Here is a 72,089-nt window from a genome sequence, read left to right as displayed (position 1 = left end):
TTTAAAAATAATATCCATGAAACGTCACAGCAAAAATAAAAATTCAAACCCAGAAATTCCAGAGGGAAGTTAAATCCCATTAGGGCTGAATCTCAGGAGCAAATCCAGATTCTTGTAGGGATGGGTGCTTAAATGACACCCAGATGCATTTGGGTGGTAATGGAAGCACCAGTAAACAGGCCTAATAACATTACCTGAGTCATCATTGGCACACTAGGATACACCATGACTGATGCTATTCACTGCAGGATCTAGTTTTCCCAGTTTTTGTTGTTTTTTAAGTATTTTTAAAGTTCACATTATTTTTGGAAATGTTTTGGAAAAGCATACATAAGAATAAGAACATGTACCAAATACATTCTTCCTCCATCCTATAAAAAGGGGGTAAGATTTGTGGCCTTGGGAGTTGTAGAAAGTCTAAAGTTTAAAAGCTACTATAGCTTACTGGAAAATGTGTGTTACCAGCTCAAGGTGCATTGCAATTTCTCATACCTGAAAAAGCATCCTTCTTCCAAAGTGTGCAAGCCAGTGTTTTTCAGCCTTGACAATTTAAAGATGTATGGATCTCAACTTCCAGAATTCCCCAGATCAAATATCTTCAAGCTGCCAAGGTTGAGAAACACTGGCGTAGTTTGCACTGAATGCTTACAGAAAGATCAACTTAGCACAGTGTCCCTCCACAGCAACAGACTACTCATCCAATTTTCTATAACTTTTCCTGGGGAGAAACACCTAGTTATCATAAAGGACTCAGCTGTTCTTGGGTGTGTAGCTTCTCAGTCTCTCTCTCTAGCTGTTTGTGGGCCACTAAGGAGAGTATAAATGATAAATTAGAGTTGCATTGTGCATTGGGTGTATTATTCAGCTGCATTTCTCAAAGTGTGGTACAAGCACACAAAATGATTTGCCAGCCTGCGTTGAAAAATAATAAAATATCAAACAATCATGAAAAACTGTCATGGCAGCAAATGCAAAATTTTATTTTTAATATAATAAATGTCAAGAAATATAACCCATACAAACAAAAACTCTATTGGGGTCCTGCATAATTTTTAAAAGTGAGAAGGGGTCCTGAAAGAAAAAAAGTTTAAAGAACAGCACTATACAGTATCAATAGCTAAATAACTTAGAGAAGAAATAAGAAGTTGTCATTTAATTATGAAAACTAAATAAAATAAACAATGTAGGCATTAATAATTATACATTTATTAAAAGTGTTTACATTCTGGTACTCATCTTCAGCAATGTCAAAGAGGTTTATAATAAATGTAAACCAAATACAACCCATTGTGAAGCTGATATTGGAGGAATAGTGACTGACAAAGGTCAACATAAGATGATTGGGTTGTAAACCCACTTAAGATGCATCAGGGTTTTGGGCTGAATATACTGTATCTCAGAGGGAAGGTAATTTCACAGGTCAAATATCACTGCACCCCTGTATCCTTTTCCCCCCAAATAAAGGCATTTTTCTCTTTAATGAAGTTTCTCCAGCTGCCAGGGAATGAGAAAATATATTTTATGACAAATGGCTTAATACCATTAAATTATTAATCAGATGCTTATTTTGGATCACACGTAGCCATTTTTGGAATTTGATGAGCTTAGCTACAGATTGAAAGACTGCTAAATCTAGGGCACATTATATGGGAGAATGATTTATCCAGAAACAATTAGCCTTCCAATTGCCTATTGTTTCATCTCATATTATCTTTAGCTCCAACCCGCTGGATTCAATCAGGTCAAACCTTGGAAATTGGCAGCTGTCTAATGCAATCTCCATCCCATGAGCTAAAATTTGAATTGAGCTTCTTTTCATTGCCTGTCATTTAAGAAGTGGAACCATTCATCAGCATTGTTGAGTCTATAGATGAAATTCTATACAGATTTAGTGTGGGCAGGGAGGGGAAAGATTTTCACTGTCGTTCCATAACTTTTGGTACAGCTGTTGTTCCTTGATTGCGAAATGATAAGGCAGAAAGAGGATGCATGTTCAGTTACAAGAAGCAATGCATTTAATTTGATTGGTCAAAATTCCCAATGAGTTCAGGGATGGTAAAGGTCTGGGCATTTTCTAGCCTTGGAAAATCCGGAAAGTGTACATGCAGAAGTAGTTAGGAAGTTCACTTTCTGGGGCCCAGTATATTTTCTCCCAATATTTACAACAAATCACCATAGTTAAACAAGGGATGAAGCTTGCAAAATTAAAACCATATAATTACTTTGGCACTGGGATCCCTTCTACAAATCCTAGGAAAGTAGGATGAGAAAACATCTGTATAATTCAGACTCATCTCCACTAACAACACATTCTTTTTCTTATTGTTACCTTGGAAAAATATGCATATCCTCACTTTTTAAAATAGGTGTTTATATAATATAGCACCACCCTAACTATCATTCTGAATCCATAAATAAAGGTAAAGGTAAAGGTTCCCCTGCACATGCATGCTAGTCGTTTCCAACTCTAGGGGCCGGTGCTCATCTCCATTTCAAAGCCGAAGAGCCAGCGCTTGTCCGAGGATATCTTCGTGGTCATGTGGCCAGCATGACTAGACACCAAAGGCGCACGGAATGTTGTTACCTTCCCACTGTAGTGGTCCCTATTTTTCTACTTGCATTTTTACGTGCTTTCGAACTGCTAGGTTGGCAGAAGCTGGGACGAGTAACAGGCGCTCACTCTGTTACGCGGCACTCGGGATTCGACCCGCCAAACTGCCGACCTTCTGATCAACAAGCTCAGCGTCCTAACCCACTGAGCCACCGCGTCCCTTAAATAAATAAATAAATAGAACCCAGTAATTCCTGGGGTGGTCAGTATGCAACATAATGGAATTTATCCTTTAGAGCTGAAGGCAGTTAGGGAGAAAGAAGTGGCAGTAGACGAATGGCCCTACTGCTGGATGGATGGCAAAAAAGTTGGAAATGACTGCCTCCTTGATGGACAGAGAGAAAAGTCCACAAGGCAAGACTGGAGACAAGTGGGGGCAATCTCTATGGCACCCACAATTGACAGTCAGAAGCAGTCTGATGAGAACATAGCTTTGGGGTTAATCCATGCAGTTGAGACTGCCACTGAGATCTTGTGGGTGATCTTTACTGGATTTCAAATAAGAAAAGAAGTCTTTGGCCCTAGAGCTAATTGATAACCCATGCTGATGAATCATCGTAGATTCATGCCCCTTCTTACATTACATCAGTCAAAAAGTCATGCATACACATCCGCATCACATTGTTCTTATTCAGGGCAAATAACTTTATGCAAAAGGCAGGGAAATAGTAAAATGTTGTAAGCCATCTTTTTCCTCCATTCTAAACAACTTCGACATCATCATTACTTATTTCCACTTTCTGTTCATTTTTGTTGGGAACCTAATCTATCTTCTAGTACTTTTCCATGCAGGATTCATGTTTTCTTTTCTTGCAGCCATTATACTTCAATCAGAATAGAGCTGGAAGGGACCTTGGAGGTCTTCTAGTCCAACCCCCTGCTCAAACAGACTGGACACTATTTCAGACAAGTGTCCAGTCTTCTGAAGGCAAGCTGTTCCACTGGTTCTCTATGGAGATTCTCAGTCATCCAGGTATGGCTGTTCCAAAGGGGCTTTGGGACACCTTTGACTGAATCGGCTAAGTCCAGGTGCCTCTTGAAAAAGCATCTTTGGGTGTTCCACTGGTTAATTATTCTCACTGTTAGAAAGCTTCTCCTTAATTCCAGGTTGCCTCTTTCCTTGATTAGGTTCCATCCATTGTTTTTTGTCTTGACTTCTGGTGCTTTGGAAAATAAATTGACCCCCTCTTCTTGGGGCAGCTGTTCAAATACTGGAATACTACTACCATGTCATCCCTAATCCTTCTTTTCTTTATAGTATGGTCCTGCAACCATTCTTCATATGTCTTTGTCTCCAAGCTTTTAATCATCTTAGTTGCTCTTCTCTGCACTTTTTGCAAAATCTCAACATCTTTTTGTAATGTGGTGACCAAAACTGGATGCAGTATTCCAGGTGTGGTCTTACAAAGGATTTTTAAAGCAGTACTAATACTTCGCGTAAATGCTTCATGTAAAATAAAACTTGCACATGCTTCTTTCACTTTCATTTTCTTTTACATTTATTTTTTCCCCAAGATCCACACTTGATATTACCAAACAATAATCTGGCCCATACACAGACCTTTTTTATTATCCCTATTTATTTGTTTGTTGTAAAGAGCTTCAGGCTGGCTTTGCTAGAAATATTACAATAGATAAATGGGTTAGACACATAAATAAATCAGGTCTTCCCTAATTATCACTCGTCATTGTAATCAATCAAATCAATTGTGCTTTTAGGGTTTTTTCTTTGCCATTTCTGCACACATATAACTTAAGCTTAAAGCAGGTACTTTTTCTAAGCTTATGCTAACCAATCACTTTTCTCATCCAGTCCTGGGTGTCTAAATGGCCTCATTGCTTCTTCTGTTGTCTCTTGTCTTGTTGGATGGCATTCATTCACTTCATTACACTTTTTTTTAAATTATCCCTAGTTCCTCCATTATCAACATTTGCTGGGGCAAACATTATTATCAACCTATACACTCCTATTTCATATGCACTCTTTACAAACTAGATTTAAAAAATTCATAATTTCTGACAGACATTTTTGGGCCAAAGCATTTCATCTAGAAGCCCATAAACTTTTAGCGAATAACTAAATAAGTTCACACAAACACAGTAGATGAAATAGGAAGGAGATATGTCCAGCAGCTATGCAATTTCATTTATTCATGATGCAAATTTTGGTTATTCGGGAATTCTGAGTATTTGGCTTGCTGCTGGCATCTAATATCAATAAACGCATATTGCTTTGAGTCTACAAGAAGACATCAGCAGCAAATAAAATAATAATTGTTGTAGAGATTGAGCAGCCTGCCTGACAGCACCTCATGCCAGCTGGGAAGCTGCAAGCTCAGACATTTGAACATACATCTCCTCCAGCTAAAGAACGTGACGATGGCACATATGCAACATGCAGAGCCCTCCAACTCCCATTCCCACCCCCGCTCCTCTTTTTTCTGTTAGAGAGGAAAATGCTTTGGCTTTTTTAAAAAAACAAGCAAAGGTAGAGATGCTGCAAACCATTCAGATTTTCCACATTCGCTCAGACTCAGATATAAACTGGAATTTGCAGGAAGAAAGATTTTCCAGGTAGCAGAATTAGCACAGATCTAATCTCTATGCCTTTGAACTATGGTGCTGGAGAAGACTCCTGTGAGTCCCTTGGACTGCAAGGCATTCAAACCAGTCAGTCCTAGAGGAGATCAACCCTGACTACTCTTTAGAAGGCCAGATCCTAAAGCTAAAACTCAAATACTTTGGCCACCTAATGAGAAGGAAGGACTCACTGGAGAAGAGCCTAATGCTGGGAAAGATTGAGGGCAATAGAAGGGGAGGACAGAGAATGAGGTGGCTGGATGGAGTCACTGAAGCAGTAGGCATGAACCTAAATGACTCCAGAAGATGGTAGAGGACAGGAAGGCCTGGAGGAATGTTGTCCATGGGGTCACGATGGGTCGGACACAACTTCACAACTAATAACAACAAACTCTATGTTGACTATTGTGAAATACCGTAGAGAAACTGCCATGCTTTTGTGTGTCTGCTAATTAATACTTTATGGTCTTTGGTGTCTATTATCTCAACACAAGCTCAGTCCTTGTATGTTTTATGCAAACTGGCACTTATTTATAACAGTGTTTCCTTTAAACTAGTAGCAAATTTGCATCATACTATGGTCTATCAAAATTTTATCTTTTCCAGGACATTTGTCAATTGCAGGTTCCTTTAAGATACTGACATTTTTTTTCTCTCCTCCATCACTCATGTCTTACACATGATCATATAAAGTTCAAAAAAAGAATTTTAAACTTTGCTGTTTTCCTTTTTTTAAATAAAGTATTCTCTCTATATTTTGTGAGGCTGATCTCTTTCCAAGAGGACAAAGAACTGATTTCTCTAACCAAATGCCTCATCGCTGCAGGAGACAGTATTATAGGGTTTATTTCCCTCCTATTGTGTTATTTTGGCTTTTTACACAACACTAATGGGCATTAGGCCCTCCCTCACACATACAGACACAATTGGCAGAGAACCTTCCGGCTGGAAGATAGGCAACAAGAACAAGCCATGCTTGTTCCGTAATCAGGCCTAGGATTCCCAAGGGAGAGTCACGTTGTTGAGTTGCCTCCACAGTTGTTAATATCTATTGCTCTTTCCTTGATTTTTAATTACATTAATATTTTAAATTGTTTATTGTTTTCATACCATTGTTTTCAATATTATATTGCACTGTTTTTGAGATGGGCAGCTATGTAAAATGATGAAGGAAGGAAGGAAGGAAGGAAGGAAGGAAGGAAGGAAGGAAGGAAGGAAGGAAGGAAGGAAGGAAGGAAGGAAGGAGGCAAAGACCCAAAGGGCTTCTAGGAAAGGAGGTTTAAAAACAACAGCCTTTTCACTTTGAGCTCAGCCTTGTTGCTGTTACAAGAACAGCATTATAAAATTCTTAAACCCCCAAAACAAAACAAAAACAAATCAGTCCCTTCCTCCTCAGAGGAAAGAGGCTGGCAATAAGCCGACGAATTCTGGTCATTTTATTTTTGAAGAGGTCATTTATGTTGTTGCACTTTTCAAATGATGGTTCTGCTCCCGCAGTCTCAAAGCTGCCATCGTAGCAATGGGGAAAGGATGATCCAAACAAAATTGCACTTTGGATTTCCCAAGCTGTAGGCAATAACAGTCAACAGTTAGAGTTGGGGTAAAAACCCCTCGGTCCCATACATGGCCCAGCTGCCACCGTACTTTCCCATCAACCTTATTTCCTGCTGGTGTCTCACTTTGTCTATTACCCCCCACTTTTGCCTCTATTAATCTGCCCAGGGTCCCATCTTACAACACTCTTTTTGCACAAAGAAGCAGATGGAGCTTTTTAATTAAGCTTAGTAAACCACCTACAGCCTGACAGCTGATTCAGGGGCTAAAGAAAATATGTTTTCGTGTAACATTTACTTCTGGAATGTATTGACAGAACAAGCTGAGATAACTAGCAACATTGATGTAGCAATTTTAAGTCAGAATTGTCCACTTCATAGAGGGTACTACCAATTGCAGAGCAACTCTTCAACTCGAAAGCCAATCAAAACCTCTGCCTTCTGGGGCAGTCTATCACTTTCTATAGGTTTAGAGGTGAAAGTCTGTTATATTCGTAGCCTGCATGTCAGCTACTCTGTGGTTAACCATCCTGGGGAACCCCAGATTGCCAGATTGGAGGGATATTTGGTTCTGTGTTCTTACCTGAAGTTGGAATCATTTTTCTATGTAACTTTACCCAGTTTAACTTAATGTTCCAGGGCACATTTGCAAGCCAGATGACATCGTGCAGGAACAACAAAGCAGCCCTGGTTATCAGCCTATCAGTTCCAGACAAACAATTAAAACAAGTCAATCACAGTGATTTCACTGAGCAATTACAGCTACAGTCTGGGGGAAATTAAGAATGATAGGCTTTATATAAGAGGGAAGATGCTATAATCTTACTGTATTGTCTTTCGCATAGATTGCTCCAATTCTGAAATTAGATTCAAATCTGCAATGTAAAATATTACTGGCTGCTGTATTCTGGACAGCAACAGTGAACCAGAACAAAATTCAGCAGCTGAATGCATTGTACAACAAAGAGTACAAAATCACAGAACCAGTAAGAAACTTATTCCATCTAGCCCATTGGCATTTTAAGAACTATAGAAATTACTTGGCAATAAACCTCACTGATCTTGGCATAAACATATTGTATAGGCTTGGCCTGAATGTCTCTAAGAAGCCACCTCACATAAATTCCATTATTGGTCCATTTTGACAAAAGTCTCAAAAAGATGTTGAGACTCTAGAAAGAGTTCAGATGAGAGCAACAAAGATGATCAGGGGATTGGAGGCTAAAACATATAAGGAACAGTTGCTGGAATAAAGAGAAGCATGAGGGGTGACATGATAGCAGTGTTCCAATATCTCAGGGGCTGCCACAAAGAAGAGGGAGTCAAGCTATTCTTCAAAGTGCCTGAAGGCAGGAGAAGAAGCAACGGATGGAAACTAATCAAGGAGAGAAGCAACCTAGAACTAAGGAGAAATTTCCTGACAGTTAGAACAATTAATCAGTGGAACAACCTGCCTCCAGAAGCGGTGAATGCTCCAACACTGGAAGTTTTTAAGAAGAAACTGGACAGCCATTTGTCTGAAATGGTATAGGGTTTCTTGCCTGAGCAGGGGGTTTGACTAGATGACCTCTGAGGTCCCTTCCAACTTTATTATTAGTATTAATATTAGTATTAGTATTATTTAGGTTTTATGTGGCTGCTTGTTTTTAATTCCAGAAAATGTACATTATGGAGTATACCTTGCTCAATAAGGACATATATGTGGTAGCTCCTATACAATCTAGGATGCTAGGAACTTGAGAATCTAAATAGGCAAGAGGAATCCATAAGATAAAAAGTGCCTGTTCAGATCCCCCAGAAGGCACCAAATATAATTATGTGTCAAAAGGATGAAATATTAAATATATGGCTGCAGAAAAATGAACACATAGTATACATTCGCTGCTCATTACATGTACCTCTGTGTTAATTTTACCAGGACAAGAATAGGGTGGGGATTTGTGGGAGAGGAATTTCAAAAGTAGAAGTAGTTCACCCTACAGTTCCCCAACAGAGGCTTTGACCACATTTGCCCACTGCAGGTTTATTTTAAGCCTTTAAGAGAAAAAAGGAAAGAAAAGAAAGTGTCTGCTAGGCAGGTGCCCCAAAATGCCAGCCAAGGTAGTTGCTATCCAGTAAATCCGGTTTAGTCTTGAATTATGGCCATCTGGGACCAGACAGATGGATAAAAAAACTGACCAATGTTTAGTACCAAAACGTGGCACAAACCTTCAGGTTTTGCACTTGCCAATAATTATTTGTATATGAAGTTCGAATACTTACAAGCCAGTTATAAGTCATAGTTCCATACAAATATGAGGACTGAGTCTGTCCTATAGGTAGTCCTCAAATTTATCCATTCGTTTAGTGGCCATTAGAAGTTACAAGGGCTCTGAAAAAAGTGATTTATGACCGTTTTTCACATGATCGTTGCTGCACCCCTGTGTCATGTGATCAAAATTTGGATGCTTGGCAACTTGCATGTATTTATAATGGTTGCAGTGTCCTGGGATCATGTGATCCCCTTTTGTATTCTTCTGATGAGCAAATTCAATGGGGAAGCCAGATTCACTTGCATCTGTGTTACTAAGTTAACACCTGCAGTGATTCACTTAACAGCGAGCTCAAGAAAGGTCATACAATGGGGCAAAACTCATTTAACTGTCTTGCTTAGCAACAAAAATCTTGGGCTCAGTTGTGGTCATAAGTCAAGGACTATCTGTGTATGATCCTCACTAGTAAAAATATTTTTGTCGTACCAAATTTGGATGATTCCCCTGGTAATCACCTATAGCATCTCCAGGATCGCTCACTTATCATTCCACCAAAGTAGCAACAGTCAATATAGCAACGGTAACAGAGACAGACTTTATATGACCTCAGCTACGACAAGGTGACATTAGAAGAGTCTATCAGTCAGTAGATGGGAAATTGCCCTAGAGCATTTATTCTTGAAAGCAAGAATCCCATTGCCTGGCCAGTTTGCTCAAGTCTCAAATAAATGTTTCTCATGGATGGATGGAGTCAAAGACTCCATTGTGATGCTGCATTACATTTTTGAAGCACAGATGTGGTCATGAAAGAGAGGAAGAGGGTGAGGTTTCCTGTTATAACGACCTTGGCTATATTTGGATAAACTAAGCAGTCTGACTATACAGTAGTGGGAATTTAGGCATGCAGATGTTCTTTGCAGAAAAATGCCACAATAGCAGCTCCAGACATGTGGCTCACTGGGCAACCAAAACCTGGCACTCTGAGGCTTAAGGAGATTTGGAGCTTAAAGGCAGAATCACTTAAGCAAGGATTATTTTACTGAAAGAAATTAAAATTTACATTCAAAAGGTCAAGCTGAGGCTTATGGTTTTAAAAAAGAAGAAGTCAAACAGGCATTTCTAATGCTAAAATTAATTTATATAAAACTTTCTGCAATGCTGAGAGCCACTTTGCTGTAGCTGGGCTAGAAACAGAGCCTTCATCAGGATCCCTGGTTTATTTGCATGTTGGGAGCCCTCGTGATTCAATTTCCTTTAACCACACAATTAGTTTGGACTACCAGAAAATATAATAAATGATGTGAATAAGGTTGAATAGTGATTTTGAGAGGACTATTAGAGAAAATCCTTTCATAAACACTACATTACTTAAAAATACAAGAAGAGCTGTAGAAAGCCTCAGGGACAAAAATGGTTTGCCAATTTTGAAATAGTTTCCCATATTTGTATGTAATAGAAGCTTCTAGCTACCTTTTGAGGGAAATCCAAGGGGAGGGGATTAATAGCATGGGCAAAATCCAGCAGGACAGCTAATTGAACTTCATGTTATTGAAACTATCATCACTGGTCCAAGGGGTGCAGAGGGGTAATGTGCAGTACACATTCATTTCAAAATTTCTCAGCTCTCCTGCCCAAAGCTGAGCATTCTGAAAAATGGGGAACCCATTTTAGTCTCTCTTCCCCAAGTTTGAAGAGACAAATTCCTGGCATTCAGAGAAACAAATGCAACACCATCATGTACCATATGAATAGTGCACTCATGGACCTGTGTTCTGGGTACTTGCTGTTCAACATATATTGTCTGACGTCCAAGGCATGGCCACCAGCAGATCAGAGCAGATTAGAGCAAAGAATCTCAGAGAAGAGGCCATCTATGTCAAAAATGAACAGCCCTCTCTCAACAGAGGGGGAGGGATGTGACATCATTTATCTTCAGTCTACAACACAGTCCTTTTAACAGTTCCAAGAAAGCTCCACACCCATTTGCATTACTCAGGTGACCCTGATGACATAGATTAACCTCCAGGTGGCCTCAACACCTCTCTAAAACAGGGGTGTCAAATTGCCGGCCCGCAGGCTGGACGCGTCACGAGGAAACCGCGCCCACCCCATTGCTGGCAATGGGGGAAAAGTACCAATATGTCATGAAACGTGATGTCGTGAGTTTAACATGTCTGCTGTAAAACAATGAAAATGACCAGCTGCCTGCAAGGAGTATAAATCCTTCCATTTCTATCCAGTCACAGCTGAAGAAGCTTCTTGGGTGAGATGTGAAAGGTCTTCAAAGAAAAACAAAAAAGTCCAGTTGCCTTGTGAAAAAGCACATTTGGGATAATCTCTGAGAAGGACACAGCTCTGGTTAAAGCCAAAGAAAGGCATTACAAGGATTGCACATCATCTTTGAGTACCTGTTTTACATTTGGGAGGCATAAATTAATTCTATATTTGGACAAAAAATTCTGAATAGACATTCTCCACCCCACCCCCACCCCATATCAGATAAAATCCCATCCTGAATTGTTTATTAAACTTGTTTACTCCTGAATCTGGAACAACTCAATAATTTACAATATAAATTAACTCCCTCTAGAATTAGAATTCTCCACAAGGAAAACATAAAACAAGTCAACAAAAATTATAACCATAGGCAGTAATTGTAGTGAAGAAAGGGTTTTCCTTCTTCATTACATCACAATTAATGCACCACCATAATGCTACTGGCTTGGAATCAATTCTAGACTCAGTGCCATACTATAAAAAAAGTGACCATCTTTTTATCTCTGCTTGTTTCAGAGAAATTAACTTGTTATAACTAAGCATGCAAACATATAAACAAACAGACATATAGAATGATAAAATAACCACATTCCAATAACCAACGGAAATGTAAAACACTTGAATAGCAATTTAAAAATTTAAATCTTAAGACAGCAACTTATTTTTTTATTTTTTTTTTAAAATTAGCAGCACTAATTACATGGATGCCAAGATACACAACAAACCCTTGTTGCAGTGGGGAAGGGCATCTTTGAACAGAAGGAGTGAATGCATGCAGAAGCAAAGCAGACCAGAATCAGTTAATGAGGGTCATGGATGCTGTGCAGAAAGGCATATGAATAGGGTTTTTTTAACAGTTTATGAATAGTTTTTTAAAAAAAAAAATAGGAAATTACAGGTAGTTCTCCACTTACAACCATTCATTTAGTGACCGTTTTAAGTTACAACAACTTGTCACAACAAAATGACATGATCATTTTTCACACTTATGGCAATTGTAGCATCCCCATACTCCAGAAATTGTGAATGCTCCAACACTGGAAGTTTTAAAGAAGAGACTGGACAGCCATTTGTCTGAAATGGGATAGCGGTTCCTGCCTGAGCAGGGGGTTGGACTAGATGACAGCCAAGGTCCCTTCCAAATTTATTATTATTGTTATTGTTGTTATTATTATTGTTGTTATATGATTAAAATTCAGACCCTTGGCAACTGGCTCATATTTATGACAGTTGCAGGACCATGTGATAATCTTTTGTGACCTTCTGACAACAAAAGTCATTGGGAAGCGACTAATTTAACACTTGTAGTTATTCACTGAATAACTGTAGCAAAAAAGTCATAAAATGGGACAAAACTCATTTAACAACAGTCTTGCTTAACAACAGAAATTCCAGACTCAGTTGTGGTCGTAAGTCAAGGACTATTTATATAATAAAATCTTAACAAGTGGGAAAAAAAACCTAACCCTTCAGATTGTGAAGCTTATTCCTGAACTTGATTCCAACCTCAGGAATTGCTGAGACACAGAAGAAAAACTCCTGTAATGGAGCAGGCTCATAGGGTAAGTGAAGACAGTCCTGCAACTATTTTAATCCTGAACTATTCAGAGCTTTAAAGCTCATCACTGCCAAAACATTAATAATGCTAAGCAAGTCATGGGAAATAAAGCAAAAGGGCTAGAAGCAGAAAAAGAACTCAATAACTCACTCAAACATGAAGATCAAGTAACAGCCACTGGGAATAAACCTTTGGACCTTACGAATAGGCTTTACCAACTTACTAATACATTCCATTGCCTGGCAATGTAATAAGAGTTATCACCAGTTAATATCTATGCTATGAAAAACATAGCCTAGACATTGATAATAAGCCTTATCTACAAACAGTGCCTAGCACTGCATGAAGTAAGAACAAATTTCAGCCTTCCCCAAACTGGCTTTCTGTCATATAAAGGACTACAACATTCAAAACACCAGACAGAATTTGGAAGTTCTCCAAATTACAATCACAGAAATCTGAAGAACACCAGACTGGGAAAGGCTGGTTTATTATTGTTGTTGTTGTTGTTGTTGTTGTTGTTGTTGTTGTTGTTGTTGTTAACCACTTCTGTCATAGTTTGGGACTTTGATCACTGCTGGTGATGACCTATAAAGCCCTAAATGGCTTGGGTCCGGATTATCTGAGGGCAGTGGCGTAGCGTGGGTTGTCAGCACCTGGGGCAAGGCAAGTAATTTGCGCCCCCTAACCTGTGGATTTTAGCACTCGAGTCTCTTCCACTAGCTCAGGAATTCTGGGAGTTGAAGTCCATGAGTCATAAAAGAGCCAAGGTTGCCTACCCTTGAGTTAGGTTCAAGGCAAAAAAGGGTCTCTGGAGAAGAGGGAAAATGCTAGTTTAACACTGAAACAAGGCAACTTTAAGGTGCCTCAGCTGTGATTTAGGATGAGACAAAGAGAGGACATGGCATTGAAAATGGTTAATGGGGCATGTTTGTTCCACTCTTAGTGGATGTCAAGATAAACCCCACGAGAGAATGACCTTACAACAGATGTGAATAGGCTTGGACTACGTTTGTAGATTGAGTGCATACATCACATGGAGCGATGATGGGCTTCATCAAGATTTATCATGCCACAATTGGCTAGTTTTCTCCATCTTGTCCTAAACCCTGGATACCAACCACGGTTTATGGCTTAGCATGTGGTGTGGGGTGACCCAACATGTTAGGCAACAAACAATGACTTCCAACTTACAATGCCTCAGCTTCCCAAGGTTATTCCAAAGCCAGAAAAGCCAACCAACCCACCCTGCAGCTTTGCCTGCTTAGGCTGAACCCCAGGAGTTCATACTTGCTGTGGCGCCTGACCTATTTTCTGCCCAGACGCTGCTTATCCAAGCCAAGCCGCCTCCTTCTCTTTGGCACCTCGCCCCAAAGATTCGCTGGACTGGCTGGAAACTCTCGCTGCTGGCGACGTGTGTCAGGGGGGTGTCCTGATCGCCTCCTGCAGGGGGAACCGAGTGGCCACAGAGAGTCAATACGGCAGGAGGAGGAGGAGAAGGAGGAGGAGGAGGAGCAGCAAGCAGCCGCAGGTGCGGCGGCTGCAGTTGTTACCTTTACCTCCGGGAAAGGAGGAGACGGGGGCGGGAGCTGGGTCGGGGGGGCCGGGCTTGCAGGTTGAGAGCCAAGCGGAGGAGAGCTGCAGCGGGAGAAAGAGAGGGAGGCAAGACGCCGCCAAGCCTCCCCACCCCCACCCGAGAAAGGAGGCGATCCGCAGCCGCAAGAGGACGGGATCCCACTCTGTCTGGGCGCAGCGAATGCGGTTGCTTTCTATGCTCCGCCCACTCGCTCGCTCCTCCGACCCTCGGTGAAGCAGAATCGTCCCCCTCCGGCGAGCTTAATGGGCGCCCCCCCAGATGTTGCGCCTGGTGCGGCCGGCCCCCCCCTGCACCCCCCACGCTACGCCACTGTCTGAGGGAACACCTGCTGCTGGCATCAACTTCCCATCGTCCTGTGCGCTCCCACAGGGAGGGCCTTCTTAGGGTACCGCCGGTGAAGGATTGCCAGCGGGTGACTCCCAGAGAGAGGGCCTTCTCTGTGGGTGCGCCTGCCCTTTGGAACCAACTTCCGATGGAACTTAGGACTGCCTCCGACCTCCGCTCATTCCTCCGGGACCTGAAAACTTGGCTCTTTGAGCTGTCGGGCCTAGACTGAGGGGTTTTAATTGGGTTTTAATGTTTTAACTTTTTAAATTTGGGGCTTTAAATTTAATTAATTGTTTTAATTTTTTTTAACTTTTGTATGGTATGATTTTAATTGCCCTGTAAACTGCCCTGAGTCCTACGGGAATAGGGCGGTATATAAGTCAAATAATAATAAATAAATAACAATAAACATTTCCCTTAGGTGTCAGAGTTCATTCAGTAGCATGAGGAAAGCCAAGAGTTGAGCACCAGCAGCTATGGGACCAGCCAAAGCCAAAAGTAGACAAGAACACATGAAAGCCCAGGAGGAACTTCTGGGTCACGTCAGGATTTGCTGGCACAGAAAACTCCCTTAGGCTTCTTCCTATCCAAAAGGACTTATTGGTCTTCCTAGGTCACAGGTCTGCAACCCGCGGCTCCGGAGCCGCATGCGGCTCTTTCAGCCGTCTCCTGCGGCTCCCAGTCCTCTGCCATGTGCAGTCCAAAAAAAAAAAGTGGGACTAAAAAAGTTCAACCAATCAATTCAAACATGCAGGGTAAGTGCATATCTCGCCTTGGCTCCACTCTTCAGTCAAACCCTGTTCTGCGCATGCGCCCATGTACGCGCATGTGCACACATTTATTTGCGGCTCCCAGTTTTTCCTTTTGTGAGGGAACCGGTTCCGAGTGGCTCTTTCACTGTTTCAGGTTGCTGACCCTTGTCCTAGGTGAATGGAGTCGATCCACAGCCTGCGACAGTTTCAGAGATAAGAGGGTGCAGTTCTGCTCCAGCCCACATGAGGGGGCTGCACAGATTCAGACATAAAAGGGAATGTTGAATGCAATAGTAGTGGCTAATTTCACCACTGTTTTTAAAAATCTGCTTTTTATAGGAATTGTTAAAATATACATTAGTATGCCACATTGTACTTTTTGACAGATCATACCAGGATGAAAGCTGGGAATTCTGATTAATCCACCATGTCACAGGGCAGATCAAGGGAGAAATAGTGTGGGTGCATTCTTTGTTTGCCATTAGCTTCTTTTCAGAGAGACAGATGAGATTTCATGGGCCACATAAGAGTTACTTAGGTGAGATGATTGGTGTAGAAATGTGATGAATAAAATAAAATATACCCTAATTTCCTTTCTAACAGAAATAATTCAACTTAGACCCAATGGAAAAAGTTCACTTTCTTTTAACCCATTGAGTCATATTAGTAAATTTCTGGATGCAAGCAGGAAAGTGCTGTGCCTGCACATCAGATGAGACTTCTGGGCCACGTCTTTGCAGCTATAATTTTCTTTCCAAGAGAAATAATTCAGCTTAGAATTAGTGAGAAAAGTTCACTTTATTTTTTTCCTTTTAAGAAATATTTCTGCGTGCAAACAGGAAAGAGTTTACCCAGATGTCTTACACATCACTGTTTCCATTGCCCAATACCTGTGCTGTTAGTTTTTTTCAGAAATCTTTTTTATTTGACCCTCACTTGGATGAATTATTCATAGGGGCCTAGTACCAGGAGCTTTTTCCTTTATATTATCCTTACCACAACCTGCTATACTTGTCAAGCAAAGAAACTTCATTATGTGCATTACTGTCTGGCAACACATGGCCCTGCCTTTGGGCAAATAGATGGCTTTTTGCTGTTTCCTATCTATGCACATTATGTAAATACTTTACAGGACGCTGCTCCTGTGAATATATATTGTTCTGGGATTTTAGGCAGTTCTTTCTGGCAAATTCTGCAGACATGACTTTCTTGGAAAGGCAGCAGAGAATGCAGCCCTTGAAAAATCTTATTCTGCCCACTCCTTCCTTGACTCACATATGCAAAAATCAGCCAGCCAACTCATTGGCTGCTTTGATATGTGGGGGTGGGGAGAGGTGGGAGGGAAGTAGGAATAGAATTGGAGGCAGCTATCACTCTTGATATCAGCCCCGTGAATTTCCTTCTCTGCCGGGAGAAATTTAGCAGCTGAAAGAGACAGAACTTAGGAAGGGTGCTGCCAAAGACAGAGAAATAGAGAGAGAGTAACCTTCCTGACTATCACTTCCAGATGGTTTTTTCCCCTCCTTCTCTTCTCTGCACAGGTAATGTGACACCTTTTTCCCATCTGCAATTGATGCATGCCTTTAAAAAAAATAGGAAGCAAGGCAGAGAGTTAATTTCTTTGACTGACTCCTACATTTAGCTTGTCATTTTGTGGGTAAATAAGAGAGCAGAATCTTTCAGATCCTTCCTTTTAATTTTCTCAAACTCCATGGGATTATAGCCCCTCTATCCTGGTGAGCAAACTTTTGACCAAGCAAGATTCCCAAAGTCAGAAGTCACAGTTTAGGCAGCAGAAAAGTATTTCCCACCCACCCCGGTCCTTCCAAATGGAAAGAATGGAGGGAACAAGATAAAATTTAGCACTTTGTTTTTAGTTATTAAAGAAACTATCTGTTTGGAAGCCCCTTCCTCTTACACATAATAAATCCTGCTGTAAGAAATTCCTAAGCCACTAATATTCTTTGGAAGAGTGCCAGCTGTACATCTGCAGCTACATGTTACAAATTAAAGGGAATATGTTGGGTTCCTAAGAAGAGCTCACAGACTACCTTGCTGTGGATTATTGGGAAGCACATCGTCTGTTATAGCAGTTATTATAAGTTAGCAGCAATGAAGATGCATGTTAAAAGAATTTCCTGACAATGTGTCTTTGAACTTGGCCATAATGATGATCCAACAGAGAGAATAATGGATCTATTAGGAGGTTGCATCCATATTTTCTATTGCCATCTTCCTTTCATAGCAGAAAGTAGAGGGAATAATGAGAAAACGCTTTGAAAACTAGGAGGAAAGTAAGAGGAGACAGTGCACTTCAGAAATTCGACAGCTTTGATGTAATGATACCAACAAATGGCCCAATCTTTGAGTAGAACACTTGTGTTTCTTTGGAGCACACAGAAATATAAGCTATCTACTCCAATTTTGAGAACTAAAATTTTGGTGGTAGTAGTGGTTAGTACCAGCTAACCTATTCTGAATCTCTTTGCTTTAATTTTGAGCAAGGGTAGGCAATAAAGAGATCTGGGTCTATCATCAGTAGATGTCTGGGTGATTTGCAACAGACTTGTAAGAATTTCTGATTCCCAATTACCGTATTTAACAATATGCACAACAAAATGACTCTCTTCTTGCTGTAAATTGCTCTGCTAAAAGAAAGCCTGGGATAAACAGACGTGGATTGTTCCTTTGACAGCTTGCAATCTCCATTCAGTTGTGACATTCAGAACAAATTTCCAATCTCAGATTTCCCTCTAAAGTGAGGAGAATTGACAAGTGAAAATAGATGAATTTCCTAACATCATATGGTGGAAGGGACAGCTTCAGAAATGAATTCAAATACATTTATTCCATCATTTCAAAAGCATCTAAAAATACACTTCTGACTGCTGAGCGTACTTCTTTTTAAGAAATGTTTGCTAATTTCTCTTGTGCCATAAACTCATAAATCATTGCTTGTTGCAGTGAAAAGAAATAATTTTGACAGCATTTCTAGATCGTTTATAATTTTATTAAGGAATTGTGATATATGTTTTTACCATCATCTTGCTATGTTGTCTTAATTTTTAATTTTAAGCGGATATCAAAGATGTAGAGTTTAAATATATTTGTGAGAAGTTGGCATTGTTGAAATATAAATATTTGGGCTGGCTATAGAGGAGGGATGATGAAAAGTAGTATTATCTTAATGAGAAGTTATTTCAGCTGGAACTACCAAGCTCTGGTTGCCATGTGCAGCTTCTTTATCATTCCCATTAATTATCTCAGTCTGGAATCATGCTGATTTACAAAGAAACTGCACACACTAATCACTGCATTGAAAAATCATGCAATTCTGCTCAAAGTTTATTGATAGTCGGAAGGAAATCACATGAGAGACCAAGAAAGAGAGAATATATTCTAAGGAAGAAATCATTTATATATTAGAGACAGAGAAAAAAAATCTATTCTAATTCCATTCTCCCAAATGTTTCCAAGTAAAAAAAAAGACTATTAGAAAGTCCACATTTGTTACAGTTTTCAACTTTTCTGATACATGGAATACTGGGTGCAACTTTTTCCACAATGTAGGTTTTGTAGAAAATCGTCCTTAATGTACAGAGTATCATTTTCTCTAACCTGCAGTCTGTATGCATTTGAACATATTATTTTCAAATATGTGCATCTTGATACAAAAGTCTGAGGTAGCCAATGACTTTCCTTCTTGTCTGTGCTACAATAGTCTGTTTTGGCGGATCTCTCCAAGGAAATGCACACATTGAAATCCATGGTAAATTGCTTTTATATCCCAATGCACCCAGCTTAAGAGCCATAGGACAGGACTTTTCAACCTGTGGTACAGGTACCACCTGTGGTACATTGGCACCTGGGAGGTGCTACGCGACCATCCTAGAAAAGTGATAGCAGGGGAGGGGAATGAGCTGAACTGGTGGCAGCACCGCACAAGCCTGAGCAAGAAATGGCTGGAGCTGCAGGGCAGTCAGGGCTCAGCGGAAGCTCCAGGATCAGCGCCAGGCTTCAGCTGGAGCTCAGCACTGATCCTGGTGCTTCTGCTGAGCCCAGAAGAAGCACCAGTCAGCTGGAATGTTGCAGCATCTCCAGGGTCTTGTGATTTGCATTCAGATGCTTGGCAACTGATTCATATTTATGACAGTCACAGTGTCCCAGGGTCATGTGAAGTGACCAAAACTTGCTGCAACCATCCAGCAGATGGGGGAATAAAAACCAAACAGCCCCCCATCCCACCCCCACTGCCAATCCTCAACAGAAATGCTCACAACAATGAAAACCTCAGACAGGAGGAAGAGCACCGCTGGATGGGCAGGCAGGTGTCTTGCTCGGCTGTGGCTTGGGGGCCACTTTTTTCAGTGCCATTGTAACTTCAAACAGTCACTAAGCGAACTGTTGTAAGTCGAGGACTACCTGTACTTCATCACTTTTTTCCTCTTTTTTCGGTCATCAAGTTTTTGACACCTTGCTAGGTGATTTGTGGTACTCGGATGTTGCCATATCCTAAAAGTGGTACAATGGGTGAAAAGGTTGAAAAGCCCTGCCATAGGAGATCAGGCATAGCATTTTTCAACTGTATCTGTTATTGAAATGTTTGTTGAACATCTCCTGGTGAAAAATCTCTTCATTTCTTAAATAGTGGCAACCCATTTGGGTTGATGTGGAGATGTGGGAAAAGTTCAGGCTGATACAGTGGTACCATGTTTGTCAAGAGCAAAGTCCTTTTGTATTGCATGTCGCCCATCTCAAAATAGACTTTCCAATTTTTACTGTGGTTGGGAGGATGTGGGAAAGATTCAAAGGAGCATGCTCATGCACCGAGAGTTTGCTCATCTATATAAATTATATGATGAAGCAGCAGATTACCTGCCTGATTATTAACAAATTAGCCTTGAATTGTATTATGTTATGTGAAGGGAAATGGGAGAAATGAGGGAGAAGAGATCAATTTGTACATTAATGTAAGAAGCATACCCAATGCCAATGCCAATCAGGTTGACATTAATACCTGGTAAAATTCTGGAAAAGATAATCAAGCAGTGGATTTTTGAACACCTAGAAATGAACAAGCCAACAGGGGTTTGTTAAAAACAGATTATGCTAGACAAATCTTATCAAATCCTTCTTTAATAAAGTGACTAAGTTAGTGAAATGCTATGGACATAGTATACTTGGCTTCAGTAGGATAGACAACATCACCACCAGATGGATTCACAACTGGCTAACCAACCCAAACATGTAGTCCTTAATGGAACATGGAGGGAAGCACACAGTGGGGTACTTCAAAGTTCTGTCCTGGGCCCTGTGCTCTTCAACATCTTCATAAATGATCTAGGTGAGGAGATAAAGGGGGTACTCATTAAATTTGCAGGTGATACCAAGCTGGGGGGAATTGCTAATACTTTGGAAAATAAACTCAAAATTCAGAAGGATCTTGACATATTTGAGCATTGGGCCCTATGCAACAAGATGCAGTTCAGTGATGAAAAAAGTAATGCTCTGCACTTAGATAGGAAAAACCAGATGCATAGGCACAGAACTGATGATATCTTGCTCATAGTATACTTGTATACTATGTATACTAGTCATAACTTGTATACTAGTCATAACTGTGAGAGAGATTTAGGTGTCCACCACTTACGTGGTGGACACGTAATGCAATCAGGGGCTGCATCAACAGGGAGATAACATCAAGAGCATAAGAGTGATAATGCTGCTTTATTACTTGAAGTCCTGTCACAGAGAAATGGGTATTGACTTATTCTTCAAAACACCAGAGGGTAGGATAAGAAGTAATGAATCTATTTTTAAAAAATAGATTGGACAGCCATTTGACTGGCTAGTAGATTGACAGTAGCTGGATGGCTTTGAAAGAACAAGATAACGTGTGGGTGAAAGGTATATGTATACGTTTATGTACATTAGCCAATGAAGGCAGAACATAATTTCAGAATCAGTGCATATGAAAATAATGTTGAGAGTAAAGACAAAAATAAACAAGTCACTCAATTTCAGTGAGAGATGTGTAGAGTGATTTTATCCTGGAGATGCTGTGTGTGTCAAAAGCAGGCTGGAGAAGAGGAGATCTCTGCATCCTGGATTATTGAGGAAAATCATCCACAAAGCTGATTTTTGTGGGGGAGATGTTTGAGAGAAGCGGAGACACACTTATTCCCAACCTCTCAGCCTCTTTGTTTTTTCCTGCTGGTGTCTTTAGGCAATGGATAAGACAGGCTTAAAGTACCTTTAAGTGTATTGTGGTTAAAGCATTATTTCCCCCTTATTCCATCACCATCCAAAGGCAGCTTCGTTATCTGTTGTTTTTGTCATTCATTATTCTGAGGAAAGTTAGATGACTACAGTTCCTGGAAGCAGAAGCAAGGAAGGAAAGGGCAACAAGGAGAACCACTTATAGGATAATGGCATGTTCAGTCCACTACAAGTGAGGAGCACTCTAACTTGTTATTGGAGAAAGGTCTTTGATATACTGTTGCATATATCTGTTGTGTTTAAGCAGACTTTGATTGTTCTTGTTAGTTGTGAAGTCGTGTCCGACCCATCGCGACCCTAGGGACAATGTTCCTCCAGGCCTTCCTTTGATAGCACGGGCAAAATGAAGCAGAAATGCTGAATTTTTTTAAAAAAAACTTGGTGTGTATTTATGTGTTAATGTTGCAAACAGCAGGATCACAATCCCTCTTGACATCTTTCTACAGTATCTGTTTCTCTCTCTTTAACACGCACATACACAGAAGTAGCACAAAAGCATGTCAGGAATGTTTCTTCCTACTAAGGCTGGCCTTGCAGCAGGTTAGAACAGTTGACAGTCACAGTCCTCCTCAGGTGGATTTGTCAGGCAAGTCTTATTCTAGGCCAGGGGTAGGCAACCTCGGCTCTTTTATGACTCATGGACTTCAACTCCCAGAATTCCTGGGAGTTGTGATATCTGAAAAACAAACACTGTAGATTTACAGTGGTGTGTTCCTTTTATCAAGGCAAAAAGATTTTTGTGGGAGGTGCCTCTCAGTGAAGTAGATTAAAGGCCTTTAACTTTTTAAAGTGCCTCGGGGCTCATGATAGTTTTTACAATAGTGATTACTAGCGTTGCTGACACAGTCATTAGTCCACAATCTGGAAATGTTCACTTTGTCCATGGCCCCAAAGTCTGCTGTTCTGGCATGACCAAGCATCAGCTGGACCAAAGGAACAGGTAACCAATAGCAGCAGGGAAAAAACAGTCTTCAGCAGAATAACAGGGAGGGCAAGGTTAGACTCCAAAGAATGTCTGCATGAATGAAATAGACAGAGACCTAAAGAAAGAGCAGACATGCATGAATGTGTAAGTGTGACCTCTGAAAAGTTCCTTCACTGCCAACATGCTGCCTATCTCCAGCATGTTATTCACGGGCATACAATGACCTAACAGACTCCCTTTTTCTATCTGGGGTTGGTAACCAGAAAAAATGAGGCTGGTGATTTTCAAACACTGTTCATTCACTTACTTATCAAGATATTAAAAAGGTTAAGGTTCCCCCGCACATGCATGCTAGTCGCTTCCGACTCTAGGGGCCAGTGCTCATCTCCGTTTCAAAGCCGAAGAGCCAGCGCTTGTCCGAGGATGTCTCTGTGGTCATGTGGCCGGCATGACTAGACGCCAAAGGCGCACAGAATGCTGTTACCTTCCCACCGTAGTGGTCCCTATTTTTCTACTTGCATTTTGACGTGCTTTCGAACTGCTAGGTTGGCAGAAGATCAAGATATTAGGCAGTGCTTTTTGCCAGGCTGAAATAGAGAAACAGATAAATTCAGTAAATTACATTGCAAATTAGATTGTACAGACAGTTAATAGAACAGTGGTCTCTGATGCTTTACCACCTCCAAAGATCTCCAAACCAATCCCTCTGTGGACACTTTAGGATTTATTTATTAAATTTATACACCATCTATCTCTCTATCAGATACTATGGTAAATGGTGTAGCTTAGGAGACCTTCTATTCCATACAAATGCTGCTTTCAGAAACGAAAAGTATTTTACCAACAATGTTCTTGTTTAGGAATGCTTGAGGAGTTTGATCTGTTTGAAGAGATCTGACTTTTATCTCCTGGGCAACAAAAAGATCAGAACTTTGCAACATTTTGGTGTTTTTAAACTCGTAGTCTAATGAGAAATCAGTTAGTATGGATGCATTAATTGTGGGTGAACACTTGGCAAGCAACAGGCAGATTCATTATATCCCTTCTTGCTGACTGTGGTAACTGAAGGCTAGCAGCAAAGAAGTGCAACATATCCTCTTACTCATAAAAATGTTGCAATTATCAAGACTCAAGGCGCACTATTGCAGGAAATGCTATTTACAAATCTTGAATGATTCCAGGAAGACTTGAGAATATTCTTCCCAGACTATGCTAAAAGTTACAATACCCAGCACTCCAATACAACTATTCTGGGAAGTTTTAGTAACTGAACTCTGAGACCTATGAGGGTAACCATCCACTCAAACCATTCATTTTCCAGCTTGACTTGGCAGATATGGGGGGGGGGGGGAACTTGTGATCCAGATACATCTGAAGGAATATAATTCCAGTGCCGTACACAACTGAGAATCCCAGTTCATCAGAGTTTATGATTGTGCAGAGGATTGTGCAGATGAATGCAGTTACAGAGCTCATCCCAAATGCTGTGTATGAATGTAGGTAAATTTAAATTTAGAATGCCTGAATGAGGCTACTGTAAGTCCTTGACAGAATCCAGAAGGTTGAAAATTCTGTCTTTTTTCAGAAAATTCCATAGAAATGAATTAGAAGAAGGCATGAATACAAGATTATGGAAAGGCCTGCCTTGAATAGACAAAAGACAAATACTGCATTTTAAGTCTCCTTGGCTAATACTAAACTATAACAAGAAACTGTAACCTACAGTATGTTTGCACACAAGAGTTCCTGTTTCCTGTTTGTCACAACAAAGCTGTTTCTCCACCATGATGTTAACACCTCTGGATGGTTACAAAGAGAAGAATTATAACACCTTACAGACTCTCAGCCTCTTAGAAGAAAATACAGTGTTAATATTCTCTAGAGAGAAATGCTGGACAGAAGGCATATTCTTTTGGCAAGTTGTTTTGATAATTGACAAACTAAAATCACTTCTTTCTGAATATATATTTTTCCTTCTCCTCCTCCTTACTCCCCACCTCTTCAAAGAACATAATTCAAATAATTAGTATCATAATGATGTCCATATAAGGATATACATGGTCTAACTGTGGGATATTTACACTTATATTTTAAGAAAAAGCCACTATTATTCAACTAAAAGACAAATACTGTAGGAGCTATGTAGCAACTTGGCAGCCAGGAGTGTGGGTACAATATAGCACAATTATATCTTCTGTCAAATTATTTGGTATCAATTGAGGACTAGTGCAATTATTATAATGCTTCAAAAATGTAGGCTGGTATTTTGGAGAGAAATAGCCCATGTTTCAAGGATGAATTAATATTGGATTGGTAAATGCTTAAGATGTGCATAGTTAGCTGAATTATGAACCTGCTGAGTTAAGATTAGGATACTCATTTAGACCACTTACAAAGTTGGCAAAAAAAGAGGGGCAGCTCTATAAGAGCAACCTTGCTGAACCAACCTAAGAGTCATTTCAGTCCAGCGTTTTCTATCTCACACTGGTCAACCAAACATGGCGCTCTTTACCATTGTTTGTTGCAACTAAATGTGCAATTTCAGGCATTTTCCCCCAAACCTGGAAATAACATTGTATCTTCAAAACCCCTCCCTTGACAATCCTGCCTCTCATGGATTTATCAAACACCTTTTAAAGCCATCCAAGTTAGTGACCATCATATCATGTGGTAGCAAAATAATGTTCTATGTGAAGACTATTTTCTTTCATCTCTAATCAACTTTGTTGGCTGGCCCATGTTTCTAATATTTTGATTCAATGAAAAAAATATCTCCTGCCCATATCTCCATTCCATGTTAGATTTCATAAAGTCAAGTCCCCCTTCATTTGCTTCCCCGCCCAGTTAAGCTAAAGATAAGGAACATTTGAGCCTTTTATTCTAGAAAAGCTATTCGGAAACTCTCATTATTTTGATTGCCATCTTTTGTCTTTTTCCCCCCATAGGGGGGAAAAAGGAGGTGGGGCAGAAATTACATTCGATACAATCTCCCATATACATATACATTTGATACAATCTCCCATATAACTTCAGGATTTTACAAGTCTTTCTGCACATGTAAAGGCCTTTGTGAGTTTTTCACCCACGTTCTCCTTAATCTAAATATAAAGAATGTGCAGAATTATATAGTCTGTTTTCTTACATTCTCCTACTCAAGGAGAGCAAGACATCAATCTAAGGGGAAAAAACAAATATAGGAAATCTTCTTTTCTATTTCATGTATTAATCTAACTGATTGGACACTGAATTTTACAATACTAGTGACAAAATAGTGTCCTTTATTGAACTTAAGTTATAACAAGAAGGTGGTTAAAGGGCTGGTATGATGCCTCACACTACATTCTGGCTAAAACAAGTGCCTCACTCTACTGAGTGCTAGACTGCTCTTGCTTGCCCATTATATACAGAACATCCTTATATTTTGGATACATAATATTCTATCCTCAATAACAGTCTACCATTGTTACTGAGGAGAAAGAATCAGAAAATCTTCATATGATTTATGACTGCCTTTTCTAACTTTGGATACCAATATTTGACTCCTCTGAATTTTTATGACATCTATTTTGTCTCAGCCGCCTCATACATTTAAAGCATTTTTTTTCTCTCTTAATTTTGTAAGGTAAAGGTAAAGGTTCCCCCCCCCCCGCACATGCGTGCTAGTCGTTTCTGACTCTAGGGGCCAGTGCTCATCTCCGTTTCAAAGCCGAAGAGCCAGCGCTTGTCCGAGGACGTCTCCGTGGTCATGTGGCCGGCATGACTAGACGCCAAAGGTGCACAGAACGCTGTTACCTTCCCACCATAGTGGTCCCTATTTTTCTACTTGCATTTTTACGTGCTTTCGAACTGCTAGGTGGGCAGAAGCTGGGACGGGTAACAGGCGCTCACTCTGCTATTTTGTACCTTATATTTAATCAATTTAAGTTTTCAGCTTTTTTTCTTTGCAAAATGTCTTCATTTTTGTACATCTATTATAATAAAGGAGAATATTTGTAGCTCAGGGTTGACACGAGGGGTCCTTGGTGCTCTCTGAGGTTGCTTGTTTTCTTGCAGATGTTTCATTACCCAAATTAGGTAACATCAGTGCTAGTGCTCATGTATTATAATTTTTTAAAAAAAACATATTTGATATAAAAACTCTTATTCTTTTCCTTTTTCTCTTTTTCATTTTGGCCAAAGCAATCCTGTCATTTTTTTAAAAAAAAAAAGAGGTTTCTTTGTGGGACAAAATGCCTGAAGGCTAACTGTGGCTAGGCCTGGTTCAAAATATTTCATTTCATTTCTATAGTCTCAGTGAAAGAGTAATAATGCCATCCCTAGGACTGGTATAATTTTGGTCCAAAATAGGACTTCCACCTTCCTATGAATCCATCACACCTCTGATTGCCCTAGGAGTATTCTGTTTTGCCCAATATCAATCAGTGAAACATTGATTTTGGTCTATCTGAATCAGCAAATATCTGTACAGAGGTAATCTTTCATTGGGAGATTTCATTGGGAGATTACTCTTTCTTTGGGAGATTCAGTCAGAGATTTTCATACATTCCTATGCCTGAATTTAATAGAAAATTCTTGCTTCTCTTAGCACTCAATCCATGTTCTTCTCTACATGATTCAGTACAACTCCACCAGCTTCACTGTGCCAATCCTACCCCGGGTTTCTCTAATCTTCTGGTCATTTTCAGAAAATGTAGGGATTGCTGAGTCCAGCAGAAAACAAAAGGAATTAAAAACTTTGAGCCAAATGTTCTTAGAAGAAAATTATTTCAGGAAAAATATTTCACTCTTTTCCCAATTACACGGTTCAGTGGTTAAAACCACAAATCATTGCTGCTGGTCTAAAAATAAACAGACCTCAGGAATAAGAATTTATTTTGTCATTCTTACAAAACTGATTGAGAAATCCAAAGACAATATAGATAATAACACCTGCTGCCTTAAGTTGTGCAATTCTTGAAAACATTGATTTCCATCATTCGACAAAAAGCAAAACGATTTTTAAAAAGAATGATTAAAAGAAGCCTCTTGAATCATTTGGGAAATAAATACGCCACTTATATGCTATAGTGCCCCAAATCATTTCTTTTTCCCAATATACACACATAATGGTCTTTAGCTACCACTACAAGAAAAAGATTCATGAATATGCTGTATCCAGCCACTGTTTAAGAGCCATACATATGTACAAGGCCAAATAGCATAGCACAGTTCTCAGGCAGAATGCTTAAAGAAAACACACATGGCCCTCAGACAAGGGATCCAAGGAGGAAAAAAAGTGTCTTTTGATAGGGAGCCAAAGCAAAGCTGAGGTTGAGAGCATGGGAAGCCATAATGATTCTCCAGTGATAGCAGTCTGTAGAGACTTGAGCAGGAAGTTTAAAAACATGAAGTGGGAAGTCAGCTCTGAGAAAAAGAAAAATCTGTTACTTCCTTTGATTCGCAGGAAAAAAGTACCTTAGAGCCATTTTTTCTTCACCATTCATAAAATAGATCACAGTAGCTGGATCCAAGATATTGCAGGAAAAGTTAGATAACAATAGCAGAGTTGGAAGGGATCTTGGAGGTCTTCTCATCCAACCGCCTACTCAAGCAGGAGACCCTATATCATTCCAGGCAAGTGGCTGTCCAGACTCTTCTTAAAAGTCTCCGGTGATAGAGCACCCGCAACTTCTGAAGGCAAGCAGTTCTCACATGTGACAAAAGATGGGTACTGAAGAGAAAGTGGAATTATGATTGGGCACTGAGTCCTTTGGCCCACCATCTGTCCTAGAGCATCATATAACCAAACCGACCTCTGCCTTTTTTGGTCTGAAAAGCTTAGATAGTCCAACTTCTTTTATCCTAATGGTTTCCACAAATCCTAATGTTCCAACTCTGATAGAACTTATCAGTGATTGGAACAAATCACAATAGATGAGAATGGGGCTAACACCATTCTGTCTTCTCCAACATAAGCAACAAACAAATCCTTAGAGAATATATGAGGCTAATCTTTTTGTGCTATGCCTTTTAGACATTTTGGAATACAGTTCCCCTAGTCTCTGAGCTGATGGGACTTGTGATGTAAAGGCCAACAGATGGAGAAAAATGCTTATATGAGTAATCTAAGATATAAAATACTGCAGAATTTCCATTTATTATGACAATCAAGATATATTATTCAAATGGGAATCATGCCTTTCTTTGTTAATGAGTATGAGTAGTTTAAATAGTACCTAATTTACATTTTTGAAAGAAGCTAAGTAGATGTGCCAAAATTTTGAGACTTCTTCACTTTGCTAATATCTGATATCCAGCTCCTCCAACACTATCTGATGTTCTTCAGTTATTCTTGTCACACTAATCCAATAGAAACTCTACTCATAGGATGAAGGTATATTCGAACAGTACCACCTTGGCTATGGCTGGCAGGAGATATCATGATGGAAAGCCCTTTCATCTCTTCATTCTCTTTCAAGGTGGTTCTGTTCTTAATTAAGCTTCCCTTTGATTATAAGTAATAGGGGGGGGAATAATTAGACCAGCTAAATGGCTGGTTTAAATCCCACTATGAGCTGGAATATTGGAAATGTTGGGCCAGGATCTATTAGATCTTCATCCCACAGCCTTTTTATCTTTCTGCAGCCTCCACCTCAACCCCTCCACATATTCTTTTGGCATCAAGATTGCATCGTCTCAAGAGGGAGAAATCAATATTATCTAGCCTAAGAAAACTCTCTCTTAAATCAGCAATCAACAACATTTTCAGGCACCATTGGGCACCTAATAGCCTCCAACTCTTGTGTGATTTCAAAAAAATCATCCCAAATTTTGTGAAATGTTTTGGGAGATTAATGAAAGTTTATAACATATGGCCATTTCACAAGATGATTGCAAATGAGTTCTCAGGCAATAGACATAAAGAAATACTACTAAAGTATACCATTTCTTGTGTCTTCAATTTCTTGTATTTATATAATCTTCTAGAAACAACAGTCTAGTTCAAATGTCCTGGACACCTTCATCTTCATTTATATTACTCCGTTTCTAACAGGAACATTCCAAAATATGATTGTAGGTTTTTTTGTTTTTGTAAATCAATCTAACATTTCTCCTACAATTCTAACAAATTCTAACTGATTCTGTAACTGATCAGTCTTGTTTTTCATGAATTCATCCCAAAAAGTGGAGTTTCTTGGAGAGCGGAGAACTCCTTACTACATTAATTTTTCTGCTGAATTTTCTGCTGAAATTTTCTCTTGAATCCTCTCATTATGTGATTTAAATTCCAATCAGAAGCTTCTGGGGCTATATGTAGAAGATTTCCACCTTTTTCATTTCCTTTCTTTTTTGATATTCACTAGAGATGCATTTTTACCGATAGCATTGCTTATTTTATTTTTTGTAGCTTGATTTTCCACCAAATTATTAATTAATTTCCTAATGGTCTTCATACATTTCCTATTTTTTCTCCAATGCCCATTCAAATTAATCTCAGTGCTTTCCATTCATCATAATACTTTCACTTAATTATCCATCAGCAGCAAGCCGCTTAAATGCATGTAATGAATGTATTCATTTAACAAACAATAACTCATCATCCCTAATACATTTCATTAATGATTTTAAGTATGATTAAATATAAATAATCCACTCCATTCATTTGGCTTACTTTCTGTCACTTCACCAGTTAATAGGTCTGCTAATTTATACATGTAATCTAATTGCATTCCATCCAGTACAGAACATTATGAATGGGTCACAAGAAGTTTTATTCTGGATTCTTCCACATTACATTTCTTTCACTAAAGTAAGCCTAAAACAGTTTGAAAATTACCTCAAGTGATTTTCATTGCAGATGTTCAGGAGAGAGGAATATGCCATCTGCCAATTGGGGCCCCATACCTCCAATTGATCAATTCACTAAAGACTGCCTTGAGCTGAGTTTAGTTCCTGGTAACTTCATGAACACATCCATGTAGAGCAGGGGTCTTCAAACTTGGCTGGCTGAGGAATTCTGGAAGTTGAAGTTCACAAGTCTTAAAGTTGCCAAGTTTGAAGATCTCTGATGTAGAGGTTTTTTAGCAGCAATGTCAGCATTTTTTCTGGGATGTTTTTATAAGAATGAAAAATATGCCATTCCAGAGTTATCCTAACCTCTCATGTTCCTGCAGTTTCTAGATAAACAAAAACAATCCTAATCTCAAACTCCCATGAAAATAAATAAATAAATTTTCAACTCAGCTCTTTTTAACCTACAAACATAATCATAATCATAATCATAATCATAATAGTAAAGTTGGAAGGGACCTTGTAGGTCATCTAGTCCAACCCCCAGCTCAGGCAGGAAATCCTATACCATTTCAGACAAATGGCTGTCCAGTCTCTTCTTAAAAACTTCCAGTGTTGGAGCATTCACAGCTTCTGGAGGCAGGTTGTTCCACTGATTAATTGTTCTAACTGTCAGGAAATTTCTCCTTAGTTCTAGGTTGCTTCTCTCCTTGATTAGTTTCCATCTGTTGCTTCTTCTCCTGCCTTCAGGCACTTTGAAGAATAGCTTGACTCCCTCTTGTTTGTGGCAGCCCCTGAGATATTGGAACACTGCTATCATGTCACCCCTCATGCTTCTCTTCATTAGACTACACTTACCCAATTCCAGCAACCGTTCCTTATATGTTTTAGCCTCCAGTCCCCTGATCATCTTTGTTGCTCTCCTCTGTACTCTTTCTAGAGTCTCAACATCTTTTTTACATCATGGTGACCAAAACTGGATGCAGTATTCCAAGTGTGGCCTTACCAAGACATTGTAAAGTGGTATTAACACTTCACGTGATCTTGATTCTATCCCTCTATTAATGCAGCCTAGCACTGTGTTGGCTTTTTTGGCAGCTGCAGCACACTGCTGGCTCATATTTAAGTGATTGTCCACTAGGACTCCAAGATCCCTCTCACAGTTACTACTACTGAGCAAGGTACCCCCTATACTATACCTGCACATTTGGTTTTTCTTGCCTAAATGTAGAACCTTACTTTTTTCACCATTGAATTTCATTTTGTTAAATAACGCCCAGTGTTCAAGTTCTATCCAGATCCTCCTGTATCTTAAGCCTGTCTTCTGGAGCTGCTGTACAAGTAAAATGTGCAAGAGAATATGGTTTATTTTAAAAGGGAAACACTCAAACTACTTAGTGCCATCACTTCACTGCACTTAAAAGCATCTGGAGGTGGTCATAATATGATATTGGCAGCTTTGCAACCAAATTTCCAAATTTCATTAAGGTTGGGTGCATGCTGCTCTAGCAAATGAAAAGAGAAAGAATTCCTAAGCAATACAGAACCTCTTCAGAAGTTGCATTTTTAAATGCAGCTGCAGAATGAATCCAAGCTGCAATGTTTATTTGCAGATTCTTGCAACTTTCTCAAGTACAATGGCCCAGGGGAAGCTTACAAGGGTAAAATTGGGTTCTTTTCCATGGCTCAGTTAAAATTCTCTTCTCCCTTTGTAAACCAATATAAAACCAGCATAAATCCCAATTGCCTCTATCTGGCTTGCAGTTGGTGAAGTAAAGTCTTCATTTCCAATATAAAGAAGGCTGCCCATTCCCCGTGTCACTAGCCATCACAAACTGCTATAATTGGTAATGATCATGACAAATCTCTAAACCTCTGGGACTAACTATCTGTCAGAACTTGACTTTTGTGTCCCTGGCCAAATCTCCTAGTCCAGGGATCAGCTGCCCAAACTGGAGAGGTAGCAGACCGAGAGGAAGGGGAGGCTTTTTAACTGCATGGATCAGCACAAATAGCTGATAACCCATACAAATGATAGGCTGATATTTATTTATTTATTTATTTATTTGTTTTTATAAACCGCCCTTCTCCCGAGGGACTCGGGGCGGTGTACAGAGTAAGGTAGGTATACAGATTGAACAATAGTGAAAACAATAGTAAAAACAAACTGGGACCCCAATTAGAGCTATCAGGCCAGGCCGGACTGCTGGAACAGGTAAGTTTTTAAGTCGCGCCGGAAGGTGCGGAGGTCGGGGGCCATCCGGATTTCGGTTGGCAAGCAGTTCCAGAGGGCTGGCGCACCCACTGACAATGTCCTCCCCCTGGGGGCCACCAGCCGACATTCCTTGAGCGGTGGCACCCTGAGGAAGCCCTGTCTGTGGGAGCGCACAGGACGGTGGGGTGCTGACATTGGCAGAAGGTGCTCCCGTAGGTAGTCCAGACCCATGCCATGTAGGGCTTTGTATGTCATTGTTCAAACTGGCTTGCTTTCTGCTGCTTCACACCATCTTTTAGTACAGCTTGAGCTTTTCTGATTACAGATTTAGCACACTTCATCTATGTGCAAAAACCTACATGCAAAAGCATCCCAAACAAGTGCTGACAGATCAGGGCAGGGCGGAGAATAATACCTGCACCCATACCTGCTTCACTAAAGCCTTACCATCAATACCACCACTGGTTAGCTGGTTTGCTTGTGCTGATCCATAACTGTGAGCCAGGGTTTGGCTCAGAAGAAAGGAGGTGAAATGCCAGACTAATCCCACCCCTTGGATGTCTCCTGATAGGACACTACTGCTTGGTAAAGCAGATCAGATTGTACATTGGTAAAACTGTACCTGTCTATTGACTGCTTAAGGAAGAAAGTTGCTTTAATACTGGAACAGCTAAGGGTAACGTACAGCCATCTATAGTATTGGGTGAGAGTGAGATGTATATCATAGGAACAGTTATTTTATTTATTAAATTTATATGCTAACCATCTCACAGGTATGTGACAGTTTGTGCCATGGTTTGATGCAAATGAAAAAAGGTCTATTGTCTGTTTTGCCCTCTACCTGCCGTGGGATTAGCTAGTGTCCAAAATATCAGCCTGATTGTTTTGTTTTGCTTTGCTTTATTTTTTCCCCAAATCACTATTTTAAACTGAGGGAATTTGTTTGAACCAAGAGGCAGGAAGGTAGGACATTTCCTGCCAACATGAGAATGAACTGTCTACCTTTGACAATTCCAGATTTGTACCTGTATCGAATAAAAGAGTAAAGGCAGGGGAGAAATGTAACTGGCTCTAAACACAAGCGAACAACATCTAATCAGCCAGGTCTGGAGCCTGTTTTGAACTGGTGCAAAAGCTTCATCCAGAGATGAAGCCGGCGGTTAGGGAGTGCCGGTGGGTGATCCCCAGAGGGAGGGCATTCTCTGTGGGCGCGCCTGCCCTTTGGAATGATTTACCTGTGGAACTCCGGACTGCCCCCGATCTGCGTTCGTTTTGCCAGGACCTGAAAACCTGGCTTTTTGATTTATCAGGCCTGGACTGAAGGGGTTTTAGCTTTTTAAATATTGTTTTAATTGTTGGGCTTAATTAATTTAATTTATTTTAATTTTATATTATCTTTTATATTGTATTTTATGCTGCCCTGTAAACCGCCCTGAGTCCTTCAGGAATAGGGCGGTATAGAAATCTAATTTTAAAAAAAAGATAACTTGATTATTGCATGGTTCCTTCCATTTATTTTTATAAATACGTTTTTATTTGGTTTAGTGATATAATAGATCAGCAAAATAATCTAATGGATATTGCATTAACTCCTCTTATTTCTTTATGCATTCCTAAGTGGTTTGTAAAACAGGATCTCTGCTGGTACATCTTCAAAATATTTCAATTTACCTTATAGGTGTCACTAGATAATCACTGATTTATAAAAATTATAATAGTTTTGTAAAAAGAATATAGTCTCCCTATGTGAAAGATAATTTCAAGATATTTTAGGCTGCAATCTTTAAAAAAATTGCTCAAAAAACAGTTTTTTTCCTTTTTCCCAATGCAACATGGAAAAGCGTGTATTGGTCTACCAGATTCTGCATACTGTTTTTACGAAGTATGTTCATCTATTACATACATACAAGTTGTACATACTGTATATGAAGAGCTTTGCAATGTTGAACTATTGGTCAAGAACATTCACACAGGAATATCAAAAAAGTCAAGTTGGTGGCTATGCCCAAGCATGAAAATGAGTGGGTTTGATCACAACTGTAGGCATCATCTTGACTTTTTGGAGTTCTTTCAGGATGCACATGCCATTGGTGCATATAAGGATCATCTGGTACCTCAAATTATTACAGACAAAGCTCTAAAAATAGTGAAGTTTGTAATTTTTCTGAAGAAGGAGAAAGACAATTTACTCAGCTGAGCAGGAAACTTGACAGAGTTTCCTGGACTGCAAGAACATTTCTTTCCCTCATTCCTGGAAATTAGCTTCATGTTTTCACTTCAGAATGGCCAATCTGGATTTAGGAAATTATGTCATCTGTCAGAAAAAAAGATTACTATTTTTCATTCTCCTTCTTGGACTGAGGAGGATGAGGAAGATAATTTTTAGAATACAAATAGGATGCAATATATTCAGTTTCAGTCCAAGAGGGACAGGAACTCCGAGTGAATATGCTAAATGCAGGGTATGTTGATCATGGCTGTTGAAATTATACATCATTCCAGTCTCTCAAGAATTAGGACTTTCCTTACTTTTCTATAGGCATGGCACAAACATGCCCTGGGAACCTTTTTTTTCATCAGGGTCCCCATGGAGTTGCCTTCATCTCACTCCCAACCCATGAGTGATATAAATGTAATTGATCTTTTGAGTCTGTACAACTCTAAATGTAATTCCCCACCCTCTTACTCTAACACCTTTGAAATACAGCTTCAAGAGATATAGAAACTCTTAGGCTTTATCACCTATTATGCTGAAGAAAAGTAAAGTGCCTGTAGTGAGTGGGTAGAGAGGCCAAAAAGGTAGGAAGGAGATCGGCTAGAGGGACAGCAAATTCACAGTTTTCTGCCCATTCAAGGGATGGATAAATAGCACTTCAGCTGAACATTGGAGAAATGGTACTTAGTCTTTTGCTTTCCGATTCAAAGTCAACTCTACACCATAGTAATTAGATGATATGTGCATTAGATAATAGATAAACTAAAAAAAAGCAGGTGAGCCATTTTGGTATAATGATCAAGACACCAAGGGAGAAACCAAGTGATGGTAATTTCTAGTTCCACTTTAGGCATGAAAGTCAGTAGTGTGATCTTTGGCCACTCACTCTCTTTCAGCCCTGGGAAGTAGGTAGTGGCAAACTACTTCCAAAATCTTGCCAAGAAAACTGCGAGGTCTAGTCCAAGCAGTTGTTAGAAATCAATACTGACTTGAAGGACACATTGTTGTGCAGGTTCTGAGGGTTTGCTTAATAAAAACATACAGGAAACCAGAAGTTGCCTTTAAGCTTTACATTTTTATTCAGCTGAACAAAGACAGGCTTCTCTAAAAGAGAGAAAAAGTCCCAAATATCAGAAATGCCTTATTTTTATACCTTCTTTGATTACATAAGCAATTCACCCAGCAAAGCTGACACACATAAGATAAAGACTTTGCCCTTTAAGGCTGGCACACTGTAGGAAGCAGAAGTAGCTAAAAATGTTCCCTTTTGTGTTTTCCCCTAAGATACTGTATGTTCCCTTTTGGGTGTTTGGGTGTTTCCCTAAGATACCATACTGTATGTTCCTGGGTGGGTTAGGATATTAGGTGTTTCCTTTGCTGTCCTTTTATGACCTTGCATTCATGGTTCTGCAAGTGGCCAGAGATAGTGGGGCCATTCTGGTTTCCTGTATGTTTTTATTAAGCAGAACCTCGGAACCTGCACAGCAATGTGTCCTTCAAGTCAGTATTGATTTCCAACAACTGCTTGGACTAGACCTTGAAGTTTTCTTGGCAAGATTTTGGCAACTGATACTGTCCCATAAGTCCAGGTCAACAACACACACACACACACACACATCAGCAGAAGATAAAAACTTGCAAACTACTTCTGTGGCCTTACCCTCAAGCAATGTGGGTAATTTTATAAAAAAATAATGGTGAAAGAAAACAATAAATATTCCAAGTTGCCATTCACTACCATCTTTTTGCTTGAAAAAAAATCATGCCGAAGTGTCAATCAAGAGAGGCATCCCTTTACATCTGCCAAAAGAGGATGGAACCTTGATTTTCAAATGGAGTCTGTCTTTAACAATATATTTGGCAGCCTCCTAGCACAGTACATTAATTATAATTCAAAACCAGCAGGGTACTTTTTCCTCTGAAATGCCAAAAAGAAAGCATTTTGTTGCCAGGTTTTTAACATTTATAGTTTTTAATAGACTTGTATTTATTGAAGCTGTTTTAATTGTTGATTGGGAGCTACTCAGAGTTCGACATAAAATGGGTGGCTATAAGAAAAAAAGAAAGAGAAAGAACAAACAAAAGGAAGGAAGGAAGGAAGGAAGGAAGGAAGGAAGGAAGGAAGGAAGGAAGGAAGGAAGGAGAGAGAAAGAAAGAAAGAAAGAAAGAAAGAAAGAAAGAAAGAAAGAAAGAAAGAAAGAAAGAAAGAAAAAGAAAGAAAGAAAGAAAGAAAGAAAGAAAGAAAGAAAGAAAGAAAGAAAGAAAGAAAGAAAGAAAGAAAGATTCAGCCTTTTATTGCATGTTCATGTCATTATTAGAGGCTTGGATAAACAGCACAGAAAGATCAGTCTCTGAGTTAGACTGGAATGTAATTGTATTCTGAAAAGGAAAGGCAAAATTTTTCAACTTTCACCTGCAGTTTATGGTGCCAATTTCAACTGTTTTTATCATGCAAACAGTCTTGGAAGATTTCTAGAATATTTGATTGGATCAGATACTATTATACTTTAATAAAGGAATATTTCTGCAGCAGCAAACTGGCTTTCAGTTTGGTCTCAGTTTTTTTTTAATCCCATTTATATCCCGCCCTTCTCCGAAGACTCAGGGCGGCTTACAATCTAAGCACAAATCAATGTGCTTAGTTTGATGTATTGATTAAGCAACAGGCTATAAAACCAGTAAACCGTGAGTCTTAGGTATCAAACCAACTGGGTGACCTTGGGCCAGTTACTGTCACTCAGCCCTAGAAAGGAGACAATGGCAAACCACTTCTGATATCTTGCCATAAAAAATGCAGGGACTTGTGTAGGCAGTTGCCAGGAGTCAACACTGACTTGAAGGCACAAAAAGAAAGTGACTTTCAGCTCTTATAAAGCAATTATTTTTGTATTTCCTTGTCACATACAATGTCCTAGTTTTGGTTGTGTGTTAGTTTTCACCTGGCTTTTTCCATATTAGTGAAGTTGGGAGGAGATGAGGAAGAGAACAATTAGAAGAGACAGTGCTTCCAGGCCATTTGCGATTTGATATTCCTTACATGGAATTAATTAATTAATTCAAATGGTGATATTTCTTGACTTTGACAACATAGCAAGCAACCCATTTAGAAGGGCAAAAGAGCAGGAGCCTGCTTTACTACAACTCAGAAGCAGGACGGACTAAGAATGGACTATGCACCTCCCATCACCAGGCAAGCCAACCAAAGAAATGACAAAACCTCCCATTTGGCAAGCTTCTCCACCAACCCTGCTTACTGCTGGATGATTTCCCCTCACCTTACCTGCTCAAGAGCTAAACAAAGACTTCGTTGTTTTGTTTAAACATCTCAAGAAGCTGCCATTAGAGTGGCTGTGTTTGTAGAAACCCAGATCAGTTTAAGCTAAAAAAATATTTGGGCACTATAGCCAGCCAGGCATTCTTAGCCTTTATATAAACCATAATAAGACTTATTTGCTTGGGTTATACTGTTATCATTTGTTAAACTAGGTTTAAGGTTTAGCAACCTTAAAACCTGTTTCATGTGAAGCTGCCAATTGATCCTTATTATTTGTGGGGGGGGGTGGAATCTCACTCTGTCAAACAAGAAAACTAGCTTTGAGATCTTATATTAACTACAGCAATCACTAATAGCAACCTCAATGATGCATGTCAAAATGGTTTCTAGCTTTGGTAGACACTGAAACAATTTAATTGTTTGCAGAAGAGTTCTGAAGGCTTCTGAAACATGGAGTGGGGTTAACCATTAATTTTGGACTAATACTGTAGCTACATAAATATTATCTCTTTAAAATGAGGGAGGGAGGGAGGGAGGGAGGAAGGAAGGAAGGAAGGAAGGAAGGAAGGAAGGAAGGAAGGAAGGAAGGAAGGAAGGAAGGAAGGACTTTTACATAGATCATATGTAGTAGCAATCGCAGTAGTAACAGGGCAACACTGACTGCATACTGAGCCTTGGAGAAAAGAAAAAGGAAGAACAGAAGGAGACAGGGATGGAATGGAGACCTAGGACATTGAACCAAAGCTCTGCACAGTACTGTTAAAGAGTAAGAAATGTTCTTCAGGGTTAGTCAGACAGTAAAGCAAGGCAACACAATGATAGCATGCCCTCAGGTTCTCTAATCTATAACATCTTATCAACAAATATGCTGACACAGCAACCAATCCACAGAGATGAAAAATATACATCAGTATAAAAATGCATTGCAAAGGTACAGCTCATTTGAAAAGGATTAGTTCATTGGCCAGCCATTAAAACTCAATGCAATTTTTTTCAATCTTGTCTTAGCACAAGTTCATTCCATCCACATTGCTGAGGTAATTGAGGTCAGAGGAAGTGACTTAAGAAAAATCTCCCATCCTTCCTTCCTGGGATTATTATAATAATAAATATATTATTTATATATAGTCTTGGTGGAGCAGTGGGCTAATGCCTCCTTAAGTAACACCAGCTGCCTGCAATTAGTGCAGGTTCGCATCCCACCAGGCTCAAGGTTGACTCAGCCTTCCATCCTTCCGAGGTAGGTAAAATGAGGACCCAGATTGTTGGGGGCAATTAAGCTGACTTTGTAATAATGCCACTTGGGGGGGGGTGTGAAAGCCCTAATAAGCAGGCATATACATATTGTTGGGGGCAATTAAGCTGACTTTGTAATAATGCCGCTTGGGGAGTGTGTGAAAGCCCTAATAAGCAGGTATATACATAGAATGAAGGCTACTGCTAAACTTGTAAGCCGCCCTGAGTCTTTGGAGAAGGGCGGGATATAAATGGAATTAAAATAAAATAAATAAAATATATTTCTAAGCTGGTTCTTATCAATTCTTGTGTTGATTTAATGTAATTGTATCTCCTCAGAACTAACATAACATAAAATTTGCTCCATTCTTCTGATCATATAAGGGCAATTTGGAAATAAACCTCCATTTGGTTGTCAATGAGAGACACTCGCAGACACAGAACTTGTATTATAAACATTAGAAAACTACAACATTACATTATTTTTCAACATTATTGCCATTCAAATTGAGGCACTTGTCATAACGTCTTACAGGGTTTGAAATTCCTTCTGCAAAAAAAATCTCCCACCTGGGAATGAAGCCACCCTGTAACAGCATCGTGAAGCACATTGTCATTATTGAAGCAGTGCGACGCAAGTCACTGTTTCATTTAAAAAAAACTGTTTCATTTTTAATTGATCTAGTGGACTAGTCAACTGCAACACAACCTTCTCCTTCCACTCTTCACTGCCTACTGAACTACTGCACAAAGCACCATGGGATGGGCATCACTATCCCAGCCTATTTCTCACACATGCTCAAACAGAAGATTTTTTCCAAATTGCCCTCGTAGTTCTTGTTCGATCTCTCGATCTCTGCACCCCCCCTCTCTCTCCTTTTTTCCCCACATTTATCTTTGAATTCCTATTTCTTAAAGGTAGACATCAGAACCCTAACATGCTGCAGGTTATTGCACCATGACAGCTGCACCACAAAAATGGAGAAAAACTGACCCATGTTATGTAAACCATTCTAGTGGGGAGATGAGAAGGGAGTAGGGTATTCACTGGCTAACATGGGCTTACAGGTAAGCCCAAATATCTCTTGGAAGAGAAGATCTTGGAAAAGATAAGCTTAGTTCTAATGCTTTCTTCATCTCGTTAGGCCAATTCAGACATTATTCTAACTGGACTGTTCAAAATAAGAGCACTTCAGATAATTCCATCCATCACTGGTGTTCTTGTGATATTGGCTCCCTGCAGTCTTCACACATTCAGCTTTATTATCTGCAGAGGGGAAAAAAGTCTATGGCTTCTGTCAAGTCAGAACACTGAATTATGCATTATCGGTTTCTTGGCTCATGTGGAATCCTACATATACACAGCACATTGTAGGCTTTTTCCCTGCAAAAAGCCACAGAGAACATACAATGCCTGCAGAGAACAAGATTATTTGAGCATTTATTGTTCCAGATATAAGAACATCTAAATGGAGTTTTTGTCTTCTGTCTCTCTTTATAGTAATTGTGTGAGAATGTTTGAGAGATTTCTAGATAAGTGGTTGGCTTCATGGCTTTTTTTTTAAATGGCACTACTACCAAAATAATGTCTTGTCCTTGCCATCACATTCCACAATAATCAGGAACGTTGTTCATTATTCCTTGCAACCTCCTGTTGAATTATGAATATTCTTCATAATAAGATACTTTCTATTGCATGTTGCAACATATTCAGTCAGGGGGGAAAAGCAAAAAAAAGTCATGTACAGTATGTGTAAATGTATGGTTTTGAAAGCATGCTGCTTCAAACCCTAACAATGATTTCTGTGAAATGTCATATACACTCTTCATAACAATGTAGTTTTCATATAAACTTCATTCAACTTAAAGGACTATAACTCAAAAACACAGATTTCTATGGAATTTAGGAAGAAACCTATTGTAGCTTTAAATATATATATATACGTTATCTTCTATGAAATTTGGCAGCCTACATCTGTTTCCAATAATCTAGCATTTCTGGAAATTTCATTCCACACTAGAGAAAAACAGAAATATTAAACCAGAAGTACAAGATCTTTGCAGTGATTCTGTGAAAACTGTCATGTCTTTTTTCCTTCACAAGTATCTACCTACCCTGCAAATTTGGTCCTGATTAAAAAGAAGCATTTATATTACACATGCTTAATAATGAAAACCCTGAATTCTGTTTTTTCCATCTCTTCTACTGTTTCTTTCCAGTGATGAATTAACTGTTGCCTTTAACTCCATGCTAGGTCTTTTTAGTAATTACAGTGATATAGTGTTTCTCAAACAATTCAGTGATACCTGGATAAATTATTAGTTTGTGTATTTATGTGTAGTAGTAGTAGTAGTAGTAGTAGTAGTAGTAGTAGTAGTAATGATAGTAGTTCTGTTGTGGCTTGGGATTTTTAAGGAAATAATTGAAATTCCTGTAAATAATTATCCAGATGTCCATAAAATAAATTCCTAAGATATATCTTATGTCATTTAGGAAAGATCTCCCACTTTGCATGTGTTCAATCTCTGGCATACTTAGTTAAATTATCTCTGAGGCGCCTAAATTTTTCTGCTTGAAAAATATGTTTCTCCTTAATATCCTGAAAGAGAAAGAATTCTGCCAGACTCAGCAGATAGTTTTTCTACACTATTATATAAAGGTAAAGGTAAAGGTTCCCCTGCACATGTGTGCTAGTTGTTTCCAACTCTAGGGGCCGGTGCTCAACTCTGTTTCAAAGCTGAAGAGCCAGCGTTTGTCCGAGGATGTCTCCGTGGTCATGTGGCCGGCATGACTAGACACCAAAGGCGCACAGAAAGCTGTTACCTTCCCACTGTAGTGGTCCCTATTTTTCTACTTGCATTTTTATGTGCTTTCGAACTGCTAGGTTGGCAGAAGCTGGGACGAGTAACAGGCGCTCACTCTGTTACGCGGCACTCGGGATTCGACCTGCCAAACTGCCGACTTTCTGATCGACAAGCTCAGCGTCCTAACCCACTGAGCCACTGCGTCCCTCGACACACTATTATATACACGTACATAAATATGTATGTGTATGGATATACATGTAAATGTATAAGTATATACATTTACACCTCTGTACAGATGTAACTACCTATTATATGGCAGATTTATATCTCTTATGCAGGACTTAATTCTTAATTCTTCCTTTCAGATTCTACCAAGGAAAGGCATGAAATATGTCCTCCTACTCTTCAACTGTTCCTACTTACCTTGGAAGAATTTTAAATAGAAACATTACTAAAAAAAATCCCAGGACTTTTGCAGCCCTTCTTTGATGTGATCTACGAAGCAATATTTGGTTACTAAAACATCAAGCAACATATGCTACATTAATTACCTCACTGAAAAGAAGAAACATAGAGTGATGAAAAGCAAGAGGCTGCTGCCCAAACCAAAGGAATCTGAAGGAAGAAAGAAAGGGGCTTTACTGCACCCAGGTTAAACAGAAGCCAAACAAATACTTCCAGGAAATCTACAAATCAGTGTGTAAAAATGACAGCCCTTCTGTGTAGCTTGATCTCAGATGTATACTGCTGCTAAATATGGAGATTTCATTTCGTCATCATGGACTGATAAATAATGATCAACTACTACTCTCTCAAAAATTATCATGCATTTATAAGAACATTGTTAATGAACATTCTAGCCTTTCTTTTTTCTTTTTTTTGTAACTATTAACCAAGCAAAGATTCCTCTGGGGAAAAATGAACAGGATCCAGTTTGTTTCACTGTACTCATAGCTACGTAATGGGAGAAGGCATCTGATTGTTAGCCAATTGCTCAGAGCCAGCTGTCTTCCTGATACTATCTCATTGATTAAAACCTGGGAACCAATTGTGAGATGGGTAAAAGAAAATAGTTGGACTAGGATCCTTCCTAAGTATCTGTGTGGCAGCTGTCACAGGAATCTGCATGGATGAAAAGTGATATTACTTTGTGAAGCCAGCATGAATTCCACAAAGGTTACAGATGGTTCTCTCTGCCTTTTGGAAAAGGTGCTGATTGGAGCTATTCTCACAGTTCTCATTGTTGTGACTGTGTGTGGTAATGTGATGGTATGTTTGGCTGTCTATTTCAATCGACGGCTTCGCAGCCTAACTAATTGTTTCATTGTCTCATTGGCCTTTACAGACCTACTACTAGGCCTACTTGTTTTACCCTTTTCAGCCGTCTATGAGATTTCCTCCCATGAATGGCTCCTGAACATTACTTTCTGCAATGTCTATGTTAGCTTGGATGTCATGCTATGCACCGCTTCCATTCTCAATCTATTCGTCATTAGTCTCGATCGCTATTATGCTATTACGGCACCCCTCCGCTACAGCACTGTGGTCACTCCTCTACGAGTCATTGTAGCTTTGATCCTGATCTGGGTAGTGTCCCTAATGGTTTCTTTCTTACCCATCAGTTTGGGATGGAATACCAATGACACGACTATCCAGAACCAGATCCAAATGAATGGGAAGCAAGAGTGCAAACTGGAGGTCAATGCGACATACGTTCTGGTGGATGGCTTGCTAACTTTCTACTTCCCCTTAATTATCATGTGCATCACCTACTACCGGATATTTAAAATAGCCAGGAAACAAGCTAAGAGGATCAACCACAGCACTTGTTGCAAGACTGACAAAACTATATTGCCCACAGTGAAAGAACACAAAGCCACTGTGACCCTTGCAGCTGTGATGGGAGCCTTCATTGTATGCTGGTTTCCCTATTTTACTGTGTTCACATACCGAGGTGTGATGGGTGCAGTATGTGACCCACTGATGACTGTTGTCATATGGCTGGGTTATGCCAACTCAGCTCTAAACCCCATTTTGTATGCTGCACTGAACAGGGACTTCCGGACAGCTTATCAGAGGTTGCTTAAATGTTGGCGAATAAGGCCAGATGCAAGGGAAACTTCTCTATCACATGAAATGAGAGACAAGTCCTGCAATCTGATGACAAATCTATATGAAAACAAATATCTAGAGACACATACAATGAATGGGAAGGCAAAGCCTCTAATCAAAGAGGCCATAAAAAGGTAACATTCTCTGAAGGCTAAATAATTATTGAGATCTGCATTAGAGGCAGAAGGAAACCTCTGCATCCTGTTTAATGGCCCTTGGGTCAGAATGAATTTCAACCCTTTGGCAGCCTTGGGGAAAGCAGTGTGACCTGTAAACTCCAATCTGTTCAGCTAGATTTGTCCTTGGGCAGTTTTAAATTGCCTAAACCTAGAACACTTCCCATTGCCAGGCAAGCTGACCAAAGAAGGAAGCTGTCCATGAGGGCTGCATCTCAGCAATTCTGCCATCTTCTACATGATTTCCCCTCACTTTCCCCCAGTATTGTTCCTCCAGTTTAGTCTGGTAATTATCCACTATTTCTATTGTCTCCTTACTCATCTTAAATTGCTCATTTTTTCCACCTGCATTTTTTAACATTCAAGGAAAGCTCTGCCTTTTCACTCTCCTAGTTTTGCTTGTTTTTGTTTTTAGAATAATTGCTGTTTCTGCAACCAATGTAGTGATGTCTACCAATCTCAGATTTTAACATTGTTTTCACTGATTTTTTCCTCTTCCGGACCGAAAGCCCATATGATATATTCAGTGTAGAAACTGAACAAGTATACAAGTATAGCAGTAGAATCAGTTCTATATGACTCCTTTTCCAATGGTAAACCATTCTTGTGTTGCTGGATTATCAACACAAAACAAAAGTAAAATAATGGAATAATAAAATAAACAATGAAGATGAAAACAAGAATACAGCAATATGATTACAAAAAGATGGAGGGGTAGAGAGAGGAATTACCTCTTACCTTAGAGAGGAGTATATTCCAAAGGGCAGGCACCATGGCAGAAAAGGCTCTTCTTCTAGATCCCACAAGTCAGAGTTCTTTGACCGAAGGGATCTGTAGTTGGACCAGTCTGCTGGCACAAGTAAGCCAGGCTTGTCCTAGTGAGACAAAGTCAGTGGTGGGATTCAGCCAGTTCGCACCACTTTGGCAGAACCGGTAGCTATTTTTTTGTTGGCCAGGCCCAGAATGGATTTCTGGTTGCGGCATCCACACAGAAAACCGGTTGTTCATATATTTGAATCCCACAACTTGACAAAATGGTTCATCAGGTAGCCTGGACCTATGTCATTAAGGTTTAAAGGTCATAACCAACACCTTGAACTGCACTCAGAAGCAGACCAGTAGCCAGTGAATTTCATGGAGCAGAGGTGTAATATGGGCCATGTTAGGGGCCCCAAAGACTTGTCTCCCTGCTACGCTTTGCACCAGTTGAAACTTCTGAATGGATTTCAAGGGTAGCTCCATGTAAAGCACACTGCAATAGCCCAGACAAGAGGTGACTAGAACTTGAGTAATTGAGCGCAGGGAGTCAATGATGCAGGAAAGGTTGCATCTGGTGCACAAATCGGAGCTGTGCAAAAGCTCTCCCAATTACACCTGCCACCTGTTCTTTCAGCAGGAGACATGATTCCAGGAGAACCCATACGTTACAAAGTGGGTATGAGTCCCTAGTGCAATCCCATCCAGAACTAAGGATGACAAAAACCCAGATCCTGAGGTTCCACACACCCAAAGCCATTCGGTCTTGCCATAATTCATTCAAATTCTGTTGTCCCCCCATCCAGGTCCCTACAGCCTCCGTGCAAGGGTAGTGACAAAGTAGGAAAATTGTCTACCCTACCTTGTGGGTCACTGTGGCTTTCTGGTTATTGTAAATATTTCTTCTAAAAAACCTCAGATGTTGTGGTATATCCACTGCTTTGAGAGACTTCCAAAGTCCTGAACGATAAAGACTATCAAAAGTTTTGAAATTGTCTATAAAGAGTAAAGCTATTTTTAATATTCTCTTGCTGTTTCTCTTATATATCTGTATTAGCTAGATGGTCATATGTTCCCTTTAAATCTCCCTTTCTAGGAATTGGGAAATAAACCAACCTTTTCCATTTCTGGGGCCATGCTCTTTTTCCCCACAATTGTTGCTCTAGAGCTGTCACAAACTTTATGGTTTCCCGGCTAGCCTCCTTTAATTGCTCCACCAGGAGCAATTAAAGCCTCCACCACCAGGCTTTCCTATTTGCTAGTTGTTTTCTAGACCATCTGACTTTGTCCTCACCTCAACCCAGTGCAGAATTCAGATTAAAGCATTCCAATCAATTACTATCCAGCCCCTCCAGAAACACCTCCATTGAAGAGAATTCCACCACGGTAATGGGTGACTGGTTCCCTTATTTAACTACTCCTTCCGCTAGGAGGATTTTGTAGCATACAGTAAGAACGTCCCTTTCTGTATCTGAAAACGATGAGTCCTTATCCTACACATTGAAATAACAGATAAAAGAACTTGGCCTCCTTTTGTATATGAAAAAAATATATTATTATATCCTCTGTGAGTATTCTCTCTTTGAGCCTTATCACTCCGTTTCTTCAGGCTCTGCATAGTCCTCTGACATTCCTTTATAGATACTCTGAATCTGTTCTGTTTTTTCTCTATCCTTCTTACGGTATGGTCCCCAGGCCATTGTTGGATGGGGAATTCTGGGAGTTGTGGTCCACCGAATTGAAAGCTGCCGAGGTTGAAAAACACTGGCCAAAACTATTCTGCCCAGGGCAGAATAAAGTAGAACAATTGTTTTCCAAGTTTTATATTTTCTCACACAACTGAACATTGGTTCTGCTTTTTTTGCAGCTGCCTGAAACCGCTCGGTTTCTTATTAGCTATGTTTCAAAATCTTGGCCTTTTATTTCATAAGCGGAAAAAATGCATATCTCTCTTAAAATTCATTCTGGTTTTTTTCAGTCCATTTTCAAAACTATTTTGTAAGTTATTTTAAAAAAAGAGGAAACCTCCTAAAGTGATTAATTAAAAAGAGCAAGTGAAGCATTTCAAGTCTTAGTCTCCTAATTAAATAAGCATCTGAGAACAACATAAGCAGTTCTGCTTATTTTGATTCTAGACAGATTGCATTTCTAAAGGTCCAGAAAAAGAAGGGTTGTGTGTCGTTTCCCAGAAACATTTAGGAATTTCATATTCTTCAAACAGATATTAATTGATCAGAATATTACAACTTTACTGTATACAAACTTTCCAGTTGGCAGCTAGCACTTATTAGGTTTCAGGAAATGTCAAGAAAAAGTCGGTTCTGCTGCTTGATCTTAAATAGAGAGGCCAAAATATACTTCTCATTTTCTGCAGATGCTTTGGGTTCTAACTGTCAGAATGGGTCCAGAATGTTGCTTTACACAATAATCAGTCCTAAAAACATTTGCAGCACAAAACCTGGCTGTATTGGGATGCTTGCTTTGCTTTAGCCATTTATTTGGCGTATTGTTTTTATCTAAAAGAAGCTGTGATAAGGGAAAACCTGAAACACTGTGGAGGGAACATCTATGCCCAATCTTTTGCTCCAGGCACCGGGTTCAGGTTACCATAGAGCTGGCTGGTCTTTACAGAATGGTTCAACCATTCACCACTGCAGCAAATTATCTTTGACATATAAAAAACTTCACATGTCACGGGCAAACCTTTTATCTAGCTAACATTTTGTTGTATTTTTCTCTTGAAAATAATGTCTCTGACAATCTGGACACAATGCTGTTATCTTTCTTTCACAGATCCATTTTACAAAAAAAGAACTGAAGCGGTACATATCCAAACAAAGAGCAGCTGGGCTTTTATTATATAGATATAGAATGAACTCAAGCATACTTATAGCTGATAGAAATGGGCAGTATGCTGCGTTCAGAGTGGCTCAATTAATGGACTAAAATAAAATGTGTCATTATAGATGGATGTAAATACAGCTAACTGGGTTCTTTTATGCCTATGCTAGCTTTAGGGGTTGATGATTACTCTTATACAGTGTTTTATTATTGAAATATGGACCTGTACCAAAAATCCAACAGTCTAGAGCAGAAATCCTGTGATTTCTGAGCCGTGGTGACACATTGGTTAGAATACTGCTAAGCACATTGCTAATATTGCTAAGCACGTTGATTTGTGCTTAGAGTATAAGCCGCCCTGAGTCTTCGTAGAAGGGCGGGATATAAATGGGATTAAAATAAAATAAAAATAAAATAAATACAATATTGCAGATATTCTGCTGATTGTCAGCTGCCAGGAGTTCGATTCTCACTGGCTCAAAATTGGCTCAGCCTTCCATCATTCCAAGGTCAGTAAAATGAGGACCCAGATTGTTGGGGGCAATACTCTGACTCTGTAAACCATTTTGAGAGGGTTGTAAATCACTGTGAAGTGGTATATAAGTCTAAGCGCTAATGCTATTTTGGTTTCAAGAGTGGAGATTTCAGGAAGAAAAGCTTCCCTGTGCTTTTTAAAATCTTTTCTTGCCATTCAATAAAAACAAAGGAATTCAAATTCCACATCATCTTCTATTTCCCCTCCCCCAAAATTTTTACACTTTATCCCTATATAATGTCCAGGGAAACAACTAGATCATATAGAGGACTGGAAGCAATAACGTCCAGTGCAAGAATTGATTGATCATTCCTGTCATTGCCAGAACTTTATGCCTTTGATAACAGTCCCTGCTATTGTTAAAGATTTTGATCTTTGATTGGCATTATTCTAGTTCACTTTCTAAAGCATCTTAGTTCAATAAATACCTCATTAGAATCATACTGTTTATTAGCACAGATTATTTAAATTCAAGGGAGAAAAAATACTTGCTTTTTTTAACTAAATGCTGTTCAATTGTATATGAAAGAGGATTTGCTTTAGGAATCATTTCAAAGAAGAAGAGAATTTTAGAGAGAATTTCACTGGAAGAGTTGCTACATTTTTATGTAGCTGGGAGGTGTACTATACAGTCATTTCTCCAGCAATCCTGTTTCCTCATTTCCATTAAACCCTGCAGGAAATATCTTGAGCAAACCTCATCTCTGGAGCTTTTTCATTGGCAGTGCTTTTCAGAAATTACTGAAAAGTTCTTTTCAATAAAGGAGAATGTTTGTAGCTCAGGGTTTAAATGAGGTGTCTTTGGTGATCTCTAAGCTTGATTGTTTTCTTGCAGACGTTTCATTACCTAAACTAGGTGATGTCATCAGTGCTAATAGGGAGAAGGTCCCAAAGGTGATTTTTTTTTAAAGAGGCAACTGGATTTTCTTTGTTTTCCCTTGAAGACATTTCATTTCTCACCCCAGAAGGTTCTTCAGTTCTCTTGGATGTGAAGTAAAATGTCTTTAAGAAAAAACAAAGAAAGTCCAGTTGCATCTTGAAAAAAAAACACCTTTTGGACAACCATGACCTGGATGACTGACATTCTCCATAGACAGTAGGGAGAAGGGTTTGTTCTCAACTTATACTCTAGTGATGTGTCCTGTCAGTGTTGGTGGGAGTGGTCTTAGTGCTGGGGTGGAGGTGGCTTGTTTACAGTTTGGCTTGTTTGGAGTAAAGTTTACTTTTTGATTATTGGTCTGATGTTAATCTTAGTGTTAATCTATTCTTATCTAGGTGTTGATTGCTGGTGGGGAGGTGTTTTGATCTTTTTGCTCCCTTTTTGGCTTGTTGGTTGTCTCTTTTGCACAGTATATAGCTGTTGTTGATGTGCACCTTTGATTTGTTGAAAGATTACTCCATCAAATTGAAAGTATGTGGTTAGTCAGAGGTTGATAAAATCTTTGAGTCTGGGTGTTTCATTCTTCATGTATTTGGCTAGCTAATTCTAGGTCTATGGAAGTAAAAAAAAGGGACTATGGCATAAAATGAGACCATGATTTCATCTTCATTTATTGTCATATCTTTGATTCATTGAAGGCATTGTAGGGGGGAGTTGAGGGAATATTTGCTTCCCAGTGTGAGGTGCCCAAGCTTTTTTGTCATTACAAGGGATCCCTGGTAATGATATAATTCAGGGGTTTCAAACTCAATTTCATTGAGGGCCGCATCAGCATTGCAGTTGCCCTCAGGGGGCTGGGTGGGTGTGGCCTGGGTGGGCATGGCCTACTGGGTGGGTGTGGCTAGAGTGCGTACAGCATACTGGGTGGGCATGGCCAGCTCTACATCATTCGCATCAAGGGTGCCTATGAGGGCCTGGGCAGGAGTGGGACAAATCGGAGGGTCTCTGGCAGAAGGAGGGTCTCTGGGCCAGGGCCAAGGCAGTGGGGGCCGTTCCCTCACTGTTTCCAGGATGGCTTCGCGGGCCGCATGAAACCACTTCATGGGCCGGATCTGGCCCCCGGGCCTTGTGTTTGACATGTCTGATATAATTGGACAGAGAGGTATGTCAGGCTTGTGTATTTTAGGGAGTCCATAGAAGCATGGGAGAATGGGTTCACTGCTTCTCATCTACCACTGTTCCTTTTTGGTAAGTAAACTTTGGAAAAGTTCTTTCCCGGAAGAGATTCAGAGACATCTTTAAATTTCACAATTGATGGGAAATGTTTAAGTCTTCTACTTCTTCCTCATAGAAATCATTTTTGTTTTCAGTTTGGTTACAAAATTTGGAGTTCTGAGAGCATGAATTTTGTTATTTCACAAAATGTCAGTTATTGTTGGGGGGGAGTTTTTGGGATTAACCCCAGCTCTAAACATACATAAAATGGCTGCTAAGTTGGAGGTGACTAAACACAGTTACTAGAAGGCAAACAGCTGGCTTTGCTTCAGAGGGTTCATGGAATAAAGAGGCATTCTTCTAAATAAAGACAATGCTGAAGGCTGGTACTTTGCAGCATGCCAGATTGTCTTTTTAAAAACAATAAATAAACAATTGCATTTGGTAAAAAGGAACTGATACACATAAGAGAAAATGCCTGGGTATATTTTGGCTATGAACCACATTTTCTCTGCCTGTTCTATAGGTTAATTTATCACTTTTGTTACCTGAGATATAGTTTTTGAGGGGGTTTTTTTGGGGGGGGGTGTATTGCGGTTTAGTTATCTAGGAAATATCATCTCCTTTCCCATGTCTCTTGCCTCGACATCGGTTCAAATTAGATAACACTATTTTTTTTAAAAAAATCATGTGTTCATTTATTCCAGCAAATCATACCAATAATTAAAGATTTGGAAAATGACACCCTAAAACCATAAAGAATCATTTTGTGCAAATAGTCTTCTAATTCAATGTCTGATGTTAAACTTTATTGTCATGCAAGAAACTACTGATGCCATGAAGTTTTGCCACTCCCTTCCTAAAATTATAGACACTTTTCTTTAAAACAAAACAGAAGTAGCATAGACAGAAGCATAAAACCAAAACTATTTTGTCTGAAACTTGGCCGGCTTTATCCCTGCAACAAGAATTTTGCTTGCAAATTTTGTCAAATGTTAGAAATCAAAAGGGCATGTCAGTGTTGGAGACCTTTTAAGTTCGCATAAGCTGTGCATTCCCACAAGGAAGCCTAGCTGAATGGAATGAATGTAATAAACAATGGATGTCATAAGAATGCCAATCATTATTCCCTATTCAGTGCTAAAAATTACCATAATCGGTTATGCTCCCCATCATGGATTAGGAGGGGACTTCTTCTCCTTTACAGAGAATTTTAATTTTTTAATTTTAATTCCATTTATATCCCGCCCTTCTCCGAAGACTCAGGGCGGCTTACAAGCCTCCATCAAATGAATGGGCCTCCATCAAACAGGAAAAATGTTTGTTTGAAGACCATGAGTCTTTGAAGGGATATCCTGTTTTAATCTAGATTCATGAAGATAGCTAACTACACTTAACATCTGGGTGGCCTACAAAGCAGCTGTCACATGAATCATTGGGCGGTTTGCTGAACAACAAGGTATAACGTTTCTATTTCATGATTCACAATCACTTCAAAAATGTACATTTACACATATAAATTGTCATAAATCCATTTTATACCAATCATTTTTTTTCTGCCCTCTTTGTGAAGGCTTCATACGTCTTGAGAGTTGTTTTTTAGCAATCCATAAATGGTTACTCTAGGATTTACATGGATAATATTGAAATAACCATAGAAATTTCTAAAGAAAAAAACAATGGAAATGGCAAAAAATTTTATTCCAAAGGCATATTCATATTTAATTTTCAGAAACAAAATGAAGTTGAAGTAGTATGAAGTTGAGTCTGATAATTTGCATTTTTAGCAACAAACCGAGTCTGTAACTTGACTTAATTGTCAAAGCTTCATATCCTTCAATTTCACATGTATTGTTTTCATAGAATTATGAAGTTGGAAGTCATCTAGTTCAATTCCATGAACAATGCAGGATCTGCTAAAGCATTTCATAAAGTGTCCAACTTATTTTTGAAAACCTACAGTGAAGGAACATACATTTCAAGAGGCATCTTTTTCCACTGGTTAGCAGCTATCAGATATATGAATCTACTTCCCCTTGGTTCTGGTCATCCCTTTCAAGACAACAGAGAGTACATCTGTATGGCTTTTTTAATATCTGAAACATGCTCTCTCTTCCCCAAACTAAACTCTTTAGTTTGGAGAAGTAAAAGTGTTTAGTTTTACTTTTCCAAACTAAACATACCCAGGTTCTCTAACTACTCCACCCAGGACTTGCTATCCAGTCCCAAGTCTTGCTATAAGTGTTTGTAATATATTATTGTTATTATTATGAGCTAGGAGTTTAGACAGGATCTGGCATTTTTATCAGCATTATCAAGCTCTTTCCAAGGACCTAGGATAAGCAGATGTCATTTTCTGAGGGTTAAAAGTGTCATCATAGGATGTAAGCTCCTACAAATAAAGCTGCCTTTAGCAATTGACTGATTTTGATTTTTTTCAATGCCAATGGTGTTCAAGTTTTGTTCCAGATGTTTTGGAGTTATACCCAAGGTGCATATCACTATTGGTAACAACAAATGGCAATTGTTGCTTTCCTCTGCTATGGTCATTCTGCTGCTATTTGCAGGTCTTTGTATTTTGTGATTTTTCTCCAGTAGTGGAGCTGCAAAATATTCTCAGAAAAAGATAGGTGATGTATAGCAATTGGAGGGCAAAACCCCTTTCCTCTTATACAGGCTGCACACCTTTAATCCCCCTCCCCAACCAGATTATACAAGACAGGGTCTGGGGCTCATATGTTCAGACTGACCCTGAAGGCAATATTTAGATTGCTGCTTTGGCCTATCAGAAATGAGGCATAATAAGCTCACTTTTCCTGCAGATATAACTATATTATTGGTTCTGCTCTGATCTGCAATTTTGATTTTCCTCACTTGTTCATCTTGAGTCTGGAACTGAATGATATAGACCAGAGCTCATGGAACCAAGTTCATCATTGGGCAGCTGAAGTACAGTAATAATAGCCTGAAGCAAATATATGAGCAAATATATCCTAAAACTATTATTCTATATCCTAAAACTATTATTCTATATCACTGACAAATGTTCTCCCTCATTCTCCCTCCTCCACCCTACTTTCTCCCATTCTTATTTTAACCTTTTCAGCTCTGGGACTTTTTCTTAAACTGCAGACAGGCCAGTAAGAGTGGTTATTGTGACATACTGTAACTCTGACTGTCCTCTCCCCAAATCCACTGAGAACAGAAGGACACAGTTTAGATTTTCTTCTGGAGAAAATCTAGGGCCCCTCAGGTGAGTATCTGGGAAGTCACATTTTAGAATGCAGTAATCTTCCTTTTTTTTCCAGGTCCTTATATCTGACAGGCCACATTAGTCTCTCTGTAATATATTTATTAATTACTGTCTCCATGTGGGCAACAGTATGATGATCCTTGTTTTTATTTATTAGGCTCAAAAGAAAAATTATAAACAAAATAAGTTAGCTACTTTGAAAACATTGGCTTTAGGACATATTAAATACTAGACCATAACTTTGCAAGACCAACAGACACAAGATCTAATAGAGGAGGATTTATAGAAGTTTATAGAAGTATATAAATTAAACAACTTAAGATAATGTGACAAATTGATTGAAAGTCCTCAGTCAAAAAGGATTTAGTTCAACCAAAGACAAACAACATGCATCAATAATTCCCTGTTTCAAGTCAGGCATAGACAGACATGAGTTAAGAATGACTTTTATTCCTAATTCTACCTTTAGCTCAAATTTGTAGGTAAGTTGGAACTTGTACTTTCGCACAATGAACTGCTGAAAATAAGCTGCACATTAAAAATGTGTGGCTTTAACAGTACATAAAAACATTATATGGCTTCAGTGGTTCATCAGCTTAAGGAAAAAGAACGCCATATGCAATTTTTGGTAATAGGCAGCTTTTTCATAAGTAGGGGTTGTCTGAAAGTCAAACATTCTTAACTTGGGAACTACCTGCATGCATTTATTCTTCTGTAGCAAAGATTCCCTTGGTTCCACCTGGGTGCAGATCATCTGTAGCTCCTGGTTTCTTATAAGATATACAGTAAGTATCCATTTACACTGAGCTCGTACTTTAAGTTTACAGCATGACTTTCATTTTATTATCTACTATTGGTTGTTTATACTATGTTTATGCTCAGGATACACACACATTTTTGACAAGCAGTAAATATTATATAGATTGTATTAATGCATGTCTTAAAGTGTGCATAGAAGGTGTCTTATAGGAAGGAATGCTGAACCACTTGTATATGAAGCCAAAAAGGCTTTTAGAAGACCTGAAAATTTGCATGAGTGTAAAATGTTTTAGACATTAGTGTGTTATTTTGTCCTCGGCAGAAATTGATAAATAATTTTTGAATATCCATTTTCTTAAATTCAACTACCATCAAATTCAAGGGCTACTCTGACCATCTGTATTTAACAGCATTTTCTCCCCTTCCAAAACTGAGTTCCTTTATTTTTCATTTCCAGAAAGTACAATATTCAAAAACGTGACTCAGATAAAGCCAATGAATTTTCAGTTCCCTTCTGACACATGATGAAAGATCCTCTTCTGGGCTCTTTAATCCTAAATCATATGAAAAACCCTGATCATATGAAAAGAAGGTCAGATATTCTACATTAGAAGAGTAAATGCTCTATAATGCAAACAGCAAATTTAGATAGAATGTTCTTCCCCTATATTGTTAAGGGGTGGCGCGGGAGGACATCTGTAAGAACATGAATGATTTATAATTTAGAATGCACCAAATCTTACTATTGCACAGTGTTCTTTCCCTAATTAGAAATATGACAGTTTTGCAAGTGAGGGGGATCAATCTTTCTGATTTTTTTTTTCATTTCAGTAGTTCTTTAAAATGTCCCTCCTTTCTTCTACCATATAGTAGATACAGTTCATCCCTAAAAAGGAACTCAGAAATCCAGTCTAATAAATCTTGGAAATAAGGCTTTGGGAAAGCAAATGATAAATAATTAGCTGTTTGACAAGGAACTACTTCTCCCCAAATTTCCTTTTTTTTCCTGTTGAATGAGAAGTATTGAAAGAATATCACAATGTCAAATTGTCAAAGTTAATTTTTATTACGTACTTTCTTTACTTTATTCAGGATACTATAGAACAAGATGGCATGTAACTGAGTTGCCATCCTGCTTTTTCCATTTGACATACTCCCCATCCCTTGAAGTCTCCTTTCAGAAAGAGTAGGTCTGCATGTTTGTTTGGATCAGATGTATTGCTATGAGAAGGAAACTCCTCTCTGACACTTCTAGTTTCTAAACATTTCTGCTTCCTACTTCTTTTACGGTTGTTGGTGCACAAGTATCCGTGTTCTTGTCTATGGAGAGTTTCAATCATCCAGGTCACGGTTGTCCCAAGGGTGTTTTTCCAAAAGGCAACTGGGTTTTCTTGGTTTTTAACTTGAAGGCATTTCGCTCCTCATCCAAGAAAGCTTCTTCAGTTCTGAACTGAAGAAGCTTCTTGGATGAGAAGTGAAATGTCTTTGAGGAAAAACCTTGGTGGAGCAGTGGGCTAATGCCTCCTTAAGTAACACCAGCTGCCTGCAATTAGTGCAGGTTCGCGTCCCACCAGGCTCAAGGTTAACTCAGCCTTCCATCCTTCCGAGGTAGGTAAAATGAGGACCCAGATTGTTGGGGGCAATAAGCTGACTTTGTAATAATGCCGCTTGGGGTGTGTGTGAAAGCCCTAACAAGCAGGCATATACATAGAATGAAGGCTACTGCTAAGCTTGTAAGCCGCCCTGAGTCTTTGGAGAAGGGCGGGATATAAATGTAATTAAAAAAAAAACCAAGAAAACCCGGTTGCCTTTTGGAAAAGCACCTTTTGGACTATTAGTGTTCTTCTTCAGTCCCTTCACCAACTCATGTGGTCCTGCTAGGCTCCTTAAAAGCCATCTGAGAATGTTTCACTAGCTGTTTTTTTTAAAGAATGTGTATATATATGCATGTATATAACATGTATATATGTGTGTTATATATGTGTGTGGGTAGATATATACTTCCTTTTGAGAACAGGCAGCAGAATTTCATAATGTGGGCCAGTGTGCACATAGAAAAAAAATACAATAAAGGCTATCTTACCTTATTTTATCTTATTTGCCACATTTGGGGGCAATCTCCTTTTAGTATATCCAAAATACAATTGGCATTCAATCTCTGTGAAGAATCCCAATAATACAAGCAACGAATTGCTTCTGGATCGTATTCAAAATAATGGTGGAGCCTGAGTTACACCTGAAAATTCAGTTATTCAGAATTTAATCAAGATGTTATTTGCTGGGAGCCTGGAAAACCTGGGCAGGGTTTAACAAAATAAGGTCAGAATCACCTCTGCATACCATCCCAACAACCCTCTTCCGCTGATAGCATGCTCTTTCTGTTCTGCCTCATTTTTATTGACAGTGTCACAGGAATTAAAAAGCAGAGGTCACCTTGCTGCTAAAAGCCAGATACAATTGTTGTGCTGGTTCCACACGAGGCAGTTGTAGCTTTGCACGAGATCTCATGCAAATAAAATCCCTGCCATTGTGGGGAAGGGAGACTTAAGACTGTACTGCTATCAGTAGCTGTTTTTGAGGGATACACTTTCTGGCAGCTCTTGTTAAAAAAAAGTAGCAGATGTAGTAAATCATTTGCCACCATTTCAGCCTTGAAAGTTAGATTTTTGTGCAAGTGCCCTTGACTTCATCATATCAATGTCACAGTCAGTAGCAACCTTTTGACCACGTTCATCACAGAGATGTAAAAGCAACAGGATAGCAGTAATGGCTGAGCGATAGCTTTTGAACAAAAAGAAATGAGGCTACCATGAGCAAAAGTGGAACTTTTGAACATGACCAGCTGCTTGACAAACTTGTAACTCTCATTCCAGTTTAGGTCTGTTTCCCAGATCATTAGTTTTCTTTTGGGGAATATTCTTCACATTTCAAAAGGTCCAAGGTTCAAAAGGAACGTCTTGAGAGTTTAGTTTACATCCAGCTTTGGATAGTCCTCTGTTTTGACTTTGATTCAAGCTGTTTGCCTGAAGAGAAAGAGCACTGATACATTCTGCTTCACATCAGGGAACCCCGGTCAATAGCACAAGGATAGTGCTCAAACTCACAACAATGTGCAATTTAAACCTTTCGTGAAAAAGAAGCCAACTGAAGCTAAACACTGAATCTCAAGTGATTCCTGCAGTTTGACTGTTCCTGTATTAGTTTCAATGCTAGCTGAGTGTTTCATGTGATATTATTTCATAATATATGTGTGTGATATAGGTATAGAGATAGAGATATAAAGCCAGATGGATGACCTTCGTCCAGTCGCTCTCTCTCAGCCCTAGGAAAGAAGCAACGGCAAACCATTTATTTCTGAAAAACCTTGCCAAGAAAACTGCAGAGACTTGTCCAGGTAATCTCTGAGAATCAGACATGATTGAACAGAAGGATAAAAAATTAGAGACACTAGATCTGCTGTCAAAAGACAGTGACGTACCACAAAACCTGGGAAGGAGGCTCGGATATAAAGTCCTATAGTGAATAAGCATGTCTTCAATTGCTTTTAGTAGGGAAAGGCTTCTCATTCTGAAGATGGAAAGAGTTCTGTCATTAGTATCATCAGTCACGTTTAATGGATCATATTGATGCCTTAATAAAAGCAGAGATAGGCTGTTAAGGCTTATTAACATACTGTATTTCCCAAAGGAGCCATAGTAGTTTACACAAAAAGGGGAGGAAGGAAATTAAACCAGCATGCTTCAAAATAATAAATAGAAATCTTCTCTTAGAATTAAATCTTCTCTTAGAAGAGCATAGAGCTGGAAGTGACCTTGGAGGTCTTCTAGTCCAGCCCCCCACTCAAGCAGGAAAACCTATATCATCTCAGACAAGTGACTGTCCAGTCTCTTCTTAAAAACCTTCAGTGATGGAGCACCCATGATTTCTGGAGGCAAGCTGTTCCACTGGTTAATTGTCCTCACTGTTAGGAACTTTCTCCTTAATTCCCGGTTGCTTCTCTCTTTGATCAGTTTCCAATCATTGTTTCTTGTCCTGCCCTCTGGTGCTTTGGAGAATAATTTCTTTGTGGCAAATACTGGAATACTGCTATCATGTCACCCCTATTTCTTCTTTTCTTTAGACTAGCCAAACCCAAGTCCCACAGTTGTTCTTCATATGTTTTAGTCTCCAGGCCTTGGATCACCTTAGTTGCTCTTCTCTGAACTTCTTTCCAAGGTCTCAACATCATTTTTGTAGTATGGTGACCAAAATTGGTTGCAGTATTCCAGGTGTGGTCTCACTAGGGCAGGGGTGTCAAATTCACAACATCACATGACATGTCAGGACGTATCACAACTTTTTTGCCATTGCCGGCAATGGGGTGGGCATGGTTATGCTATGATGCATCAGGCCCGCAGGCCGGCAGTTTGACACCCCTGCACTAGGGTTTTATAAAGCGGTACTAATACTTCATGTGATCTTGATTCTATGCCTCTGTTTATACAACCCAGGATTATGTTAGTTTTTTTGGCTGCTTCTCCACATTGCTGGCTCATAGTCAAGTGATCATCCACTAGGACTCCAAGGTCCCTCTCACAGTTACTGTTTTTGAGCCAGGTCTCACCTAATCTGTACTTGTTCCTTTGATTTTTCCTGACTAAGTGTAAAACTTTGCTTTATTAAAACTGAGTTCATTTAAGTAGAGAAAAATGAAATAAGTAATAGGAAAATGTAATAGGAAAATGTCATGCCTGGGCCTGGAGTAATTATTTTCATCTCATCAACAGGCTGAATGGGTTCTTTTCTGAAAGAAGACAGTGAGGAGTCAGGCAAGTAGGCTTGGGGAGAAATTTCCATAACTTAATGAGAAGATCCTACTGTTGGCTACCACAGTGTGGGCCAAACCTACTAGTGAAAATATAAGTAGGGTTCTCCAACCAATTTCTGTGTAGATGTTGGAGACATTTGGGGCGGGGAGTGGGGGGGCGTTTAACAAGATTATGAGGAAGTAAGACTAATGGTAAAATATATCAATGCGGAATCGGCACAACTGTGTAGTTTCCAAAATGTTGTCTGTGCAAATCATGCAATCATATGCACAGGTACTTTATAAAGATGTTAAATTCACATTATCCTTCTGTGCAGGGCTTTTTTTCTCATAGAACGCTCAGAACGGAGTTCCGGCACCTTTTTTGGATGGAACCTTGTAGGGTAGGCAAGGCGGGTTGTACATGTGTGAGTTCTGGCACCTTTTTCTTTTACAAAAAAAGCACTGCTTCTGTGTAAGTATCTCTCAGGCAAAAATACAGAAGTGAGTATGCCTGAATGCTTTTAAAACATTCCGATATAAACTTTTCCAATATATCTGTTGCATACAACACCCGAAAGAGACCTTACTTAAAACCAGTGCTTTTTTTTGTAAAAGAAAAAGGTGCCGGAACTCACACATGTCATACAACCCGCCTTGCCTACCCTACAAGGTTCCATCCCAAAAAGGTGCCTGCTTAAAAGCCCTGCTTAAAACTCAACTAAAGATACACATTCGTGATTCATTTTAATAAAAAGCTCTCCTCTGCTCCGTGGTTCTTGAAAATTTCTGAGGCATAAAATAGAAAAATGATTGCAAAAGGAAGAAAAAAAAATCTCTGTGCCAGATATCAACTGCTAGAAAGTATCTCATGTTGCTTTTAGCAAAAGAACATTTTTGCCCTTAATGATCTCCTTAAAAAGCTGGGTGCAAAGGAAGAAAAGTATTTTGTGAGAACATGACATTTCAGTGAAATAAGTTTTCATTTAAAGAAATCGTTAACGATTTTTTTTTGCAACAATAAAACAGGTAATGTGTGGCTTAGCTACAGATTGAATTATTTGATCAGATTGATTTATAGTTGTTTCCTTTCATATCTCTAAGCAGGCCTAGCAATAAACCCACTTGCTCGATGTGAAACTTTTGCAAATAACCCATCATTAAAAATGGATAATGGTCATCAGTTTTTGTTATTCTTCTGAATATTCTGAGTTCACTGAGGCAGAGACAGAATCTGTTTATATTTATTTATTTTTAAAGAGTAGTTTCAAATTTGAACTTTGAAAAAATGAATTTTTATTTTTCCACTTTTTGTTCTTGTTTCATTTCCTCTATGATTTGTTGTTTTTTTTAGATTTGCTACAAATCACAAATGGTGCACAGCATTTGTGGAGTTGTTCCATTTTTCATAAGCTATTCCTCTTGATTATACGAGGTTATTACAAACTCTGACGCTGTTTGTTGAGGAACTCAACCAGTGGTGGGATTTAAATACGTGAACAACCAGTTCTCTGTGTGAATGCCACTTCCAGAAGTCCATTCTGGGCCTCGGCAACAAAAAATTAGCTACCAGTTCTGCCGAAGTGGTGCAAACCGGCTGAATCCCACCACTGGACACAACTATTTATTTATTTATTTTATTTTATTGCATTTATATACCGCCCTTTCCCTGAGGACTCAGGGCGGTTTACAGGGAATTAAAAATCAAACATACAAAAGTTAAAAACCAAGTTTAAAAATATTAAATTCACCCTGTACTCTTAAAAACCCCAGTTAAAAATTTTCTCCTCAGCCTGGGCCCGAGAGCTCAAAGAGCCAGGTCTTCAGGCCCCAGCGGAATGATCGGAGGTCGGGGGCAGTCCTCAGCTCCACCGGCAGCTGGTTCCAGAGGGCAGGCGCACCCACTGAGAAGGCCCTATCTCTGGGTGTCACCCGCCGGCAATCTCTTACCGGCGGAACCCTGAGCAGACCCTCCCTGTGGGAGCGCACTGGGCGAAGGGCGTTTGATGCCGGCAGCAGGTGTTCCCTCAAATAGCCCGGACCCAGGCCATGTAGGGCTTTATAGGTAATAACCAGCACCTTGAATTTCACCCGGAGGGCAACCGGAAGCCAATGCAGCTCGCGGAGTAGAGGTGTTACATGGGAGTATCGGGAGACCCCCCATTACAACTCGCGCGGCCGTATTCTGCACCAGTTGAAGCCTCCGAGTGGTCTTCAACTACTCAACACTCCTGGCCCCATAGATAGAGATATATGAAATTGGTCATCCTAGAGGGAACTGTTTGTCCATTCTCCCTAACTCTGATTAGAAAGTTCCGTAAATTCTGCTTCACTTGAGAAAGTTTGCAAGTGAAATGCTTTATTAAATTCTGATTAACCCTTTCCTTATTTAATAGAGCACTCCAAAAGTGATATTTGAAAACAACTCAGGCTGCCTCAAAGCATGAAATAACTTATATCAGACAGAGAACTATTCATTCATTCATTCATTCATTTATTCATTCATTCATTACCATATTTACGTAGCTTTTAACAGTAAGCAGAGGTCTCATGTTACCAAAAACATAGAAAGTGACAGGCATATGTTATATGTTGGCATTTCTTTCAGTTCATTTGTTAATTAAATTAATTGGTGAATGTGAATTCCTAGAGTCCTAGACAATCACAAAATTCTATTAAATTAAAGAAAATCTACTGTATATAGAATAAATAATTGGTTGGTGGTAACGATGGTGATGATGATGATGACAACAATACTGTAATATTGTCTCATAAACACAGAAACTGGGAACTGGTTTTTCTATCCCATGCATAAGCCAGGATGAAAAGAGTATTTCTGAATATTAATTTCTAAAAGTGAAAAATTAATAACTGGATGTTAATGTGGGACTCCATAGCAGATATAAGGGTGATAAAACAAAACTAAAGCTGTAAAGAGGTGCTAAATTATAGTTCAGAATGCCTGTATCACACCTCTTATTAATAAATACTGTATATGAGTTAGGAAAAGGCTCTGGAAAATGAGACCATTAAAACAAAATGTGAAAATTATTGAGAATTACCTTCAGTCATATATATGTAACTGGGTTTTGTTTTTCCCTTCTAGGTATCAGAATGCACCATGTGATACCTCATCTTCTACTATCCTGCCCATCTGTCAGAGCCTTTGGTTGGCCAAAGTTCTACCCAAGAGGAACATATGGATCCCAGTGTTTAAGCAGTCAATAGCAAGTGGACAGAGCATAGAGCAACACGCTGCACCCCATACAGTTATCTACTGTGTCTTCTCTTAAGCCAGCAGGTTTTCCATGGCGCTGAATGTATGTGAATGATGAAGCAAAGATGAATTGGAGGTTTTTGCGTTTCACTGTTGAATGACATTCCATGTAAAAACAGTTGACTCTGCCATGTCACACATGTGGAAGAAGATGAAGAGAAATTTCTCAATAGCCAAACTCTGTGGGGTGGAGGGGGAATCTTTCATCTACATCCTACCATTTTGTTAAGACCATTCCTACCCAAGAAGAAATGCATGGGGGTACAGGGAAGAAATACTGGTTTCACTGGAGACTGGAGAATTTTCTCTCTCCAATATTAAATTAATCCTGGGGCTCTATTCTCTGACAACCATACTATCAGAATGTTCTAATATCAATATTCCTGATAATTCACTTTTATGCCATCAACTATTCAGACTATCTTTTTCTTTGACCTAATCTACAAAGGCCATAAATGTCTTGTATGTCAAATATAGTTCAAATAACAATGATTTTGAAAACCGGGAGTACAAGGAGGAAAAGAATAATGTGGGAAAAGAAGGATGGGGCTGGGTAAAACAAGGAGGAAGAACAACCATTGCTTTCATTTACATATTCATTACTGTATACGCTCTTCCTATTCTTTACTCTTCTGAAATAAGAATAGTGTATATCCTGGAAATATTTATTTCATTTAGACCCTCTAGAATCACTTGCACATTGTCAAAATTTCCAGTAAAATACATTAAACTAAAAAAAATGAGAATTTTGAATATTTAATAGACTCAGTTGTTTTCATTAACAAAATATTCTGTTTTGTGTATTTCAGTTAAAGACACTAAAAAAGAACCCAACTAGCAAAAATATGTCTTTAAATGCTATTTCATATTGTAATTCTTTATCATTCATAATTCATAATTTATATTGGGACAGAAAAACTATGCCCTTTCAGATTTTGGTCACGTGTACTCCCAGAAACTACAGCGTTCATCTTCTATTAACATTAGATTTGTTAAACACAGATACGCCTCCATGTAGCTTTAATGACTCTCTAAAAGAATGCAAATGACCAGCTGTCTGCAAGGAGTATAAATCTTTCCATTCCCCACCATCCAGTCAGAACTTAAGAAACTTCTTGGATGAGAAGCGAAACGTCTCCAAAGAAAAACAAGAAAGTCCAGTTGCCTCATGTAAAAGCATCTTTGGGATATTCTTACAGTGAGCAGATAATTGGGCTGCCTGATCCCTTACATCTCTGACATTCTATTACTGTATGGATTTATCATCTAAACCTTATCTTTTTTTTTTTGCCCAAGATGGCGGTGGCTGCAGTTTGAGCTTCGGGCGCTCCACAAGGGCTCTAAATGGGTCAGGTTAGGGAGGCCCAGCCGTGGCATGGTATGGTGGGGCGATTCCGGGGGGTGGTGGATGCAGAGACGGCTGCTGGGTGCTGTTTTTGGCAGTGCTGAGCCCCCCCTTCGGATAGCGGCGCTTCGGATGTCGCCGGCCTGCCGGCCTGGAGAGCAATGCTGTAATGCTGCGGGCATCCTTTTCCTGTCTTCTCGTCGTGGATACCCTCTGCTTGTGCGGAGGGGCGGCGACGACGATTCCACAGGCTGGAGATTCGATCGGGAGTTAGGATTGTTATCAGCTGGCAGGCGCCGTTTTCGGTGGCGCGGAGCCCTCCCTCTCCTTCCAGATGGCGGCAGTGAATTGTGGGCCTGGACATCGGCCTCGGTGGATTTGTTGGTGAATGCCTGGATATTAGATTGCTGCCGGGAATGCCTTTGCTCGCCGCTGGATCATCGTTTGGACTGGCAGGTGGACGCTTGGGGGAGAGGATGTTTTTTTCCCTCCCCTCCAGACTGGCGGCAGTGGCCAGCGGCCCAAAGATCGGCAGCGGCCTGGCTTGCTTCCTGTGCTGGCAGGCAGGTATTATGGCTATCTCAATGCCTGGCTGGAATCAAGACCTCCCCATTGACAGTCCAGTTTGGCCTTGGGACTTGACCGTGGTGGGAGGATGGTCTTGGACTGGTTATCGACCACCTCACTGCTGTGAGAGACCAGTTGGGGTGGGCTTGGCCCAGGACTCCCTTCTCTCTCCACCCCAGATTGGACTCCTCAGCCGGAGTGAGAGGATGGCTGGGGCTTCCTTTTTGATTGCCATCTCAGGTGAGAGCTGAGCTGGTCTAGTGGATCGAGAGACATGCCTACCGGACTCAATATCACTTCATCTAAATAACAATACTCCTTCGAACTACCCATTGGAAATATTTATAACATCTGCCCTATGTGGACATTTTATTGCTGCATGGTCTGTCTCCATTACTCTGGAGCTGATCTCTATGCCCTCAGGGGAGGTTTTTCCTCCTGGGCACGACCAACCGCCTGTTTCCACACTCCCCTTAATGACGAGCCCAATTATTGGGACTCTGAGAGGTGGCTGGGCTTAGATAGGGGCCTCGAGTTGAGACGTGCTAAGAGGCCCCTGATACATTTTTTAGCCGGTTATTTTCAAAGGTTAGGGAGGGGGAGGGATAGGAGGGTGGGGAGGGAATCATTAACCAGCACTCAGTCTGGGCCTGTTAGGGGTCCTGACGGGACGGGATTGGGGGAGGTGGTTGCTGGTTCTGTGAATGTTGGGGTGGGGCTTCAAATCCCCACGACGATAGGGAATGGCAGCAGGTGGTTGTACGGAGGGCCATATCAACATTTGGGATTGCGCCCCCACTGTCTCCGAGCGGTGGCGCGCTCCGACCCTCCGGTTAGCACCCTTTTGCCCAGGGATGAGGGTGATCAGGTCCCTGAGCTTAGGCTGGTTTATTTTAACGCCAGATCCGTCATTAACAAGGCTCCCCTCATTCATGACTTGATTGAGGAGGAATGTGCGGATCTGGTGTGCATTATGGAGACTTGGTTGGGCTTGGAGGGAGGGGTTCCTCTGACCGAGTTATGCCCTCCAGGTTTCCGTGTGCTACACCAGCCACGGGCTCAGGGCAGGGGTGGTGGGGTGGCGGTGGTTGTCCGGGAGACTTTATGCCCGCGGGAGACCACCATTGTCCAGATGGCCGGGAGTGAATCCCTTCTCCTGAGATATGGTCCTCGGGCTCAGTTGGGCTTGTTGCTCACATACCTGGCACCCAGCTGTGTGGCAACAGCCCTGCCCGAGCTGCTCGACACTCTCTCAGGGTTGGCGGTGGAGTTCCCCAGGCTTATAGTTCTAGGTGACTTCAACCTGCCTTCACTGGGAGGGTCGTCTGAGTTAGCTCGGGAGTTCATGGCCTCCATGACGGTCATGGGCCTGACCCAAGTTATTGAGGGCCCGACTCATGTGGGGGATCATACTCTTGACCTGGTGTTCCTGTCTGGACAGTGGTTGGATGATCTGGGAGGGGGTTCACCAACCATTGTTCCCCTGACATGTTCAGATCATTATCTCCTGCGGCTGGTCTTCCATTATGCCACCCCTCGCTGCTGGGCTGCGGAACCAACCAGGTGGTTCCACCCCAGGCACCTAATGGACCCAGAATGGTTCCAGATGGTGCTTGGGTCTATACCCATCACCCTTACCCACAGCCCAGTCGATGCCCTGGTGGATGCCTGGGAAAGGGCGGCCGCCGGGGCACTTGACTGTGTTGTACCCTTGCGACCTCTGACCCGGCACAGATCCCGCTGGGCTCCGTGGTTCTCTGCGGAGCTCCGAGAGATGAAGCGTCGGAGACAGGGTCTAGAGAGCGGTTGGAGGTCCAGCCGATCCGAATCTGACCGATTGCAGCTAAGAACCTTTATAAGGTCTTATCTTGCGGCGATAAGGACGGTGAAGTCTAACTACTTCACTGCCCTCATCGCATCCGCAGATAATCGCCCGGCTGCCCTGTTTAGGGTAACTCGCTCTCTCCTTAATCAGGAGGTGAGGGAGGATCCCTTACGGGGACAAGCCAAGGAGTTTAGTCATCATCTGGCGGACAAAATCGCTCAGATCCGGACCGGTCTGGACTCTGACTGGGCACAGTCTGACGTGGAGGAATCGGACGGTCTTGAGCATGTTATCTGGACTGAGTTCAATCCTGTTTCCCCTGATGATGTGGACAGGATCATGGGGAGGCTGAGCACCACCACCTGTTTGTTGGATCTGTGCCCCTCCTGGCTAGTTTATGTGGCCCGGGAGGAGACATGAGGCTGGTTCCAGGCAGTAATAACTGCTTCTTTGAAAGAGGGTGTCTTCCCTGCTGCCTTGAAGGAGGCGGTGGTGAGACCCCTCCTCAAAAAGCCTGCCCTGGACCCGGCTGTTTTAAATAACTATCTTCCAGTCTCCAACCTTCACTTTTTGGCGAAGGTTGCTTTGAGTGTGGTGGCGCATCAGCTTCCTCTGTTCCTGGAGGAAACTGATTATCTGGACCCGTACCAATCAGGTTTCAGGCCCGGATACCGCATGGAGACGGCATTGGTCGCACTGGTGAATGATCTCTGGCGGGCTCGGGACAGGGGTTGTTCCTCTGTCCTGGTCCTATTAGATCTCTCAGTGGCTTTTGATACCGTCGACCATGGTATCCTACTGCGGCGTCTCAGGGGGTTGGGAGTGGGAGGCACCATTTTACGGTGGTTATCCTCCTATCTCCTGGGCCGTTCGCAGTCGGTGTTGACGGGAGGGCAGAGATCCGCCCCGAGGCCTGTCATTTGTGGAGTTCCTCAGGGGTTGGTTCTCTCGCCCCTCCTGTTCAACATCTATATGAAGCCGCTGGGTGAGATCATTCGTGGTTTCGGGGTGGGGTATCATCATTACACTGATGATACCCAACTTTTTCTTTCCACCTCGAACCAACCCAGCGATGCCCTCGCCGTGATGTCCCGTTGCCTGGAGGCGGTCCAGGTCTGGATGGGGAGAAACAGGCTTCGTCTCAATCCTGCCAAGACTGAGTGGCTGTGCATATTGGCATCTCGGGTTAACCAGACTATTCCATCTCTAACAATGGGGGGTGAGGTGTTACCCCCCGTTGATAGGGCTCACAACTTGGGCGTCCTCCTGGATTCACAACTCAATTTTGAAGACCATATAGGAGCCGTGACCAGGGGGGCTTTTGCCCAGGTTCGCCTGGTGCGCCAGTTGCGACCCTATCTGGACCGAGATGCCCTACGCACAGTCACTCATGCGCTTGTGACCTCCCGTTTAGACTACTGCAATGCTCTCTACATGGGGCTGCACTTGAGGACCACTCGGAGGCTTCAGCTGGTGCAGAATGCGGCCGCGCGAGTTGTGATGGGGGTCTCCCGATACTCCCATGTAACACCTCTACTCCGCAAGCTGCATTGGCTCCCGGTTGCCCTCCGGTTGAGATTCAAGGTGCTGGTGAAGACCTATAAAGCCCTAAATGGCTTGGGTCCGGGATATCTGAGGGAACACCTGCTGCCGGCATCAAGCTCCCTTCGTCCAGTGCGCTCCCACAGGGAGGGTCTTCTCAGGGTGCCACCAGTAAGAGATTGCCGGCGGACGACACCCAGGGATAGGGCCTTCTCAGTGGGTGCGCCTGCTCTTTGGAACCAGCTGCCAGTGGAGCTTAGGACTGCCCCCGACCTCCGTTCATTCCGCCGGGACCTGAAAACCTGGCTCTTTGAGCTCTCTGGCCCAGGCTGAGAATTTTAATTTTAGTTTTAATTTTAATTTTAACTGGGGTTTTACTTATGCAGGGATGAATATAATTTTTTAAATCTGTTTTTAACTTTTGTATTTTTGTTTTTAATCACCCTGTAAACCACCCTGAGTCCTTCGGGAAAGGGCGGTATATAAATGTAATAAAATAAATAAATAAAATAAATCTTGCCAACAAAGTCTGGCATGTGATTCTGCTATTTTGTGTCAGTTCAGATAGATCTGCTCTTGTTTATTTAAATCATTTTTATGTGCCATCCATTTCCCACGACTTCAGGTAGTTTATAGTTGAATTTGATAAAAACATTTAAAATATGTAATTCTAAGTTTTAGATGTTTTCATATAACAGACACCATATTGGGACTCTTTCATATATTTATTCCAACGTCTCAATCCTGATATGTTTCAAAGAAAAATCTCTTCACCAGGGGAATAGTTACAATAAGAATAGCATTCAAAACTGCATTCAAACTAGCCAGGGATGGAAATCTTTTCTTTGTCAAGAGTCATATTTCCTTAAATATAGAAGGGATAAAGCAAACAAAAGTTGTAACTCCCTCTACAATCTTGGTTTTTTTTCTGACATGCCTTCCTTCTTTTTGAATTGCCCTCATTTCTCTCTGTCATTTACTCTTCCATTTTCTCCTTCTTGAGACTCATCTCAGCCAAGCCTTTCTCTGCTAAGGAATAGTTGTCTGTCAAAGATCTGAATTGCAGAGGGCTGTTGCAACCAGGAAAAAGGCTGTGGGGGGCCAATGCTCCATGTTGCCCATCTTACAATAATCTTGATTTATAACAAACCCATTCACTTAGAATAAGAAACGGCAACATGTTTCCCTATGTATTAAAATATAATGCATGCTCCTTTATGAAAAGAAAAAATAATTGCCCGAGGAGGGAGGATCTGGAGCAGTTTCAAGTCCTAACTCATTTATCTCCAACAACTGTTCTGTTCCAAATGTTCCCATGGAGGTTTTCAGTTTGGTTGGTATTCTGAAAGCAACCTTTCAGATTTGGGAATCACCACCAAAACTCAGCAGTAAAAGGCTTTCCAGTGCCACCTATTGTCAGATTTTTCTCTGTTTAATTATCTTTAGCATAGGGACATTGTTTGATATTTGTTTCCTCACAAAGCATCTGTAAAATGCAGATATACGCAAAGGAAGAGGATGACAATAATCTATTCATTAGACATACCAAAAGATAGCATTTTATCTTGTCAGTTCTTGGAAATAAGTAGATCTAGATTTAGATTTTATTAGATTTATATACCGCCCTTTTCCCGTAGGACTATGCGGGCTATTGAACAAACTTTAACGATCTTCACCTTTCCAGGCTCAAGCTGAAAGTGAGAAGTCCATTATGGACTTCTCCATTTAAGGGAAAATGCTTATTACAAGAATCTCTCATATAATTCTCATAATTCTGATCTTGACATAGACATTTATAGGTATCTTTGGTTTTGCTCTTCTTGGATTACCCCATAATTTCTTTTATGACTCTTCAACATGCATGGCATCAAATCCGTGGTAACTGTAGAGTGGTCAAAAAAGACAAGATGGGGGCTTTGACCTTTTAGCCAAAGCCTTTTGCCTTTTCTATATGCATTGCACATGCCATATTAATATAAACAAGGACTGAGGATTGGATCTAGCAGTCAAGGACACTACCTTGACTTTTTTTACACACACATCCTCTCAAGGGCACCCTTGCGTTATACACAAGAAATGGAAATTTGGTTATCTTCTTAGAAAGCCTGACATGAAATAATTTAAATTATATGAAGGCAGATTCCTGGTGCATGTTTGGAAAAATACCAGTGAATCTGTTTGATACTGCAATTGTATCAGAGGTTCCATCTTTGACTATAGGAGGAGAGATGTTACCTCCCATTGATAGAGCACGCAATCTGGGCGTCCTCCTAGATTCACGACTCAGTTTTGAAAATCATATTGGAGTCGTGGCTAGGGGGGCATTTGCCCAGATTTGCCTAATATACCAATTGCGCCCCTTTCTGGACCGAGATGCCCTACGTACAGTCACCCACGCACTCGTTACCTCCTGTATAGACTACTGTAATGCTCTCTACATGGGGCTGCCCTTGAAGACCACCCGGAGGCTTCAGCTGGTGCAGAGTGCAGCTGCACGGGTAGTGATGGGAGCACCCCGATACTCCCATATTACACCCCTCCTGCGTGAGCTGCATTAGCTACCAGTTGCCCTCCGGGTGAGATTTAAGGTGCTGGTACTTACCTTTAAAGCCCTACATGGCTTAGGCCCGGGATACTTGCAGGACCATCTGCTGCCAGGAACGAATTCCCATCGCCCAGTACGCTCACACAGAGAAGGCCTCCTCAGGGTACCGTCAGCTAGGCAATGTCGGCTGGCGACCCCCAGGGGGAGGGCCTTCTCTGTGGGAGCGCCAGTCCTATGGAATCAGCTCCTCCCTGAGCTTCGAATGGCCCAAAATCTCCAGTCCTTTCGCCGCGGCCTCAAAACACTCCTTTTCCACCTGGCTGACCTGGACTGACAGGCATTTTAATTATATTTACAATTTTTAATTTATTTTTAATTTTTAATTTTAATTTCTTGCACAGATGATCTTAATTTTATTTTTATCTTAATTTCTGTACTTATTATATGTTTTGTTGTTAGCCGCCCTGAGTCCTTCGGGAGATAGGGCAGGATATAAATCCCATTAATAAATAAATAAATATGTAAGGAGTCTTTAGGTTTGTTTATTTATGAAATCTTTATTCTGCTATTCATTCAGAGATTTCCCCGACACACACACTAATAACCCTGTGAGGTAAGTTGGACTTAGAGAGAGTGATTAGCCCAAAGTCAATCAGAAAGTTTCTGGGTCAAGATAAACGAAAACCGGATTTTCTGATTCCTAATCCACATCCTAACCAGTACATCACACTGTATCTCAGTTTTGGAAGACGTTTAAGACATTATTAGTAATGACAATAATGTGATAAGTTAGACATTATCATAAACTGAAGTCAAGCCAAAGTCAAATTAAACTCCCAGTCTCTTTGAGAATAGATAAACCTGTGAGTTCTGGGAATGAGCCAGCCCTCATTTTAGGGTTTAGCTTTTGAAGAGTTGTGATGAAACCCAGATGGATAGGATGCTGAATGAGAGGCAGACCCCAGAGCAGGCCAACAGAAATGTACACTTGGTGAAAACTGAAACTTCAAATCTCCATGATTCTAAATTCCAGTTTGTGTAAATCTGAAATGGTAGCTACCTAGGTTTGGACTACAGTATGCCTTTTTTTGTAGCTGCCCCTCTCGTTGGTGCTAGTGCTCCATTCCAGGTCAAGTCAGCACAAATGTATTTAGAAAAGCTGCCAAGATCTGACTGTTCCAAAAGGTTTTGGGGAGACAAATGCCTTGGCACATCTCCCTCCTTGAAGTAGAAGACTGGGCACCATCCAGCTGCATGAATTTCAACTCTCAGAAATCCGTCTGATGGCAATGCTGTCTAGGGGGTTTAAAGCCACATTGGAAGGTTCTTGCATTGAAGAAATCTGCAGTCTATGACATGTGACAATCTCCTAACCATTAGTTTATACTTCCTGTCTATGAGAACTCATCCCTAACCACTATACCCCAATAACATTTTTTTAAAAGG

General features: G+C 40.3%; 1 protein-coding gene across 4 annotated transcripts; it reads left to right on the top strand.

Moving 5' to 3' along the window:
* Positions 1-42,749: 42,749 nt before the first annotated feature.
* HRH2 (histamine receptor H2) lies at positions 42,750-64,093 on the top strand. Of its 4 annotated transcripts, none has more exons than XR_014491163.1 (7): positions 43,439-43,498; positions 53,851-53,997; positions 54,716-54,782; positions 55,214-55,348; positions 58,018-58,150; positions 59,523-59,564; positions 62,649-62,757. XR_014491163.1 is itself a non-coding variant. In XM_083352272.1 (2 exons), exons 1-2 carry the CDS (start codon positions 43,391-43,393, stop codon positions 62,833-62,835), a joined length of 1,272 nt encoding a protein of 423 aa, XP_083208398.1. In that variant the 5' UTR covers positions 42,750-43,390; the 3' UTR covers positions 62,836-64,093. The 4 variants fall into 4 exon arrangements, 1 of the variants encoding a protein (XP_083208398.1); XR_014491164.1 differs by having other exon boundaries at positions 59,523-59,629; positions 62,649-62,692; XR_014491162.1 differs by lacking the exons at positions 55,214-55,348; positions 58,018-58,150; positions 59,523-59,564 and having other exon boundaries at positions 62,649-62,766.
* Positions 64,094-72,089: the final 7,996 nt, after the last annotated feature.

Source organism: Vipera ursinii (assembly GCF_947247035.1).
Source record: "Vipera ursinii genome assembly, chromosome: 2".
Classification (NCBI taxonomy): domain Eukaryota; kingdom Metazoa; phylum Chordata; class Lepidosauria; order Squamata; family Viperidae; genus Vipera; species Vipera ursinii.
This window is presented reverse-complemented; position numbering and strand designations above follow the sequence as displayed.

Bases quoted from the DNA above. Each gene is read 5' to 3' on its own strand.
- HRH2 (XM_083352272.1), top strand. From the start codon at position 43,391: ATGAATTCCACAAAGGTTACAGATGGTTCTCTCTGCCTTTTGGAAAAG. The intron at 44,476-62,648 runs GTAACATTCTCT...TTTCCCTTCTAG, and splicing joins ATCAAAGAGGCCATAAAAAG to GTATCAGAATGCACCATGTG.